The 67,124-nt window shown below is 44.8% G+C and overlaps 2 protein-coding genes across 10 annotated transcripts; one reads left to right on the forward strand and one right to left on the reverse strand.

Annotated features, from left to right (window-relative positions):
- Nucleotides 1–6,739: 6,739 nt before the first annotated feature.
- On the reverse strand, nucleotides 6,740–17,320 carry FASTKD3 (FAST kinase domains 3). 5 transcript variants are annotated; one of them, XM_031016820.2, is made up of 7 exons: nucleotides 17,231–17,320; nucleotides 14,855–16,325; nucleotides 14,136–14,221; nucleotides 11,397–11,571; nucleotides 10,148–10,217; nucleotides 8,575–8,689; nucleotides 6,740–7,111 (listed from the first exon to the last, which is right to left on the reverse strand). In XM_031016820.2, the coding sequence occupies exons 2-7, from the start codon at nucleotides 16,290–16,292 to the stop codon at nucleotides 7,013–7,015; spliced, it is 1,983 nt and encodes a 660-aa protein (XP_030872680.1). In that variant the 5' UTR covers nucleotides 16,293–16,325; nucleotides 17,231–17,320; the 3' UTR covers nucleotides 6,740–7,012. The 5 variants fall into 5 exon arrangements, 4 of the variants coding, with proteins under 4 accessions (XP_030872680.1, XP_030872681.1, XP_030872682.1 ...); XM_031016821.2 differs by having other exon boundaries at nucleotides 17,195–17,314; XM_031016822.2 differs by having other exon boundaries at nucleotides 17,214–17,232.
- Nucleotides 17,321–17,423: 103 nt separating this feature from the next.
- Nucleotides 17,424–56,899, forward strand: MTRR (5-methyltetrahydrofolate-homocysteine methyltransferase reductase). Of its 5 annotated transcripts, XM_081825869.1 has the most exons (16): nucleotides 17,424–17,526; nucleotides 19,497–19,657; nucleotides 21,399–21,552; nucleotides 23,379–23,496; nucleotides 26,669–27,047; nucleotides 32,415–32,537; nucleotides 34,105–34,258; nucleotides 35,161–35,249; nucleotides 37,608–37,788; nucleotides 40,581–40,623; nucleotides 41,184–41,370; nucleotides 44,209–44,327; nucleotides 45,372–45,464; nucleotides 45,579–45,761; nucleotides 48,231–48,350; nucleotides 55,530–56,899. In XM_081825869.1, exons 2-16 carry the CDS (start codon nucleotides 19,529–19,531, stop codon nucleotides 55,531–55,533), a joined length of 2,076 nt encoding a protein of 691 aa, XP_081681995.1. In that variant the 5' UTR covers nucleotides 17,424–17,526; nucleotides 19,497–19,528; the 3' UTR covers nucleotides 55,534–56,899. The 5 variants fall into 5 exon arrangements, with proteins under 5 accessions (XP_081681995.1, XP_081681993.1, XP_081681996.1 ...); XM_081825867.1 differs by lacking the exon at nucleotides 55,530–56,899 and having other exon boundaries at nucleotides 48,231–49,920; XM_081825868.1 differs by lacking the exons at nucleotides 17,424–17,526; nucleotides 55,530–56,899 and adding an exon at nucleotides 19,014–19,247 and having other exon boundaries at nucleotides 48,231–49,920.
- The last annotated feature ends 10,225 nt before the right edge of the window (nucleotides 56,900–67,124 follow it).

A 67,124-nucleotide genomic window follows, 5' to 3' on the forward strand; every position in this document is an offset into this window, starting at 1 on the left:
TCAGAGGGCTCCAGGGAACGAGGCCTGAGCTGGGGAGATGGGTCCTGCGCCGAGAGAGGCGTTCCCGCAAATGCAATCCCCCCCTGAGGTGGATGAAGGAGGGCCCAAGTGACTCACTGCAGAAAGCCATGATGGTCCGTGAGCCTGCACAGCGAGAGCTCAGCATCTTCCCATGGGTCCCGTGGAGACCCTGCTGGGCGTGCCTGAAACAGAGGGGGCCCGTGGTGGGGGTTCTGTCAGAGCCAGGGGCATGGGTGACAGGAGGGAGCAGAATGGCTCCTCTTTCCCCTGCATCCTAGGGAGCCCAGGACCCGCTGAAAATGGCCCAGCAGGAGAGGCAGGACCTGTCTGCCCCATGGGAGCAGTCTAACAGCCTGACAGCCCCACCTGCTTCTCCCAGTGATGATCCCTGCCCAGCTTGCCCTGCTCCTACAGGCAACAATATCCACTTGGACCCCAAAGCGGTCCCAAGGGCTGTTTCACCAAATCCCCCATCCCAGCACCCCACTGCTGGACTCTGCTCTGATCCAGCCTGGGAGGTAACTGCTCTTGCTGTTGAGGATTCCCTTTGGGCCAGAGCTGCTCCTGCCTGCCTATGAGCCCCGCCTGGGACTCATCAGCTACTGAGGACTAGGATCCCCGCCTGGGCCTCATCAGCTCCTGACAACTAGGATCCCCGATGGACCCTCGCCTGCTACTGATGCCTCCCTCCCCCAGGTCTCACTTGTTCCTGACGACTCTGGGCCTTCTCTGGGCTGAACTTCCCCATCCTTGGCTCTGGTCCCCACCCCTGCAGTGGGTGCTCCTAGAGTTGATGGTTCCTCTCTGGGCCTCACCTGAGTGTAATTGGCTATGATGTTGGCCTGTTGCTAGGTCAGCGGAGTCTCTAGGTCCTCTTTCATGGTGCTGTAACCAAAAACATCCAAATGGGAGCCTGCATGAAAACCTCCAGAGAACAAAGGGGTCTGCTCCATGTGGCAGATCCCAAGTCTGTCTGAGCTGAGAGTGGAGAAAACCCTTTGGTCCCAGGGGGGAGGAGCTGGGCTGGGGGATCCCACACGGGCACTCCCACTCAGTGGCACTCTCACCCCCAGAGTCCCTTCCCAGCCACTGTCCCCATGCATGCTGTCACGCTGAGTTGGCAGAGTCTCTTACCCCGTTTCCAGGAGCACACGGGGGTCCGGGAGTCTCTGGGAAACTGCTGACCTGATGCTTGGTGTGGCGTCCCCCAGCCCGGGGCCCGCAGCTCGAGGCTGGCTGGGAGGGCTGGCCATTGAATGCTCCTGCGGGCTTAGGCGGGCAATTGTATGTGTCTCTGAGCTCTCACAAGCACACACGACAAAAGGGAAAAAGCAATGAGTGGACGTCATCCACATGAACAACTTTGGCAGCAAGAGTGTGAGCAAACTCCCCACCCTGATTGCAAGGATTGTGAATGGCCCGAGGAGGGGTGAAGGGGAGAGCAGGAGGGGCTTCGTCGTCCCTGCCGGGGAGGAGCATGCTGGCTCCTGGCCCAGGAGGCTAGGACCCGGGCAGCAGGGGGGCAGCCCTCCCCACCAGAGCTGTGGAAGGGCTGCACGCGCCGGCTCATGGTCAGTGCTCGGGGGTCCAGTGTCCTCGGCCACGGCCCAGGAGGCCATGCCGCCCACCCGGAGCCCGAGTCCCCACAGTGGCCCGAAGGGAGCAGCGAGCAGGGCACACTCACCTGTGACCTGTCGCTGTGTGAGCTGTACCTCCTGTCTACACGGGGGTCGTGGGGCGAGCAGGGCACTGAGAGTGTGGCAGAGACAGGGACAGAGAGCACAAACGTCTCCCCCTGCCTGGGGACACAGAGCCTAGTGCGGGCCAGGCAGCAGGGAACCCTGGGGCTCTACAGTTCCGCCCAACGGGGTCCCGCGTCATTAGTGCACATCAGCGGTGTCCCGTCAGCACCTAGCCCTCCACCCTGAAGGTTACGCTCGCGGGGAGGGTCTTGGCACCACACACGGTGGGAAGGCCTGGCTTGGCACCTTCCCACCATCCTTAGCTTGCATGCTCAGGTCTTCCAGGCACCCCTCCCTTCTAGGTAGACTGTGTGTCACAAATGTCCTCCCACCCCCCAAGGGTTCTCAGCATGCATTTTGCACTTCAGAACATTTGAGGGGCTCCCGGGTGGCTGAGTCAGTTGAGTGTCTGACTCTTGATTTTGGCTCAGGTCATGCCCTTAGAGGTTAAGAGATTGACCCCATGTTGGTCCCTGGGCTAGGCTGGAGTCTGCTTGAGATCCTCCCTCTGCCCCTCCCTCCGGTCAAGCTCTCTCTCTCTCTCAAATAAATAAAGAAATTCTTTCAAAAATTAATATTGAAGAACATTTGAGAAATCTTTATCATCTCTGCAAATGTTCCTTCATATCTGGAATGGCTGCATAATTGCCTTTCACGGATGCACCGTGATTTCTATTAGAAGCCCCTATTCTTTTTTTTTTTTAATATTTTATTTATTTATTTGAGAGAGAGAGAATGAGAGACAGAGAGCATGAGAGGGAGCAGGGTCAGAGGGAGAAGCAGACTCCCTGCCGAGCAGGGAGCCCGATGCGGGACTCGATCCTGGGACTCCAGGATCATGACCTGAGCCGAAGGCAGTCGCCTAACCAACTGAGCCACCCAGGCGCCCAGAAGCCCCTATTCTTTATATTTATTGAAGTATAGTCAACACACAATGTTGTATTAGTTTTAGGAGTACAACTTAGTGATTCAACAATTCTGTACATTACTCAGCACTCTCCAGGAGAAGTGTACTCACCATCTGACCCCATACAAAGTTATTACAATACTATTGTCTGTATTCCCTATGCTTACTTTTTGAATTTCTAGACTTATTTATTTTAGAACTGGAAGTTTAGAGCTCTTAATATTCTTCATCTCTACTTTCCAGCCCCCACCCACTTCCCCTCTGGCAAGTCAACCAACGAGGTACATCACATTCACAAGAGAAATGACAAAAACCATATGATCATCTCAATAGTTGGAGAAAGAGCATTTAACTAATACACCATAAAAAGCAAAGAGGGTTTAGAGGAAACGTACATCAACAGAGTAAAGGCCATGTATGAAAGCCCACAGCTGACCTCATACTCAATGGTGAAAACCTAAAATCATTTCCCCTAAGACCAGAAACATGACAAGGAAGTTTCCTCTCAGCACTGTAATTCCTAGCTGCAGCAATCACACAAGGAAAAGAAAAGCATCCAGATTGGTAAGAGGGAAATCAAACTGTCCCTTTTTGCTGAAGACACGGTACTATAAATAGGAAACCCTACAGACTCCACCAAAAATGTTAGAACTAATGAGTGAATTCCATAAAGTTGTGGGATACAAAATCAGCATACGGAAATGTTAGAACTAATGAGTGAATTCCATAAAGTTGTGGGATACAAAATCAGCATACGAAAATCATTTGCCTTCCTATGTACCAACAATGAACTCTCCAAAAAGGAAATTAAGAAAACAACCAAATACTCAGTAGCATCAAAAGAAGAAAAGACTTCACCAAAGAAATGAAAGAAATGAAAGACTTGTACACTGAAAACTACAAGACTTTGGGAAGACATCTTGTGCTCAAGTGTTGGGAACCTTCATATTCTTACAATGTCTGTAACATTGAAAGCAACCCTCTCTTTCAATGCAATTCCTATCAGAATCATGATGGCAATTGTTAGAAATAGAAAAAGATATGTCCCCACAAATGACCCTGGACAGCAAAAATAGTATTGAGGAAGAAGAACAGAGCTGGATGCAGCACATTTCTGATTTCAAAGGATATCACAAAGCTACAGAATTAAAAGAGTATGGTTCTGGGTCACCTGGGTGGCTCAGTGGGTTAAGCATCCAACTCTTGATCTCAGCTCAGGTCTTGATCTCAGGATCATGAGTTCAAGCCCTGTATTAGGTTCCACACTGGGCTTACAGCCTACTTAAACAAACAAACAAACAAACAAACAAACAAACAAACAAACAAACAGTGTGTTTCTGGCATAAGCCAATGGAGCAGAATAGAGAGCCCAGAAAGAAACCCCACCTACATGCACCTACAGAGGATCCAATGTCCAGAAATATTTCCTTCTGAACTGCAGCATCCCAGGGAGCGTCCCGAGCTTTGCTGCCACCTAGAGGAAGGCCTGAAGAATGTCACCCTGGTGCTTCTGGGGTTATGCTTGCAAGTAGAACAACTTTTTACTTTTTGTTTTTTAATTTTCTTTGCTTTTACTTTTGAAAAGCTACAGCAAGATATTGAAAGGTATCCTTGATGTATGGTAGCAAGAGCTATAGGAATGAATATGTCATTCCAACAATATCATCACTTTTGCTTGTATGGGTAAACATTTCAACTCAGAGGCCTGGGATTGAGTTGATGAGGACTTGAATTTATCATTTTACAGAGTGTGTCAAATTCACTTCCAGTTGGTGAAACCAGAAACCTTATATCTATTTACTAGTGTAAATGATCTTTAGGACATACATGCACATTTTCAGGATTAAAATTTGCTTTAAAACAAAGTTCAGTCCATCTGGCCTCCTTTGGTGAGGCCGCCCAGTGTGCTTTGTGCCGGGGGCTCTGCGGCCAGGCCAGGCCTGAAACTCTCTGCACCCCACAGACTCATCTCCCTTCCATCTAAACTTGGGCTCACAAGGCTCTCCACGAAGCCTTCCTTCCCTCCCCAGGCAGGCCTGGGGTGTTCTGCATTCTGAGTCTTGCACACCCGTCAGGGGGCCAGCCGGCTCGTCCCTGTCATCATCTGCGCCCTGATTCGCCTCACTCGACTCCTTGCCCCTCAAGGCTGGGCCCTTTTCTGCTCCCTCTGCAGCTGCAGCATTCAGGCGGGCCCAGCATCATCTGAGCCTTTAATAAACATGTGATGAACGCACGAGGGATAGGGGAGAGCCGAGGGGACAGCAGTACACCAGGGGATGGGACTGCAAGGGCAGGGGATGGGTGAATCTGATTCCCAGTAGAGCAATGAGGAAGAAAAGGTCCTGATGGAGGAGGATTCACACCAAGAGGAAAGGTGGAAGAAGAATGTTTTGGGCCGTACTTTCTCCTCACAGCATTTAGAGCAGATTGTCGCCACATCTTTGTGTGGCTATTCGTTGGGTCTCGTTCCCCTCTTTTCTCACCATGTCTCAGGCAGGTCCATGCCCAGGGATGAGGGAGTCATGGGAAGAGCTGGGCGGTGCAGTGAGGTTGGCCTGGCGGCCGAGGAAGGGACAGCGAGGTCGTGTGGGCACAGGACACGGCAGCCTCCAGGCACCTCTCCCCTGTCCCACCTCCCTCCGTCTGTTGTCCTTCCTTCTCTGCAGCTGGAGGCATGCCCTTCACTAGCTGACAGACTGTGGCCTTACTCTGCTCTGGGTACTCTTCCAAGTGTTTTATGTATTTTAACTAACTCTAAACTTATTATGGGTTGAATTGTGTCCTGTTCCCCCCCACCACCCTGCGCTAATCCCCAATACCTGTGACTATGACTTACTTGGACACAGGGTCTTCACAGTTTCCATCAAGTTAGGATGAGGTCATTAAGGTGGTCCCTGATCCCATATGGCTTGAGTCCTTGTAAAAAGAGGGGAATTGGGGCCAGAAACACACACACAGGGAGACCACCACATGAAGAGAGACACACAGGGATGACAGCCATGTGAACATGGACACAGAAACTGGGGTGATGCAGCCACACAACAAGAATGCCTGGGGCCACCAAGAGCTGGACGAAGCAAGAACACATCCTCCCCCAGAGCCTGCGGAGGGAGCATGGCCCTGCTGACAGATTTCAGACTTCCAGCCCCCAGAACCGTGAGAAAGTAAGTTTCTGTTGTTTTAAGCCACCCCCTTTATGGTACTGTTGTGGCCGTCCCAGAAAGCTATTCGCAACCCTGTTATTATTTATGATTATCCCTGTGGCAGCAGAGGCCCAAGATCACCCATTAACAGGTGGGAAAGCTGGAGCTTAAACCCAGGCTAGAGAATTAGCCACTGTACTCTACCGCGCCTCAAGACTAGACTGGAACCTTCTTTCATCTCTAGTGATGAATGAAACGGGCAGAACACTCAAGCTCGCTGAGCTGGTCCACGAACCTGCGAAGTGGGAACAAAACCCAGATCACGAGCCGGGGACTTGCAGGAGGGTCCGCTGTGGAGCTCAGCAAGGGCTCGGCATAGACCGAGCACGGGCTAAGGCACGGCCCGTCTCCCTGTCCAGGGTCACAGAACTCGCTGGTTAAGAGCCCGAGTGCCCAACTCCAGAGCTCTCTCCACCCCACCAGCTGGCCTCCTCGTCCTCTTCTCCCCCGAAACTTTAACCTGACCCCAACGGGGCGAGGACGCATTTGCACTGGGAGACAATCTGATCCATTCGATTCAAAAATCAGAAACTTCTCTATCAAATGCCTCTCCCCAAATCCCACCTAAATAAGTTAACTTTCACATCTTTACACCTTAAAAAAAGGATAAATAGCTCCCGTTCTGATGGAAAACATTCTTACTAACTAAAGAGTTATTTCTGCATAATTCTGTAATGACGCATTCCTTTCCACAGTCCTAGTCTCTTTTCCACTGATCCTTCTCCTTACCACATAGGACTGCTTCTAACCAAGTATGAAAGAGGGAAATAGGAGACAAGATTTCTTCCTTATATTTGTTACAAGAGGAAACAAAGGTTTTGAAAAAAAATATTTTCAGTTAGCAAATAACCACCATAAAACAAAGATTTAAAAATAATGACACTCATTTCGATCCTTTATTGTACTTGATCAGTTGCTTCATGTATAAAAGTACCTACAGTAGTATTAAATAAAAATAAAAATTTATTTAAAATTTACCACTGGTTAAGTGTATACATGGTGTAAGGAAAACTAGACCCTTTCCAGATCACCACAGTCCACGAACGGCTAATTCACAATGTACGTTCTGTTTTTGTACTGAGTCCCATGAAAACCCAGGTTCGTCACTTTCTGAGTCCTAGAGCCAGCATTCCTTCCTGTTACCAACGAACGCCCACGTTTTGAGGAAATAGTTTTCTCTGTAAATACTCCACCAATTCCACTCTTGATTTTATCGTCTCGATCTCGTAATAGGGGATCTGTAAAGGGAGGGAAATAACAGAAAGACATCATAATCTGTCACGTTCTGAAGCACCCCGGTGTTCTGGTTTCTCGAGCCCTCCCCCCTCGGCGGCATGTGGGCTCCCGGAGGGCAGAGCTCACAGCCCTGCACCCCCAGCGCCTCCAGCAGCGCCGGGCACACAGGCGGGGCTCAGGACACCAGCAGCAGATCGTGCGGAGAACACTGACAATCCTGCGCTGGTGGAGCCTCACGTTTCGGATGACGGTGGAAGGAGAGCCAGAGCCAGGGGCCGAGATGGAGCCAGAATCCGGATCCTCAGAGCAGTGGAGGCCAGTCTGATGCAGGAAGCAGGGTGGGCAAAGGGAGAGAGGCAAGAGAGCATGGAGAGGGATGGGGGGCAGGCAAGAGGCCACCAAGCTCGGAGCGGAGGGTCTGGCCGCGGGCCAGCTGGGGAGGGTCTCGAACGCTCTGATGTAGACGGGTTTTTGCTTGCTCCTATAAGCGGTGAAGAGACAATAAAGGTTTCTGAACACGCACTGGCGTGTTATCTCTAGAAAAATTAGGCTAGGGATGTAGGTGAAATATGGAGTGGAAAAAAGGCACCAGACGGGAGAGCAGACCGGCAGCTGGGCAGCTCCATGCACCTTCACCAAGGACTCCTCACAGGGGACCTTGGTGCGCCGTCGATACCGCGAACACAAGCAAGCGCTGAGGCATTAGAAGTGTTGGTGAGGGGCGCCTGGGGGGCTCAGTCATTAGGCGTCCGCCTCCGGCTCAGGTCGTGATCCCGGGGTCCTGGGATCAAGCCCCGCACCGGGCTCCCTGCTCCGTGGGAAGCCTGCTTCTCCCTCTCCCACTCCACCCGCTTGTGTTCCCTCTCTCGCTGTGTCTCGGTCAAATAAATAAATAAAATCTTTAAAAATAAATACATAAGTGTTGGTGAGGATCCTGGTTTTAATGGGTCCTCTTGTCTATTTCTATTCATTAAATCGGGGAAATGAAAGCAAAACAGATATTCTAATAATTTAGTAATTCTAGAAGCAGAGGTCAGCATAGCTTATAGAGAATACAGGGATGCCTCACTTTTGGAAAACGGAAGGTCTGAACGTTCTGTATTTCGAAATATAAAGAGATTAAGCCTAATGAACGAAGTTGACATTTAAACTAGACGTGAGATTCTTGGTCCACTGGGCTGGCAGACTACCTAGCACCCTGGGAAAAGCAAATCTAAAGTAGAAACTGCTTCTGGAGGGGCGGCTGGGTGGCTCACTCGTTAAGGATCTGCCTTTGGCTCAGGTCATGATCCCGGAGTCCTGGGATCAAGCCCCGCATCGGGCTCCCTGCTCCGCAGGAGGCCTGCTTCTCCCTCACCTACTCCCCCTGCTTATGTTCCCTCTCTTGCTGTGTCTCTGTCAAATAAATAAAATCTTAAAAAAAAAAAGATTGGTTTTAGAGCAAAGGAAACAGGAGAACTCATACCTGAACAACGTGGTAACCAAGCAAGCGCAGGTGTCTCTGTTTAATAGCTTCCTTTCCCAGTAAGTGTTTGCTATTCAGAGAAAATCTTTTTGGATCATCAATGCACAGCGCTACCCTGAAAAATTGGAGGGGGAAACTTATTTTTTTATTTTTTAAGTTCTTTATTTAAATTCAGTTTAGTTAACATATAGTGTATTAGTTTCAGAGGTAGAGTTCAGTGATTCGTCGGTTGCATATAACACCCAGTGCTCATTCCATCAAGTGCCCTCCTTAATGCCCACCACCCAGTTACCCCATCCCCTCACCCACCTCCCCTCCAGCAACCCTGTTTGTTCTCTAGTTAAGAGTCTCTTATGGTTTGCATCCCTCATTTTCCCCCCTTCCCCTACGTTCACCTGTTTCTTAAATTCCACGAGTGAAATCATATGGTATTTGTCTTTCTCTGATTGACTTATTTCGCTTAGCATAATACCCTCTAGCTCCATCCACGTTGTTGCAAATGGCAAGATTTCAATCTTTTTGACGGCTGAGTAATATCCCATTGCGTATATATACCACATCTTCTTTATCCATTCATCTGTCGATGGACATCCTGGCTCTTTCCACAGTTTGGTTTTTGTGGACATTGCTGCTATGAACATTGAGGTGCAGGTGCCCCTTCAAATCACTGTGTTTGTATCCTTTGGATAAATACCTAGTAGTGCAATTGCTGGGTCGTAAGGTAGCTCTATTTTTAACTATTTGAGGAACCTCCATACAGTGTTCCAGAGTGGTCGCACCAGCTTACATTCCCACCAATTAATTTTTGCCGTTCTGACTGGTGTGACGTGGTACTTCATTGTGGTTTTGATTTGTATTTCCCTGATGCCAAGAGATGTGGAGCATTTTTTCATGTGTCTGTTGGCCATTTGTGGCTTCTTTGGAGAAATGTCTGCTCATGTCTTCGGCCCATTTCTTGACTGGATTATTTGTTTTTTGGTTTTTTTTTTTTTTTTTTTTTAAAGATTTTATTTATTTATTTGAGAGAGAAAGAGAATGAGAGACAGAGAGCACGAAAGGGAAGAGGGTCAGAGGGAGAAGCAGACTCCCCGCTGAGCAGGGAGCCCGATGTGGGACTTGATCCTAGGACCCTGGGATCATGACCTGAGCCAAAGGCAGTCGCTTAACCAACTGAGCCACCCAGGTACCCTGTTTTTTGGTTCTTGAGTTTGATAAGTTCTTTATAGATTTTGGATACTAGCCCTTTAGCTCATAAGAGGGAGAAACTTAATTTTTAAGACAATCCAAAATATTTATACATTTTTAGTGGCAAGGGTTTACTTGGGATTTGGCTATTTCAGTGTGTCAGCATTATTTTTAGTAACTCATGGGTGTGCTGTCCTTTCCTATGCTGAAACTGCACTCAAGTTTATTAACATTAATGTTTATGTTACACAGAATTTCCACAATTGGGTTGCTGCACTCTAGCGTCTTTACTTCCAGAACCATGTTAACTCTCCCACCTTGAGAAAATAGCATCGATTATCAAGCCCGCCACGTCTCATCACATAAAAACCACACCAGTTTTCTTTACCTTTTATGCACATCTTCGTCAACTGTATATGGCAGTACTAATCCTTCTTCGTCTAATTTAATTTCAACATCTGGTGAGAGAAGAAAGGAAACATTCTCTGTGTGGTGCTCTCACAAACACTATGCGCCTGTCCTCCTCCTCCTGCTTTGAATCCGTCCACACCACAATGCACCCAGCTGTGCTGAAGGCTGCAAAGCAATGACCACACCAGACCATGGTGAGAATTTCATTTTAACCAGCTCTATGATCAACCAGGACAGCCTTAAATTAAGGAAGCTCAACCACCCGAAAGCCAGGAGTGGGTCCTCAAGGTTTGGGCATGACAAGAACCTCGCCTGCTTTCTCCTTCACCTTGTAGTAAGTGGTGGGCATCCTTCAACCCGGAGTGAAGAAAATCCTTTAAGCAAAGTACAGGTACAACCTCTGCAAGTAAAAACTTTCATCACTGGGGCTCCCAGAGCCTCCACGGTAGGCAATGCCTCCTGCACCCCGACGTGTGGTCGCGGGGCACAGCAGACCCCCACCACCTTCCCTCTGATGGCCTGCCATTCCTTTTGTTAAAAGAGCACGTAAGGGGGAGGTGAGCTCTGACCACCTGAAGCCAATAAGACACTGTCACCTTCGAGCTGATCTTCTTTTACTCATTAATTTTAGAAAACCATGAAGGGCATAAGGACTTGAACTCTCCGGCCAGCCCTGTGCAACAGAACTTTCTGCCGCGAAGCACGTGTTTTCACCTTTGCTGTCCACTACGGCATCTGCCCGCCCCCTGGGAGCCTGAGCGCTTGACGTGTGGCTCCAAGGAACTGAACTTTGGATGGGTTTTAAATCTGAGCTAATGGAAATTTAAGTAGCCACAGGGACTCCTGGCTGCTGTGTGGGCCAGCGCCACCCTGGAGGACAACAGTGAGCAACGCCACAGCCCCCACATGTTCCCGGTATCACTTTACACTCGCACCTGGTCCTTACCTAAGTCTGGGTCACTATGCTTCCTGCTCTCATTTTACAGAAAAGAAGCAAGCAGAGAAAGGCTACTCTGCCCAAAGACATTCCCCTGCCACGTGGGACTCCCCCCGACCGTCTGGACTCCACAGCCCTACCGCTCACCCACTGTTCCAATCTGCCTTCAGGGAAGGGCGACCTCCGCTTTACATTTCCAGGCCTTCCACTGGCTACTAAATCCCACAGATTCCCAAAGAGGACAGCATGCCGAGGCTGGTAAACAACAGCAAAACTCCCTACTACTCACCTATTGTGTAACAATAGGGCGTTAACACTTTTGAAGCAAAATACAATCTGGCTCCCAAAAGGTCAGTCAGTCCAATCTTCACAGATTTGTAAAGCTGAAAATCCACAGGCGTCTCCAGAGAAGAGCACGGAGTAAGAAATGACCTCACTTGATATTTAGGAAGAAGTTTCTGACCCTAAAAATTGGATGTTTAAACGAGAAAGGAAGATATGATACAAAACAAGAAAATAAATCCAATAGTTCAATATATCTTTTAAATGTGTTTTCAAAGTAGTCAGAAGTCACAGAAAGGGAGGGACGGAACAACAATGCTATTACAGCTCAAGAAACATCTCTGGAACTCTCAGAATCGCTGTAAGGGCCTTGAGGACACTCACGTTTTTAACAGAGGACAATATGAAAAAGGTGACATTTCAATTCAGGGAGAAAAGGATAGCTATATAGTAAATACTGCAACTGGTAATCCACCTGGGAAAGAATGAAGTGAAAATTCTAGCATGCGCCGTGGACTATCATAAATTCCAGGTGAGTTACAGAGCTAAATACAGGAAGGGAAGTGATGTTCTTAAAAATTTAGAAAAATATTTATATTACCTTAGGACAGGTAAAATATTCTGAAGTGAGAGAAGAGACCATAAAAGATGGATAGATTTCACTACAGAAAACTTAAAAATTTTTATAGAGCAAAAAGATACCATAAACAATATTAAATTAAAACAAACAAAGAAGTAAAAACTACAGGGGCACCTGGGGGCTCAGTCAGTTAAGCGTCCAAATCTTGATTTCAGCTCAGGTCATGACCTCGGGGTCCTGAGATCGAGCCCCGCCTCAGGCTCTGAGTTCAGGGTGGTTGCCTGCTTAAGTTTCTCTCTCTCCCCGCTCGCACCCTCCTCCCTCCCCCATGCACATGTGCACATGCTCTCTCAAAAAAAAAAAAAAAAAATTTAAGAACTACAAACCAGGAGGAAATATCTACAACATACACAGACACACAGGAGCTACCATCTCCATCTTATGTGCTCCAGGATGAGACCCCCCCGAAAAAGGAAGACAACCCAATAGGAACCTGACTCAAGAGGTCACTAGAGGATTCACAGCAAATGTAAATGACCGGTAAGCACTGTGAAAATATGTTCAACTCATTATTGCTCATTAAAATGCAATTTAAACATGTGACACAGTAGTCTTTTTCCTGAAGTCGAATGACAACAATTAAAGGATTGATAACACACAGCGACAGAAGAGGCAGGGACATTTACAACCATTAGGGGCGACAAATCTGTGGGTAATGCAATCATCTCACTTTTAGGAATCTAGTCTCTAGACCAAAAAACAAAAAGGCTCCAGCAGGGAAGGACATGTAGAGATGTCTACTACAGCCCGCTGATGGAGAGAAATGCTGGGGAAAACCTGGAAGTCCAACAATGATGCAACAGAATGAGTATCTGGAAATAGCATGCCATCCTTAAAAAGAATGCACTCAATCTTTGTGTATTGCCCCTGAGGAACGTCTGTGACATACTGGATAGACACAAGCACACTGTCCTTGCAGTAGCCCCATTCCAAGGCAAGAGAGAAACCAAGACAGTGTTCATGCATTTGTGCGCATCTGCACATAAAAACTGTTGTCAACACTGCTCCTTCAGGGATGAAAGGAGCTTGGGCCTAAGTACCACTGATCTCTATGTGCCTTAGCACTGTTTAAGCTGCTTTAAAGAAAACAGTGGGGGGCGCCTGGGTGGCTCAGTCGGTTAAGCCTCTGCCTTCAGCTCAGGTCATGATCCTGGGGTCCTGGGACTGAGCCCCGCATTGGGATCCCTGCTCTGCGGGGAGCCTGCTTCTCCCTCTCCTGCTCCCCCTGCTTGTGCTCTTCCTCCCTCTCTCTGTCAAATACATAAATAAATAAAATCTTTAAAAAAAAAAAAAAGAAGAAAACAGTGGTACCTCCATTCTTACACCTTACTCTGAAATGAGCTACTTTTTTTTTTTTTTTAAAGATTTTATTTATTTATTTGAGAGAGAGAATGAGATAGAGAGCATGAGGGGGGAGGGTCAGAAGGAGAAGCAGACTTCCTGCTGAGCAGGGAGCCTGATGCGGGACTCGATCCCGAGACTCCAGGATCACGACCTGAGCCGAAGGCAGTCGCTTAACCAACTGAGCCACCCAGGCGCCCTGAAATGAGCTACTCTTAAAGGGGACTCCGTCTAGCCCGGAGGACCAGGCAGGGATGAGCAAGTCTGGAGATGCCATCTGTGACCCAACACAAGGGGCCTGATTAAGTTAGGAGAATGAATCTCTAGAGTACTAGATGGGAAGCACAAATTGCACCTACACTGAACCCTATCAGAGAAGAGGGAAATGTCTGGCTTGGCTTAAAAATGTACTTGAAATCATTTAGGATTTGCTCAGTCCAGAGATTCACACTTTTGTATCTCACAGATATGGGAAGTGCTAAAGCCTTCACAGCCAGCAGAGTGAATCGCTCTGATTGGAGGACAAAATCTTCCAAGACACCTTGCCGCAGGAAACGGTTCCTTTAAAGACAACAGGAATGGGGCCAATTCAATATCAAAGAAAAGGCTACCTGGTGGCAAGTAACTCCAAGTGAATGAAAGTTCTGCTTTCTGATGCGGTTACTGAGACAGATCAAAAGAGGAGAAACTTAAAAGATTGGGAGAGGGGAGACAAAAGAAAGCTGCCCGCACAGGGCAATAAGGCAGCCCGGCTCTTGCTCTTACCTTATAGAAAGGGCATTCTAGGACTGAGGTTAAGAACAGTTGGGTCAGCTGTGCAAGGCTCAGTCTGTCCAAATACAATTCTTCACCTGAAATAAAAATCATTCCAGTTGTAGTTAAGTTTGGATTTTGTTATGTGTGACAAAAGAAAGGTACATCCAGGAATGCACAACGCACACTGATCACTCCGGAAGTAATGTACTTTTAAATGACTCTGGGAAAAGAACATGTCAGAGTTAATTATACCCTCTTGCTTGCCATCAGTACAATTTCATTTTAACCTCCAAGGAACTCAAGCTCCGAACTACAGAATATAATTCAAAGTACCAGGTATGTTAAAATCATTGAGAATTTCCTTTAACTGTGGAGACGTGGACACCTGACATATTTGGGTGGCCATCAACTGAGACGACCAACGCCATCCTTTCAAAACCGAGAAGTTGCCAGTTGCGTTCACGGCTTCTGACATGTTTTGACTATGACCAGGGCCACGTCACGTCCCACGAGACTCAGGCTGGCAGTCTGTTGACCAGAAACTGTTTTCTCTGTGCAGTGTTCCATCATCCTGGAACTCTGTGTATCCACTAGCACCTGATGCTCGTCTTTAGGTTATTACGGAAGAGAAGACAGAGGTGACGCACTGTTCAGTGTACAGGTAGATACACGACTTGAAAAGAATACACGTTCGATTTCCCCACTCTCAGAAGTTATAACCAACTCACCTTGCAGCTTTTGAAGAAAATAGGGGCTGAATATTTTTGCCATGAAGTTGACCGGATGGCATTCAATTAGTGAACACGAATGGAGAATTTTCAGTAGTGTTTTGGGTGGAAAATAATTGAAATGAGTGAGCAACATGTTTTCTAGCTTTCTAAATAAAGCAGAGGCATTCGGGGGCAAATAATTGAGTTTTCCAAATGGTTCGATTAACTCATAAATCTGATGAGGCGAAAATTTTTCTGATTGGCAAACAAAGGTTTCTGCCACTGCGTCGAGGATGGGTTTTGAAAGCATCCGTTTCCTACTGCAGTACTCCATGACCTTGCTGACGACCTCAGGATCCAAAGTGAGACACGATGAAGCTACGTGTCGCTCTAGGGCTTTTGTAAAAAATCTGTCATTGTGCCCAAAGCATATGAAAGCCTCTAAGACTTTTCTGAGCTCTTCGTTAGTAAAATGAGGGATATGCCTCACAGCGTATTTTCCCAATTTTATAACCAGAGGAAGTGCCTGAGTTTGATCAAGAACCGCGAGGGCACTGAGCACTTGGCTCATCAATGTAGGACTCAAGTGGTAAACTACCGACAGAGAGAAGTTGTTTAACTTATTCAGAAATGCTTGGTGTTGGTCCACTTTTTCAGTACAAGCCTGCAGTATCCTATAAAGGGCCACAATATCCTCAGGAGTAAATTCTTCCAATTTTTCACTTTTCAGTTGACATATAATCAGTTCTAGCGTAGCACAGCCTGGACCTTGCAGTTTAATCAGACTTTCCCCAAGAATACAAAGACTGTGAACTTCCAGGCCACCCCGTTTGAGACGACAATGGCATTCTGTCACCAGGTTCAGTAACAAGCTACTGTGGGGATCCACCTGCAACAGAGTCAGGGCTTGCAAAGCAGTCACCAAAATGGCGTCTGGCAGACCTGAGGATTCCTGTTCACACTGAATGCATAAGGCTTGAAAGACACTATTCTTTAGTATTTCTTTTGGCAACTTTTGATTACCATCTTTTTTTTCCACTTCACAAATCCGCTGTAAGGCTCCTGCTGCTAGAGTAGCAGGCAAAGTTTGCAGTGTGCTTATAAAACTTAACACTTCTTCTGATGAGGTGAAGCTGTTTAGTCTCCTGTAAAACATCTGTTCATCCACACTTTTAAGATTTTGTTCAGGCCTATCCCAATCATGTGCTTGAGAGAACACCGGCTCACCAACGGCATGAAGGTCATTTCCATTTTCTGAATGGAACTTTTTACAACAGCCATGATGGAATCTGACCCTGAAAGGCTCAGACCGTGGTGAACAGAACCACGGACACAGACGCTCCTCGGAAACCTTGTGAACATGAATTACAGGATGATTTTTCAAAGCAGCCAGAGCTCCGTGGATCCGAAAATCAGACAAATGGCAAAGGTTCCTCCGCAAGGTAATTAAAGCCATGCCATCAGATTCTCAACTCTTCTTGATTTATAACTAGAGAAAATAAAAAACATGATCAAATATACACACAGCATAACTCAACATGAATGCTTATGAAACTAAGGATGAGTACTTGTGACAGATGATTCATAAAAACCTCCCACAAACACAAGTACCCAAACATCAATCTCTGCATCCCACAGCTTGGAAAAGTGGCAGCTGAGAATAATACTCGCTATTATTTGCCATGCACCCCTGTGTTTTACCGGTATAGCTTAACCCTCACAACACAAAGAATTAAGTACTTCTACTCATTTTACAGATGAGAAAACTGAGCCCAAAGAGGTTATTTTGTCCGGTTGGCACAGCTCGTCCGCGGCAGAGCTGGGATTCACACTCAGGCGGGCTACACCCTAAACACGCCTCCTCTATGTTGGCTGACAGAAAGCACTGCGTTAGGTTAAATATACCCAAAAGGAGCAACGGGGAAAAGGGCCAAAATTCGTATAGGTCAACGCAAAGCAAGGGTCCAAACACGTGTAAAAGGCCTGAGGTGTTCTCCTCTCGAAGTAAAGATCTGGACAGGGCTGAGGAAGAAAGGGGTCTAGTTTGGCCAAGGGGGGAAAAAGGCAGATCTAAAAGAAGTAAAACGATGCAGGGCACTGAGGGAGGAAGGTGGGAGTTCCGTGTAGACCTAAACGCTCTGCCTGGACTGGGGAACACGAGGGTGCAGTCCAGGGGGGACGGGGCGCCCCAGGAACCGCGTCCTCCTAGGAGTGAAAGGACCCCACGCTCCGGGTGCCTCCAAACCCAGCGACCCGGGAACCTGAGCTCAAGCACGCGGCGTGCAGCGGCGCCGGCCGGAGAGGAGTGGGCGGGCCATGGCAGCACGGACACCTCGGCAACGCCGCGGGCTCACGTACGTTGGGCCGGGACACCTACCGCGCGGCGACACCTACCGCGCTCGGACAGCCGGAGCTCCGAGCAGCGCCGAGCCCCCGGAACCTCGCGGGCCTCCGTACGCGCATTCCGTGGCCGGCCCCACCCCCACCCCCAGCAGCCCGGCGCATGCGCAAGGAGAAGGCCACACCCACCCCGGAGCGCTTTGATTGGCCCAGTTCCTTCCCGAGCTCCTTATTGGTCTTGGGCGCTGGAAAGGCGAGCGCCGTGACAGAGTGCGCAGGCGCGGGAGCAGGGTTCGCGGTCCTACGCGGTCCTACGCGGTACTAGAGTGTCTCCGGCCGGCCTCCCTCAGGTGAGACCCGGTGGCTGCTGTTTCCCGGGCGGGCAGCCCGCCCAGCTTGAGCCGGCGGGGAGGCGATACAGGCTCGGGGAAGGCACTGGTCTCCGCGCCCGCACGTTCCTCTCGCGGCCGGGCTGGGCGCTCGCGGGTCGGTCAGGAGCCCGGCCCGCTGGGCGGAGGGCTGGGCCGGCTGCGCCCAAGGCTGGCCCCAGGGGCCGGCCCCAGGGCCTGGCCCCAAGGGCCTCCCGCCGCCCCCCGGGAGCGGGTCCGTCCGCGCGGCGGCGTCGGCACGAGCGGCGCTGGCCCCGCAGGTCGCTGTGGGTCCCTCCGTGGGCGTCTCCGTCCAGGACACTTCCCTAGACTGGGGGGCGGCGGGACCCGCGGGGGCGTCGGGAAGGGGAGCGGCCCCGGGCCGCACGCGGGCTGCTGCTCCCCGTTTCTCCGCCTGTCGGTGCTCTGCGGGTGCCGGGGATCCGCCTCTGAGAAACGGGGGTCACAGACCTTTGTAAGGCGGTGGTGGGTCTGAGGGGTTCCTCCTACACGGGAGCGCCCGGGGCTGTGCCTGGCGCCCAGGAAGAGCTCGAGGTCCTTAGCTAGAGTGACGGTAAGCGGTGACATGTCCATCACTGCATTTCCGCAGTTCTCCTGAGTCCGAAATGTGTGTTTGTCTTCATAGCATTCATTTAGCTGACTTACTGAGCACTTGCTCTGTGCCAGGCGCTGTTCTGCTCCCTAAGGACATTCCATGATTTAATGTTATCTAACACAATTCTTCTAATTTCTTTGTGGCTTAATTTATCCCTAGATGTACCTGGTCAGTGGAGCATAAAACTACTGATGGTCCATTCCCAAAAAGCCAGGATTTGATACTGATTTATTGAAATCAGCTCCTCCAAGTTGACAGTCCCCCAGTTCTTTTTTTTTTTTTTTTTAAGTTTTATTTAAGTAACCTTACACCCAGCGTGGGTGCTGGAAGTTCACCACCCCGAGATCAAGGGTCTCAACGCTCTTGCGACTGAGCCAGCCGGCGCCCAACAGTGCCCCAGCTTTAGATCCTGGATGAGTATGGAAAAAAAAGTCTATCTAGACCGCCTCCCCTCGGGCTCGAGTTCCGTATTTTACTCCTGGTTTTCTCCTCAGGAAAAACAGTTTAAGCTTGGGTGGACTGGAAATATTTCCTCTCTCTATACATATATATTCCTGCACTCACATATGTATCTGATACTGAGTTAAACAATAGAGCAGAGTATGTAGCTTGATTAACTTCACTACTGTGATTAGCTTATTTGGTATTAGGATCACGTAGGAACAAAAGCCTTTACTTCCAATGGAATTTTTACACTTTTTTTATTTTTAAGATTTTATTCATTCATTTGAGAGCAAGAGCATGCGTAAGAGCAGAGGGAGAGGGAGAAGCAGACTCTCCGCTGTGCAGGGAGACCGACTCAGGGTTCGATCCCAGGACCCCGGGATCATGACCTGAGCTGAAGGCAGACGCTTCACCGACTGAGCCACCCAGGCGCCCCATTACATTTTTTTAAAATAAAAATATCTGAGGTTTTTGGAGCACTGCTGTGTCTCAGCTATGGTTCAGGTCTTTGCAGGTGAAACATCTTTGTCCGGTGGGTACTATTATCCCCATTTTAAGGGTGAGAGAGCTGAGGCACAGATCGGTTGAAAAGCTTGCCTGGAGTTCTGCAGTTGTGAGTGATGGATGCTGGATTCGAGCGCAGGTAGTCTGACCCCAGCATCGGATTTCTGAGCCATGGACTTAGAGCTTTACTCCTGTATTCTCCCTGGTTTGATGAATTCTCTTTTTTAGACTCCCTGAGAATTACACTAACATATTTAGAGAAATCTATTAAATGTTATGTGTGGATATTGTTGGAGTCTTTTAAAAAAGATTGTGAGGGAGAATTAATACCTGTGGTGTACTCCTCAATTAAAAAAAAAAATCCCTTTTTCTCTCTTCTCTTTGACAGTGTGTTAAAGCTGTAGCATATGCCGTGAGGTTATGAGGAGGTTTCTGTTACTCTATGCTACACAGAAAGGACAGGCAAAGGCTATAGCAGAAGAAATATGTGAAAAAGCATTTGCACATGGATTTTCTGCAGATCTTCACTGTATTAGCGAGTCAGATAAGGTAAATGGTTACTCATGGTTTTACTGTTTTATGCTTGAAGTATTTTGGTTGGGAGGCGATGTTAAACAGCGAAGTAGGCTGCTAAATGCCTCCATACTTTTTTTTCAACACTCAAATTTACTTTATCAACTGTGTTGTAAGATTTGTCGTTTTTCTAACAAATCAAGTGTACATTTGAATTAGACTAAACAGTCTCAAAAACCCGAAACAAGTAATTACTCCTCAACCATAAGGGGAAGTAGTAGTGTTTGCCTTGTTTATCTCTCAGTGCCCCCGTGAGAACGAAAGAGGTGTGTGTTCACCTGCACATGTGTGTTTTCCAGCTCACAAATCCCAGTGCCCCGTTTGTATTTCCCCAAAATAAAGACCTTGCCATTCATGTCAGAGTTCCTTCAAGTGAAGGACCATGCAGTTCTTTTGTGGAATAGAATTTAAAGCAGAAGTGTAAGGATCTAGAGAAGATTGAGCTTCTTTAGGTCAGGGACTGCTTATTTGTATTCTCAGTCTCTGCTGAAATTCCTCCCTTAGGTCACGTAAGATTGTAACATCTGTATTCTTCTTTCAGTTAGTCTGATTGAGTTCTCCAGATTTTACTGTCTTAGACAGTGTAGTCCACAGCAACTAGCAGGAGCTTTTGTATAAGCCCAAGTTGACGTGCCAGCCGCTAACAAGTCAGATTTAGTTCAGTACTTTAAAAATTACCCTGCTTGTACGTTGACTCAAGTTCATAACCTCCTCTGGCCTTCCCCACATCTCTAGTTCAAAAGACTAGACTGTCAGCAGCATAAGTGAATTATAAAGTCAGGTCATAGGAGAACCTTCATGTTCCTTTATGCGTCAGGGTCAAGGTGACTCCAGATGTAGCCACTCACCCAACAGGGAGCATCCCGGAGGACACCACCAATCAGCAGGTTCTGTAATCCTACAGTAACTTCAGTGTTGGCGTTGAGGATGCCACATGCTAGAATATAATCTGAATCTGTTATTACAAACAAAAAGTTGTCAGCACCATATAAGTAGCCCTGATTTGGCCCCTCGGGGTCACCTCACCACCTAGGCCAGCAGCTATTTGAACGTTAGGTGAATAGCACATGTTCTTTTTTTTCGTGCCATGTTAGTAGTCCTGTTTGCTCTCCCCAGCTGATTGATTTCTCCAATTCTTGATCCAAGTTTAAACAGATAGCTATCTACTTCCTAGGTCATGATAGTCCTTTCCGAGGTGAAGTTACTTTAACTGTAAAAGTTCAATACGCAGCTTGTGCTGTCCCCTGTAAGCATTGAATCACCTGGTAATCTGTTAGCTCAAATCTTTGTATCAGCGTGAAAAATAAGTGAATCCCTCAGAGTCAGATTCGATGATACACATGAGCAGTAGAGCTCATGGAATCATTAGAAATAGAGAGGGTGAGTGCTCTCTTTGGAATATTTCAATTTAGGTGAGAATTAGAATGAAGAAACTTGATCTGTAAGACATCAAATGCCGATGATCTCCATCTACCCACTCAGTATTCCCAGCTCCCTGGACCCGGAGGGGGTGAGGAGTGAGCCAGGTTCCGTGGTGTCTGAGGAGTAACACTTGCGCTTTCCCAACTTGGAAACGCTCCACACCCTCTGTGCTGTGAAGCCACATGAAGCACGGATGACTGGTTCTGGGTGGAGACCTAGCTGGTTGCCTTGCTGATGTGTTAAATCAAAACTGTGTACAGCCGGAGATCCCTGACATGCCGTCCTCATTTTGTAGTATGATCTGAAAACTGAAACCGCGCCTCTTGTTGTGGTTGTTTCCACCACTGGCACTGGAGACCCACCTGACACTGCGCGCAAGTTCGTGAAAGCAATACAGGACAAGGCTCTGCCGGCAGATTTCTTTGCTCACCTGCACTATGGATTACTGGGTACGGACTGTGTTTGCGTTCTGCCTGCCCTCAGTTATTCCTGGTTTTAATTCTGGTATTTGAATGTATCCTTCAAAACCATGATATATGGTTGTATAGATTTTGTTCTTGGTTTTCTATTTACAGTTACATGTTTTATACATTTCTATAATGTCCTCTGTTCTGTGAATGCCTCCTTTGTTTTCATCCCATAGCGGCTCCTCAGTGGAGCCCCTGGAGTAGCATTCTTAACCATGGGTGCATATCAGATTCAACTAGGAAACCTTTTCAGAATATCAACGGCTGGTCCACTCCCACCCCTGCCCAAACTTGGTTTAAAAAAAAGAAAGAAAAACCCTGAAGGAGCAACTCTGAATTCTATTTTATTGGGTTTTTTGTTGTTGTTGTTTTTAAGAGGAAAAAAGAAAAATCCAGAAGCTCCCAGGTAGATCTGATCTCCCTGAGAACCACTGCCCTAGGATGATTGCCAATCCCGGCCATATGTTAGGATCAGATGGGGGAGGTTTTCCTTGAATTCTGTTACCTGGTCCCACCTCCAGTGATTCTTACTTAATTGTTTGGAGGTGGAGCCCTGGCATCAGTGGTTTTAAAAACTCCTAGGTGATTCAAATATGCATCCCAGGTTAGGAAACACTGGCCTAGGGCTCTGTGAAGTATAGATTAAAAAACTAAGATAAAGGATCAGAAGGACCAGCTCAGTAAGATAGGACACCAGGGAGAGAATTCAGAGCCCGTATTCCTGGCTTGTGATCTGTGTTCCTTAAATCCTCCTTGAGAATTACTTTGGGGGAGGGTATCTGATAAAGATGGATTATGCTATGATAAGTAACTGATTAGAAATTTGAGGTTATGACCCTGGCTAAGATCTCTCTTGTATAACTTATTTTAGAATATTTACATTTTTTATTCAGGTTTTTCTAATTTCTTTATTTTGAAGAATGAACATGTATGTGTTGCTTTAAAAAAATTACTCAAAAAAAGTATCCAAGCATTCTAGTCACTCCGAGGCCATTTATGGACCCCCCCCCAACAATTGCTCACCCTGTTCTTTTTTTTTGTGGAAGTACATGGAGATGATTAAACAACTGAGAAATTGATGCTTTTAATCTTAAATTTTTAACCAAGTATGAAAATGTTAGTCCATTTTCTTACCAGGAAACATAGCAGTTCCTAATTCATCTAACACAATGATTGTGTTGCAGATGTACCTGTCTATGCTCTCAATTAGGGGTCAGTAAAATCAATAAAGGCCAGATGATAAATATTTTAGGCTTTGCAGATCATGTGTTCTTTATAACAACTACTTAACTCTGCTGTTGCAGCTGGAGAGCTGCCATAAACAGTGGGTGAACAAGTGGACTTGGCTGTGGTCCAACACAGCTTTATGGAGAAAGACTGAGTGGTGTTTGGCCCACAGGCTGTAGTTTGCAGACCTCTTCACTAGATCAGAAAAGTCTGCAAATACAGATACTATGTTTTTTTAACCTAATTATTTTAAAATTATTTTTTAAGATTAATCTTTTAAGATTAAGATGAAATATTCTTTTAAGATTCCCATATTTTTACACAGATTCATGGAAACAAAAATGTGAAAATATTCCTGTTAAGAGTGGCCAAGAAGTGTTTGTTTCTGTTTTGATGGGCCTGGCACTTTAATATTGTAAAATAGAAGGCAAATATTTGTATTACTCAAGGAAAGCCTCAGAAGATATGAAGGTGTGCATTATTAATCAGAGCATGGAATGGTATTGTTTTAAATATTTGTATCTCTTCTTTAAATTTAAACCTTACTGTGTGTGCACTCATAACCTATTTGGGCTCCTTAGGGCTCGGTGATTCAGAATACACATACTTCTGTAATGGCGGGAAGATCATTGATAAGCGACTTCAGGAGCTTGGTGCCCAGCATTTCTATGACACGGGACATGCGGATGACTGTGTGGGGTAAGAGCAGCGTGCTTCTCCTCCGCCATTTCCAGTCAGCCCTTCTGTGTACTGGATGAAAGTTTGTGAGTTTATAAAATATGATGATTTTTGATTTAGCGCTGAAGCTTTTATTTTGAGAGTGTTATTTTCCTTTTGTTAGCTTTTTTTCTAGGACCAAAGATCAGCCAGGGCTTGATTTATGTATTCTGTTGACTTTTTTAAGTGCCTCGCGCATCTTGGTAGCTGCTAATGGAAGAAATTTGAAAAGATGCCCCAGGAAAGTTATCTTTGTCTTGAGGTGTGTAGGCATTTGTAGAAGTCCGCATTTTCTTTCTTTTTTTTTTTTTTGAAGATTTTATTTATTTATTCATGAGAGACAGAGAGAGAGAGAGAGAAGCAGAGGGAGAAGCAGGCTCCCAAGGAGCAGGGAGCCCGATGCGGGACTTGATCCCAGGACTCTGGGATCATGACCTGAGCCGAAGGCAGACGCTTAACTGTCTGAGCCACCCAGGCACCCGAAGTCCGCATTTTCTTTAGGAACTTTGATAGCCTGTGCGTTTGCTTCTCTGCCGTGCACGCACAGTGATTGGATGCGGGCCCTCACATGGAGGGTGCCCAGCAGAGAACACAGACCAGAGGCGTTCACAGCACGCTGCGTGCCTTGGCTCTCTCCTTACCATCCTAATGGCCGCTTGCCACCATGCCAGCCAGAAAAATAATTCCTGTTTCCATTAGTTTACTCTTGTTTTTACAGTTCGGTATTTCACCCTATGTGCTACCTTTCAAATCCTCTTCATGTCTTTATTCAAAGATCTTTTTTTTTTCTTAAATTTTTAATTTTTTAAAGATTTTATTTATTTATTTGAGAGAGAGAGAATGAGAGAGAGCAAGCACATGAGAGGGAGGAGGGTCAGAGGGAGAAGCAGACTCCCTGCCGAGCAGGGAGCCCGATGCGGGACTCGATCCCGGGACTCCAGGATCATGACCTGAGCCGAAGGCAATCGCTTAACCAACTGAGCCACCCAGGCGCCCCTTTATTCAGAGATCTTATAGATGTTGTCCTACAACTAAGTTTATCATTTAGCCTTTGGCTATTTCCGCAGATGACAGCACAGCCACTTGATTTTTTTCCTATTTGGTGTATATATTAACTTCTTACTCACTTGATCTTTGTTTATGAATGACAAATTCAGCGAATGTCTTGCTTTTCTGCATAGCACCACCTTGCACAGATGTGCTGGAGACACTTCTCCTTCCACGTAGCTCACCCTCCACTTCATCATTTTCTTTGGTGGCGATGAGCTGGTTTTTCCCCACATCCCCAGTGCATATGGTCTTGATTGTGATGAAGCTCTACCATATTGCCTTGCATGTTCACCTTTTAGTTTTGTCTCTTTATATTGATTTTGTGTGTTTGTGGGTTTTGTTGTTTTTTGCCAGAGTCCTGTTGCCATTAAGTGTTTATTGTCTCATGAGCCATTTACTTGCTCACTTCTTCCAGAACCCATTGGGCCTATCACTGAGTTCATATTTTCTTTCTCTTCAGAGGTTTTCCGTTTCCCTGTTCATTTACTGGATCCAGTGTTAAAATTCTTGAATGTGTATTTCATCAGCCTGCATCTCTTAAATTTTCAACCTGACCACCTCCCTTGAATTTTTCCTCTTCTAAAATTATTTTCAAGGATATATCCTGGCTTAGTGTAGCAGCCCCCACACTGATGGGGTTAAGAACGCAGAGTGCAGTCCAGTTACCTGCATGCAGATCCTTGATAACCACTCTCCCCCTTCACTGACTGAAATCTTGGTCATGTTCCTTACCTTTTGTGTCTTTGTGGGCTTCACCTTCTCCCTCTGTGAAATAGGGGATAATAGTGTGTGCTGTGGAGATTTTTTTTGGGAGGAACAGATGAATTGATATAGGTTGTCCTCTTAGAATAATGTCTGCCCTGTAGTAAGTACTCCGTGGACATTAGCTCTCCTTTTTTTTTTTTTATTTGACAGAGACAGCAAGAGAGGGAACACAAGCAGGGGGAGCAAGAGAGGGAGAAGCAGGCTTCCCGCTGAGCGGAGAGCCCGATGTGGGACTTGATCCCAGGACCCTGGGATCATGACCTGAGCCGAAGGCAGATGCTTAACGACTGAGCCACCCAGGCGCCCCAAAATTAGCTCTCTTGTTGGGGGTGGTATTAATATTTCAGAGCTGTGAAAATGGTGTTTTAGACATAGCTGTCATTGTTGAACGCAGAATTTTATGTACTTGATTTTCCAAAGGCTCTGAGGGGTGGATGCGTGTACTAATGAGATTATAGCTAGAATCATAATAAGATGGAGGTCTGAAATGTACCTCCTACTGTCATTTAACTTTATGAATTAGAATTTAATTGATACGTCCTTTGAGTTGTGATTAAAAATGAGAAGGAGGTGATTTCCAAGATTCTGATGCACGGTTTCTTACCTGTTCAGTTTACTTCAAGTTTCTCCATGGGAATGTAGGGGATGTTGTTGTTGGCTTGCCCTACTTTATTAGTAAATATGCTACCACATTCTAAAAGGCACCTATGATTCATTCAACTTTCCTAAAGGAAAATTAGGGTTTTTTTTTTTTCTCATGTTCAGACTTCCTGAAAATTTCATCAGAAATGTTCGGAACCGGTTGAAGGTTTGAACTATTTATTTAGAATACCTAGCATTAATCCAGAGTGATTTTTTTGGTGATCTTTTAATCTATAGGGGAAAAAAAATCACTAAATTAGGGGGGGAAAATGATGGTGCATTTGACATATGTAATTATCATGTGATATTAGAATAGACTTGGATTTGGGATAAGTTCTGTTAACCTCATCAGAATTTCGCATGCCTACTTAAAATTACAACTTCTTAAAATATTGCCAACTATATTTTAGGAAGTTAAGTGCAGTCTCATTCCTGTTACCTATTACTTTTAAAATGCCTTCATTTTTGTTCTGACCTTTATATGTGCTCAATTTTTTTACAGGTGAAGTTCTAATGAGCACACGATAATGTTTTTAACTTAATGATAGATATCTTTTGTATTCTGAATAGTCATTGTATTTAGTGTTTTTGGCATTTGCATAGCATTCTGTCAAGTAGACTGCCATTGTCCCATTATTATATATTTAAATAGACACCTTAGGGATTTATTTTTTCCTTTTTTATTACAACAATCTAGTTTAGAACTTGTGGTTGAGCCATGGATTGACGGACTCTGGGCTGCCCTCACGAAGCATTTTATGGCCAGTAGAGGAAAAGAGGAGAGGAATGGGGCTCTCAAGATGGCATCTAATGCCTCCCAACGGATGGATCCTGTGAAACCAGAATTATTACGCATTGAATCACAAGTTGAACTTCTGAGATTACATGATCCGGGGAGAAAGGATTCTGAGGTGCGGGAACAGAATACAGTGAACAGAAATCAGTCAAGTGCTCCACCAGCAGAATCTGAGTCCTCACTTACCCACTCGGTACCCCCACTTTCACAAGCCTCTCTGAATATTCCCGCCTTACCACCAGAATATTTGCAGGTGCATCTGCAGGAGTCTCTCGGGCAGGTAAGTGGTTTTACTTTATGCTTCAGGCTGTAGAGTATTAACTTACCCAGGGTTTTGCTTTGTTGTTTATTAGATTACAACAGAGGTCAGCAAACTGCCCTGTTGGCCAGATGTGGTCCACTGCCTGTCTTGGAAGTAAAGCTTTATTGGGACCCTGGCCTGCCGGTCCTTTCCCATGTGGTCTGTGGCTGCTTCTGCGCTCTAGCGGCAGGGTTCAGGGGGTACCCTGAGTACCCTGGTACTCTGGCAAAGCCTGAGATGGTTACTGTCTGGCCCCTTACAGAGAAAGTTTGCCTGGGCATTGCAGAAGCACTTGTATTATATCACTTCTGCTTTGTTTCTCATTTTAGATGTGAGTCAGGTGATGGCCAGTTGTTGTGGGCACTTAGGAAATTACCTCAGCTACACTTGAAGCACTAATTTACAGTAAAATCTATTTTCCAGCATGGACTTGTGGTGTCCTGGGATGCTCCACTTTGGGGATTATTCTTTTTCTTCTTTTTTTTTTTTAAAGATTTTATTTATTCATCTGAGACACAGAGATAGAGAGACAGAGAGCATGAGCAGGGGGAGAGGCAGAGGGAGAGAGAGAAGCAGGCTCCCCGCTGAGCCAGGAGCCTGATGTGCGGCTTGATCCCAGGACCCTGGGATCATGACCTGAGCCAAAGTCAGACTCTTAACCATCTGAGCCACCCAGGTGCCCCAGGATTAATCTTTTGCTTGGTAACATCTTACAGACCAGTTTTTGCCTATATTGCCATTTTTTTTGGTCAAGTGTATTTTTTCTAACAATAAAGAAGTGCCTTTAAAGTAGTATGTAAATTTTGAGCATTAAGTTGAATAACAACTCATTTCTCCTCACTAATGCCAGCATATGGCACCCTGAAACTTCTTCCAACATATCTAGAATAAATTTCCATTGCAGCCAATCTTTCCATGGAGAGCCACGCCCTCTTTCTTTAGAGTGGCTCATTGTGGGGTTCCACGTGGGCTTTCTCCCATAAACTTCACCCTCAGTGCAGGATCACGATTTGTTTCTTGATTTCTTATTTTAATGAAGCAGGGCTTAGACGCTTGAGAAGCAATTTAAATATAACTTTCTAGTAAATTAGAACTGTTGGCCAACACCTGATAGGATAGTGGTTTTTTAACATCTGCTTATAGTGTCTTTCTAGAGCATTCAGATAAACAAACGTGTTTATAGAAACAGCTGTCGGGTATTGTTTTCCACTTACACCTCATTATTTTGCAAACTGTTTAGTTACGTGAGGTAATTACAATGAGTACATTTTTGTCAGGCTTGGGTCTAGACAGGAATGCATCCGGTAAGGCTGTGGCTGGACAGTGGGTGTGGGCGCATGGACAGGTAGAGCGCCCTGCTGCCTGCCACGAGGATGGTGCATGTGGCAGAGGCACGGGAACGTGATTTATCGGATGGGGTGCTTCAGGAGGAGGACCTGAGAACGCTTCCGGTATGGCACAGGTCGTTAAAGAGGCTTTAGTTGCTGGTAATGTGGTGGAAAGATTTTTAAAATCTCAACTAGTTAAGTCCTATTTGTGTACATTTGCTCAAGGGATACACTTAGAGGATAAGGGGTTGGAAAATGATTTTTTTTTTTTTTTGGTGGGGGGTATTCTCTTGGGATCCTCACATTAGGGACCCGAGGAGGGGAGGGGGGAGCAGCACTGGGTGGAGCAGGCAGTTGAGCTTCAGTGTCTTCCCAGCCAGTCCCGCTCCACGCAGCATCTGTTCCGCCAGTCCTGGTGTCTCATAGCCTGTGGGGTGTCTGGATCCTGTGGGACAAGCCACAGCGGCTCTCGTCCACTCCATCACTTGGGCCTGCCACACAGCCCTTTCCTGCTCAGGGCCCCTCTCTCAGCCGGCTGCCTCTTGTGTCACCTGCTGTTTGGGTTGGAGCTGTCATCCCAGGGGTGGGAGGTGCTGCTCCAGATCCTGAAGGGCTTACCTTCTGTTCTTCTCTCCCGGGGAAGTGAGGTGCGGGATGCATTAGCGTGTCCTTTCCTGGAGGGGGCATCCTGGCATGCCCCAGGCTGTTGGGCTCCTGGAAATTGTACTTGGAGCACTGGGCCTTCAGTCTGCACAGGGCCTGGACCTTTCCAGAGACTCGCACACACTAGCCACTTCTTGCACGTTTAGTGTGAGTAGCATGATGTCCCTGGTGTAGTGGGCTGGTGTGATGTTTTTCTGAGCGTCCAGATGTTCCACGTTGCTTCGGACTGTTTTGTAACAGCTGGCAGGAGCGTTATCACCAGCTTGCGGCAAAATTGTAAATGGAAGTTGTTCCAAGTGAAAGTGTGTGGCCCTCTTTAGGTAGAGAGCTGGAAAAGAGCACAGTGGCTCACTCTGTCCACATGCCATGTATCTGAGGCCATCTGAATCTGCTCTAGCGAAGGAAACCATCCTTCACGGAGGCCGCAGTTGGGGCAACTGCTTGTGTTCCTTGTGGTTCATTGTCATCCCCCAGGATCCACCTGGTTGCATGCAGGGACCAGGTTGGTCAGTTAGATGGAGACCGTCCCTGGTCCTGTGTATTTTTAGGGGTGGTATTGATACCTGCCATTCCTCAGGATGCTGTATTTTTCACTTTCTACCTGGGTGAGGGGAGAGGACAGTGTGAAATTCAGAGGCTTCCTCTTGGCCTCTCCACTATGTAGCCCTTAACCACAGGCCAAGAACTGAGTGGACCCATGGAGCCAGACCTGGCCTAGGATTCCCATTTACAGCCTGGCCCTGTAGGCCCCACTCTAGTATGTGCCCATGATTACACTTTGGGTTCCTGGGTAACAGCCTAACTTGGACCCTCTTCTAGCAGTTCCTGGAGTATTTGGGTATTCCCTTTGGCCCAGTATATGTTTACCCCCTGGAAGAAGGACTTTATTGAGTACAGTTTCTGTGCTGTTGCCGAGTCTCCCCCACCAACCTACACCACCTGTGGGGGGCTGCTTCTAGCAGCCCCTCCAGCCTTTCTCCTGTGATAATTATGCCTCCCTCTAATACCCTGCAGGACTTTGCTGGCTAAGTGCTCCAACGTCCCTCTGTTCTTTGGTGGTCCAGGTTTTCCCATTGCTGTTGGCCCAGTCTCTTGGCTCTGGCCAGCAGAGCAGCCAGCCCTGAACTTCTCCGTGATGTTGGTGCCCCTTACCAGCACTGTCCCTGTCGGCCTAGGCAATGGTGTATGCTCTGGGTGCTCCAGGGAACATCGTCATCTGATAGGTTTTGGCTCTTCATAGTTTCATCCACTCTACTCTCCGCATCTCTGAGCCTTTTACTCCTGTCATCTGATGCTGGCCATGGAACTCTCAGCAGTTCTGTCTCATTGAGTCTGGACTTTTGCTTTCTCCTTGGCCTCATAACCATCTCTAGAGAGTGTTGCCAAGGTGTTAAAGCCAGTATTCTGGGATAGTGCTCCCAATGAGCAAAACTCCTCTTTCCAAGTTGATGTTCTAACCTTGTTGGCCCAGGACCTCAACATTCCATCTTGTACATACTTTGCTGGTTTCTACTGGTGCGTGTTGCTGTGTCCTACACTTTCTTCAGAGCATGGTCCCTCACTTGCCTTAGCTGGGCCAGCCCATCTGAGGCCTGGTATGTTGTGACTTAACCCTTATTGGCTCAGCAGTTAGGAGAGGAGATGGGATGCAGGAGTTGGGGATGTGGGCGTGTCTTGCAGGGCAGAGGTCTTAATGCAAGAAAATTCTTGCTCTTCATAGGAAGTAGTAGTCACTTTTGCAGACTCAGGTGCAAGGGAGTCTAGGGATTCAAGATTTTCAACCCACATGTCCCTCTCTCAGCTGCCTGGAGGCCATTCTTTGCCTGTCCGAGTTAGGCCTTAGCATTCTGTCAGTCTCTAAGAGACGAGCAGCTTCTTTGTGTGCTACAGAGCATGTTTTCTGGCTTTCACACTTAGTGTTTAATCGTTGATTAGTTTTTCTCAGCTTTTTGCATTTTTTTCCAGAAGTGTCAGTGGAGCTTGGCAATGCCCACAATTCTCCTGGCCTTATCAGTGCCATTTCCCCATAGATCTCAAGCACCAGCTCCTGTGTACTGGCTAATGCATTCCCTTTTATGGTGCACCATCCCACTTAGCTCTTGCACTTGTCACCTTGTGCTCTCTGTCTCCCATCTGTCACCAGTGTTGTGTGCTCATTGTCAGCCAGGTCGGTGATCCAGCTCCAGACTCCCATTTTAGCATCTTTCTTGAAACCACTCTAGCACCATCTGTCACAGACTGGGTTCCTTTGAATCAAACTATGTGATTATTTTTTAGGTTATCCCCTTGGGATCCTCACCTTGGGAAATGGAGGGGACAGAAGCTGGAGTTGGGCACAGTGAGAAGTGGGCTGTGATGTGTCCCAGCAAAGGCCCCAGCCAGCCTCACAGGGTTCTCCAGAGCTGGGATGGCCCTTCAACATTGTCCTGAGTTGGGACAAAGGGGGTGGGTATTTATAGTCCTCAGTTAGCCATTGGATGTGGGCTGCCTCTGAAAGGATGCGTGACCTGGGAATGCTGAGGTCACTCTCCAAGGTGACTGTGAGCTAGCTGAGGGCCATCTGCTGACAGCGTTCCTAGCAGCCTTGCTGAAGGCTCTCTTAGGCAGGGACATCTCCCAGTGCCCCATATGTCATGTCGGGCTCTGAGCTCTGATCCTTTTCCCAGTTTTTCCACATGGCCATTTGTCCAGTATTAACTGTTTAGCGTTTTGAAAGTTTCTATCTTCAACAGAACTTAGAAACATCAAGTTAGAAAAGGAGCAGAAGTAGTACAACGAATTGGGTTCTTTATGGTTTCCCAAGACCTGTGCTGTCTAATACAGGAGCCACTAGCTACGCATGGCCGCTTAAATAAATGAAAATAAAACTAAGAATTCAGGTGCTTAGGCACATGGCTGGTGGCTCCTGGACTGACTAGCACAAGTGTGGAACATACCCACACCAGGGCCCACCACTCTGCAGGTTCTTGTGAACCTCTGTGCAGGCGTCTCCCGACCCCAAATATGTCCTTTCCTTTAGAATCTCCTTCTTGAAATTGTGCATGCATATGGTCTCCTTTAACATGGTTTATTTGGAAGACTGTTAGACCTTTACAGGAAAATGCTGGTATCTGATAATTTTCAGTATCTATCTCAGAAATTTATCTAATAGTCAAGGAGTTTAAGATATGGATGAGCTATCCCTTCTAAAAGATTGAGAGGCCTATGTCTATAGCCATTTGCCTTAGAAAAGAATACTTAAATATCTAGGCTATTTTATAAAATCCTATAGATCTTACCTGGTCACTAAGTGAAGCAATGGCAAGTAAAATTGAAAATTGCATTTCGTAATATTTTATCACATTTGTTTCTCAAGGAGGAAAGCCAAGCATCTGTGATTTCAGTGGATCCAATTTTTCAAGTTCCAATTTCAAAGGCAGTTCAACTGACTACAGATGACGCCATAAAAACCACTCTTCTGTTGGAATTGGACATTTCAGTAAGTTATAGAATTTATTTCTTAGCACTGTTATGTTGTCAAGCAGTGCGGAGACTTGCGTGCTGTTGTAGTCCACACACTCAGGAAGGAGGAGAGCCTCTGACAGGACATCTGACCTCTTTATTCTTGACCCCTCATTTTTCCCCACCTCACACTCCTTATCTTTTCACTTCAGGAAGGGGCTAACATGAGGAGTCACCCTGGAGGTGACTCAACTTGAAAGAACAGCGTTGCTCCCTTACTCAGTAAGTGATGAAAGAGTAATGGAATCAGAGCAGCATTTTCCGTGGGAGAAGAGTCCTGAGCAAGGCAGCTGCTCATCTGAGGTCAGCCAGTAGCTGGAAATAGAGCTCAGACCGGACAGGCCTAGAATGCTTCTTTTCTCACAGTGGTGGTCTCATTCCTTTGAGACTCTGGAAAAAGTCACAGACCCCTCCCCCACCCAGAAAAAGAAATATATAGACATTTTTCATATAGCTTCAGAGGCTTATATGCTGCCTCTCTCCTCAATCCACGAACCCAACCCCTGCCCCCGATCATTAGCCTCAGTTAGGAAGCTACCTGCTAATCCTGTAACCTCAGTGCCTGAGTTAACGTCTTCAAAGTCACTCAGCTATGTATTTTGATGGAGGTTCTGGGAAGTGGGTTGTGCTTTCAGAAAAGGGTGTGTCAGGGCTGTCCATGTAGATTTCCTTGAACCTCCTAATAGGGAAAAAATGACAAGCATCAAAACTAGATGGTTTTGCTTATATACTGTTGAGTAGTTCTACATTCCTTTGGAACATTTAAATAATCCATACTGTTAAATATTCTTTGTCCACCAAAGCATTTTGTTTTTTATTCTGTTCTACACTTTTGTCATAAAGTGGTGAGGGTTGGCCAGTAGGTGGGTTCAGTCTGTGCCCCTCACAGGCCAGGGCTGTGAGCATGTGTGGTCAGAGGCTCTCTCCAGATATTGCCGTTGTTCTCCATCACTCTGTAAATGGCCGTGCTATTCATTCATAGTACCAAGCTAGGTGCTGTAACCTTTTGTGCTCAGTAAAGAAAACTAAAGTGTCATCTGCCACCCCTCTTCTTCCCCTAAAGGAAGGAAATTGAGAATCAATGCAGACAGCCTTAAGTAGTTTCTCTCCCTCATAATGTGTGTTTTCATAAGAGGAGTTTTTATGTTGATAAAACATTACTTACTAAGGCACCTTAAATGAGAAAGGTTTTAACTAACGTTGTAAAAAATACTGAAATGATTTAAAGCAAATCATTGGATAACTGAAATTTTTTTCTTTAAAGTAACTCTTGGGGCGCCTGGCTGGCATGTGACTCTTGATCTTGGGGTTGTGAGTTGGAGCCTCACATTGGGTGTAGAGATTACTTAAAATTAAAAAAAAAAAAAAACTCGTAATGAAAGTAGATTTGTTCAGTTGGGCTTATTTTTTTGCAGTTAGAATCATTTTGTTTCTAATTCGTATTTTTAAAGGATCATATAATAAAAAACATGCTTTTGTTACCCCACAACTAAAACTCTTTAACTCATGGGCTTTTTTTTTTTCTTTCATTGTTTCTTCTCTAGAAAACAGATTTTTCCTATCAGCCTGGAGATGCCTTCAATGTGATCTGTCCCAACAGTGATTCTGAGGTACAAAACCTTCTCCAAAGACTGCAGCTCACGGACAGAAGAGAGCACTGTGTCCTCTTAAAAATTAAGGCAGACACAAAAAAGAAAGGTATGGCCCTGATCTCTTCTTAGGGTGTCATTGGGCTAACAGATTGGAGGTGACAAGTGCAAGGACCCCACCCTACATCCTGTGTGATGGCTGCACGTGTCTGAGGTTGGCCATGGGTCAGGGGGCAGAACCCTGGCGCTCTCTGACTTGTGGGTTTCTTAACTTTACATCAGGTACACTGAATGGGATGATGATGGATTGTATGCTTATTTGGACACTGCTGGACAGTAAAAATGAATGTAGCTATAGTCTTGGAGAAGCCGGTAGCTTAATTGGGCTGATTTGTTAGTTTGCTTTTGGAGTTAGCATTATTTTGTTTCTGAGTTATACAAGAGTAGTCCTACAATAAACGTTTATTCTATGAACCTTTTTAAAGTTTTTTGGTCATGTGTATTTCTCATAGCATATTTATTGCTTATTGAATATATAAAAACATTTTTTCATGATTAAAGGAAGTTATTTAGTTATTTGCTTAGAATCTTGAACTGGAGTTCCATCAGTTCTAAAATTCTTTTTGCGAATAATATGCAGTGTTAGTGGACAAGTGCCATCTTTTGGCTTTTTGTTCCTTGGCTTTGGATAATTTCCCTCTTGTTTGGTAGACCTAGATTTGGTATCTTTACGAAACATACCAAAATCTATCTTTGGTAGATTTAGGTGTGGCTAATAATGCTATGGAATTTATAATTCTTCTACTATTTTTTTTGGCAAGGGGTTTCCCCCCCCGCCGCCCCCGCATTCATTTTGGAAATTTTTTTGACTGCATAAACATTGCCACAAATCATGTTATACCTTCCTAGCACTATAATGTAAAGTATACAGTTAATTGGTTTTTTAAGAATGCGGAAATGTTTTATTCTTTACTTTCTGTGTCATGGACTCTTTCCTGTCTGCCTGAAAAGGAGCAGCCTTACCCCAGCATATACCTGAGGGATGTTCTCTCCAATTCATTCTGACCTGGTGCCTTGAAATACGAGCAGTTCCTAAAAAGGTACTTTTCTTTGGGTAACTATTTAAAAATGTACTTAGCTCTGTGTAGGATTTATTAAATCTGGTATTCGCCCTTTAAAGGCTTTGAAAATATGGCTTTCACACCATGTTAGGCCCCAAGGGTGTGTAGTATTTTTGCAATTTTCATAGATATTTTTATGTTGTGCTTATATTGAAATTCTGTTTTCTACAGAAACAAGATTTTTAAAGTAGAGTTTTTTTCTTATTTTTACTAGATATTAATTTGATGTGCTACATTAATCAGTGATTAAAGTGACCCCAGATGACCTTGTGTTATCTAGCTGTACTTCACCCTTTTTGTGATTGATGACAGGAAGCTTATGAGAGTGCAGGCTTACCCCTGCTTGCCACCCATTTAATGTTGAGATCTCTTCTGTGTGAAAGTACATAATTCTTTACTATTAAGTCAGAATTTTTCAGGAAAAAATGAAAGGTTCTGGGAGATTATATTGATGTTTGGATGTACGTGGACAGAATGATCCACTAGAGGTCAGGAGGATGCCGGGAGCTATCTTTTAAAAGATGCTGTAACTGATTCCTTCTAAGCCTGTCCCTCACATGGGCATGAATGGGGGAGACTTCCCAGCTGTGCTTTGCCAAATTCGTATTGCCAGTGCGCATAAAAATGCTATTATCAGGCTGCCCTCCACAAGGCCTTTTTTATGCTCTGTCTTATTAATGTGTTTGTTGCATGCAGTCTTCGGGAAGCCAACTCCTTTAGAGAGAGGCTCAGACCTAGATATAATTTGAATAAGTGTAGTATTCACTGTGATGAGAACTTCTTGATTAAAAGTCAGTTTCACAATTTTAGTTCAGCTCTACCATTTCATAAAGCATGTAAGGTAGACATGTTTTTCCTTAATATAAAAGTAATGCGCTCATAAAAATTCTGGACACAAAATTAAGTAACTTGGGAAGCAAAAGACCTTTATAATCAAATCCTCAGGCTCAACCCTTAAATTTTGTTTCGCTAAGAAAAAAACGAGGTCCTCTGGTATATGTGCTTTTCTGTCACACGCCTTCTTACCTAAATAGAACTTGGGAGTTTGTATACCCCAGCATGGAAAAGGTATCTTACCAGGGCTCTGTGCATAGACGTGGGGTGCTCATTGATCCCACATGGTTTCCCAAGTGCTTGTTGCACGTTCGGCCCTGTGTCTGGCATTTTGAAGAAGGCATGTGATTTGTTGGTCTCTTAGGATTTTTTTAGGCAGGACTTCTGAGCTGAGCCACTGAGCACCTGTGACCCTCACAAGAGGAGTGATGTCATCCTCCCTGGTAAGGGAGTCCGGGACACGAAGGTGCTTGAGCCATGGAATAAAAAAGTCCCTGTTAGCATTTCACTTAGCATTTGATGCAGATTACTTGCTTAATTGCTTTGTTCTTAACCCTTGAGTGGTAAGAGCTATATATGTCATATTTGGAATACGTTGAAACCAAAAGTCGTTATTAGCAAGTTGGTCTTTTGTCCAAGAGTTTGGACATAGCTCTGTCTTTGAGGCTTGGGGTTCAGGATGTTATTGCTTTGCTTTCTTCATTTATATTCTCCTCCTCTTTCTACAGTGAGTCTGAGGTGACTAAGAGAGTCCACGTGCAGGAGGCTTCTTGATGTTCTGGCCCTGCCTGTCTTTTCAGCCTTTGTCCCGTGTCCGCATTGCCCTGCATCCACACGGAACTGTTCCTGGCCCCGGGAGTGTGCTTTTGCCTGCCTCCTGTGCCTTCATGGAGCTGGGCCATCGGCTTAGCCCTTCTTCACACTTTGTTTCTCTCCTGTGGCCAGCCTTCAGCTCGGGCTTGCGTTCTGGGGCACGTTCGGCTTCAGAAGCCCCTGACATCCTGGGTGTGCCCCTGTTGGGGTAGTCAGGCTCTTGCATGCCGTCCCTGGCCCGTGAGCCTTGCCAGCCGAGGAGCTGTCGTGCCCACCGCCTGTTGTATAAAGAGAACTTAACAGCTGTCCGATGAACGCAGAGGCCCAACTTGTAATCATCCGCTACGACAAGAGAAGTATTTTGTCTTGAGTTAAAATTGATGAGTTAGGAGATTTCTGGTCATTGTTACTCAGATATATTGGACATGTAGTTTGAGATCATACTTGGGACTGCTGAGGTGGTTTAGGAAACAGGAAAGGTGGCTAAAAGTCAAACATGGAAGGTGATTTTCCTTAACAGGCTGACATTAAAGCAATTAAGTTAAATTCTCTTTTCCTAATCACACTCCGAAGGGCGCTGTCACTTTTTCTTGGATAATTGGGCACATCCCCAGCTAGAGCCTAACCGGAGATTTGAGCGGCCTGACCACACGTGGATCTTTCAGTCGGCTTCCTTTGCCTTGGCTGCAGGCGTTGTTGCGAGCCCTCTCGGACTACACCAGCGACGGGCCCGAGAAGCGAAGGCTGCAGGAGCTGTGCAGCCGCCAGGGCGCGGCCGATTACAACCGTCTCGTGCGAGATGCGCACGCCAGCCTGTTCGACCTGCTCCTCGCTTTCCCGTCCTGCCAGCCGCCGCTTCGTCTCCTGCTCGGTGAGTGGCCACTCTCCCCGCCCCTGCACCCAGCGGGCCTTTTTGTTCAGAGCCCTCTGCTTGGGGGCCGCCCTCTGCAGTCTGTCTGGCACGTGGGAACACGGCTCCATGAGGAAACGTCGGGGTGTGTTCAGGGCCTCCTGGGAGGCAGAAAGAATGCCTCTGCCTAGATTGTCTGTCTCCTATTTCTTCCTTCTACCATTGTCACTGGCCTTTGCTCTCATTTCAGCCAGTCTTAATTCTCTTTCTTTGGGTCAGCATTTAACATCTTTTCTGTTCATTTAGCTAGTTTTCAGAAAGGTTTTTTTGTTTGTTTGATTTTTGGTATTTTTTTTTTTTTAGTCCAATGTTACCTAAAAATGAGCTTCCCAAGGAAAAAAATTTTTTTTTTCTTTTTCAAAGCTGATGAACAGGGGCGCCTGGGTGGCTCAGTCGGTTAAGCATCTGCCTTCGGCTCAGGTCATGATCCCAGAGTCCTGGGATCGAGCCCCGAATCGGGCTCCCTGCTCAGCGGGAAGCCTGCTTTTCCCTCTCCCACTCCCCCTAGCTTGTGTTCTCTTTCACTGTCTCTCTGTCAAATAAATAAATAAAATCTTTGAAAAAAAAAAAAGGAGGGGGCATCTGGGTGGCTCAATTTAAGCGACTGCCTTCAGCTCAGGTCATGATCCTGGAGTCCCAGGATCGAGTCCCGCTTCGGGCTCCCTCCTCAGTGGGGAGTCTGCTTCTCCCTCTCCCGCTCCACTCTCTTGTGCGCTCTCTCTTTCTCTCTCACATAAATAAAAATCTTTAAAAAAAAAAAAAAAAAAAAGGCTGATGAATAGTAGACGTAATTGACAGAGGTTAATGCGGTGTGCTGTCTGTGCGGAAGACAGGAATGCCGCCGTCTGGCCGAGTCCGGCTCAGGGTTCTCCAAGGGCAACGGAGACCCCTCCCGCTGTGCCAGTGCAGGTGGCCTTGTTCAGGGTGCGCCAGGCTTGAAGCTGGGGCGAGACATGTCACAAAACAGTCAAATGGAAGATGATTCTGTTTTCGTCCTCATTGTCTCCTGGGGTCTTCATGTGCACAGAAGAGAGAAGATCCTCTTTGAGGAACTAGTGTCAGGAGAGGGGACTTTCAGTGGCAGCCTCACTAGGGATTGGAGACATTAGCGAGCAGCAGGAACTGTGAAAATTGGGCAGGATTGTTAAACCTTGAGTACTTTCCTGTGCTGGTAATTTTCTCCTCTCCTCTCTCTTTTCCTGTAATGATAAGTAATAAAATGTTTAAAATTTGCATTTATCTTTGGTGGTAGGAAAATGTGTATCGTGCTTTTTACTTTTAGGCCCCAGGGTCCCCCGATGTCCAGTACAGTTTGGAGTGTTCTCCTTTATTAAGTCAGATCCTGCTTTCTCTCCCTTTTACTATTCTTTTTCCTTCTCAAAATGGTGAAGTTACTAGATGAGGTCGCCCTTCCCTCTTCCCTGTATTCAAACTCACACTGCTCCCCTTCTCAGTTTAGAATGAATACAGGGGTTGGGAGAATAATCAGAACATACGTAGGGAAGTTGTAAGAACTCTTGTAAAGCTATCCAGCGTATGAGAATGTTTTAGTTCTTTTCATGGATTTGCTGGATATTTTTTTAACTTTTATATAGCATTTATTATGTAGTTCTATAAAAACTAATAAAGGAATTGAGACTTAAAAAATTTAAATTATTTTCCACTTTAAGTAAACAATGTATCTAAAGCTTAGTATTATGTTGAGCCCTCTTTTAAGCGTTATTCTGTTACTAAATTTTAGAAAGGTCTTTCCAGGTTTTTGCCAGATAACTATTAAAAATATAACCTTGATAAGACTGTTGAATCACAGACCTGTACCTCTGAAACAAACAATACATTATATGTTAAAAAAAAAAAAAAAAGATAGCAGGAAGGGAAAAATGAAGGGGGGGAAATCGGAGGGGGAGATGAACCATGAGAGACTATGGACTCTGAGAAACAAACTGAGGGTTCTAGAGGGAACGGGGTGGGGGGATGGGTTATCCTGGTGATGGGTATTAAAGAGGGCACGTTCTGCATAGAGCACTGGGTGTTAGACGCAAACAATGAATCATGGAACACTACATCAAAAACTAATGATGTAATGTATGGTGATTAACATAATAAAATATATAACCTTGAACAGAAAAAAATTTTAGAGTTTGTTGGTGTGCAGTTAGGTATTCAAAGATTGATTCTTTGACCTGCTTTTTTTAAAAGAGCTCCAATGTATCTAGAAACCACTGGGTTCTGGATAACTTAAAAGTTTTACCCCTATACTTTCATTTTGTTGCTGTAGAAACATAAGGAGGAAAGATATTTCAAGCCTAGGTATTTCCCATAATCCTTAAAATAGTGATCTTTAATCTTTTGGGGGTCATGATCTTATTTCAAATATGAAAACTCTGGACACTTCTGCAGAAAACTGTGTACACACAGAAAATAAATGGGTTTCTTGATTCTGAAACCCATTCACGGATGCTTTTATTATCCTTCGGTTTAAGAAACCAGCCTTTAGAAAGACACTGATTTCAGGTAAAGAAATGCAATATGTCTGATTTTTTAACATGAAGAATTAGAAAAAAATATTCAGTAAAGACTTATTTAGTCACAGTGAATTTACATTTGCTCTAAAATATGATTTAAATTAAAATGTTATTTTGGGTGTTCTAAATAGGAAAAAGCCAACTCAAGCTTGAATTTTTACAAAACCTTACATATAATTTTCAATAGCAGTAAAGTAATTGCTTATTTTTAATTTTTTTTTTTTCTAGAACATCTTCCTAAGCTCCAGCCGAGACCATATTCATGTGCAAGGTACTGATATTTATTAACATATAAGATCTTTCTCCCAAAATGTTGTGAATCTCTGGCTTCCAAATCCTTATTAGTTCCGAACTCCCCCGGTGAAAACTTACCTGATTTGTGGACGACAACAGCAGGCGTGGCAGGGACTGAAGGAGACTGGTGTTGGGACTCCCGTCCTGCAGGTGTTCAGAGTGTAGAATCTCCAGCGCACCCCTGTCCACAGCCACGTTCCCCCACGTCGGGCTGCGAGGCCCCGGTCCTCCACCTGCTGCCCCTCCGGCCATGCCCGGCCACCTCCACTGGGCAGCAGAGGCGGGCAGTGGACAGATGAAAGGTTGTATAAATCTTAAGGAGTCTTAAAGCAAACAGGTAATTGGAAATTTTTCTGAATATCACAAAACAGGGGCAGGAGAGGAGGAGCTTTTAAGTAGCAGCAGAGCTCTTTTCCCTGAAGAGTTGGAAGGTAGATGAGAGCCCACAGGAAATATCCTTCAGTAAAAAATGCTGCGTCTGGCCTGTGTGCGTTAGTCCTGATACAGAGTTTAAAACTGACCTGTGTGTCTCTGCAGCTCAAACCTGACTCACCCAGGGAAGCTTCATTTCATTTTTAACATTGTGGAGTTTGTGTCGAACACCACAATGGAAGTTCTGCGGAAGGGCGTATGCACAGGCTGGCTGGCCACGGTGGCCGCGTCCGTTCTTCATCCGTACCCCCGAGTGTCCCGTGCAGAAGGTGGGAAAGCCCCGGCTCCGGAGGTACTGGGAGTGTGCAGTTTGGGCATTATTAGAATTATTTGCCTGGTTAATGTGGTCTTCCCTGCATTGTCTGTGTCCGTCAGGTTTATTCAAAGGAAAATGTTTGCCATACTTGATTTTTAAAATCTCTGTTGGGAAGTCAGTAAAACATTACATTTTCATTTACTATTAATCCATATATTTCTCACATATGTAAAGTGTGAATTTTGGATAATACAGTCTTTTCTCCTCCTCGTCATATTCATAGAAAAGATCTTTTTGGCTAATACTTTGGGAAGATTGGGCACAGGAAGAGAGCCATGTAAATGCTGAAGGCTAGTGTTGAGGGACAGCCTCATCTTATGTATAGACTATATACCCTGTGTCCCAGATAAATCCTTACTTGGCAATCAGTTGACAACCAAAGATTAATTTTATGTCCTTCAGTTTTGGGTAGTAGGATTTTGCTGTGTTTCTTCCCTTTTTGTCTTAGATGTGGTGTACATCCAAATTAGTGCCGTTAGTGTGAAGGCATAATGAGGGGGAAGCCCTTTAAAAACACGTAGGAGAAACATGTTCCTTGATTTTTGTGACCAAACCGTGGACATATTTACATCTGGACTTAGTGCCATCCTTCATGTTTTGATACAGCACTTGGCGAATCTCACTTAAGACTACAGCATAAGGAACAATTTAAAGTCCCCCCTTGCCTGTGAGGATGGTTGAAATTAAACAGAACATTTCAGGCTTTATCACGAAGTCTTTTTCTGTGGTATTGAAAAAGTGAATGTGTCTTTTGTAGTGTTATCTCAGGACTGGTTTGGTTGCTATAAGTTACTGGAGTTGAAAAGTTCATGCCCTAAGGGGAAAGTAAGACTTCAGTATATACTTGAGGGCGCTCTTGGGAAGCTGCTGCTTGAAATTGCCCTTTACCGTGGTATTTTCCCAGGCTCCTGCCTGGGACGGAGGTGCCTGAGAGAGTGAGAGAAAGAGAGACCCCCTCCCTTCGCCCCCCCCCCATACTCCTAGGTCACAATGCATCAACAAAATATTAACCTGAGACACTTCCCTTTTTGAGAAGAAATATTATGGTACGGACATAAAAGTATTATGTCATTTTATGATCCTATAAAAATGGATGCCTTTCAGAAAGTTAAAGAAATATATATATCCATAACCTATCACAAACACCGAGCATGGGTGCCATTCACACATTCTTTTTCTCCCTTCCACCTTTTTCTTTCTCCTTTGTCCATTTTAACAGATCTTTATTATAGATTCCCTAGTATTCAGGCATTAGAGGTATGGGAATAAGGATACAATTTAAATTGTATGGTGCTTACTGCCATACCTATTTTGTTAGGAAGTGTAGAGAATGTTAACATTCACATGACCCACCCACACCCTCCAACTGGTAGATGGGACAGCTGTTGACAGATACCCCCTGTCCTTGGGAAGCGTAGACTGCCCCACCCATTGATGTGTAGTCTGGCTGCGTGACCACATTCCACCAGTGAGATGTGAGCAGACGGGACCTGTGCCCCCTCTAAGCAGGACTGCTGAACCCCCTGCTGGCGTGGCTTGCCTCTCTCTCCTCTTTGACGGAAGGATGGGATGGTGCAGGTCAGGGATGCTCCTTGGACTTGGGTACAAGTGGAGGGGATCTGGGCTGCAGTGCTGTAGCCCACTTGTAGCCTTTAAGGAGAGCCAGGCAGAAGTGTTGGCTGTTGTAAACCGTTTGAGATCTACTGCAGCCAGAGTGGACTAATCCCGGTCTCCTTGCGGTCCCTAGAACGCAGGCCCTGTGCTCTCACTGGCACACCCCTGTCCTACGCAGTGTATCCTGCTTTAGTGTGCTTCACGGGGCTTATCATCACCAGTCATTTTACAGATGAATGTTTGATTATTGTCTCTTCCTTCCATTAGAATGTAAGTGCATGAGGACAGGGATTCTGTTCATTTCTCTATCTGTAGTGCTTGTCATATTGAGTACCATCAATGAGGCTGGTAAGTGAGTGGGTTATGTGAGACTAGTGTGAGATGAATTACAGTCTCATTCCAGAATGCCAACATTCATCTCACATCGCTCTGCCAGTTCTTCCTTTACAGAGTATGGTGTTCATCCTATTGATGAACTTCAAAAGCCTTTCTTTACATTAAAGGTTAAAATGTATACAGTTACAGATTCCTGTCACTTGGTATAACTCACGCATATGGAGAAGTGACACTGGGACTGAGATATATTTAGAAATGGATTCCTTGTACATATCCCTGGCACATGATTTAGAAGAAAAGTCTTCTGAAATTTTAGCAAAAAGATTGTCTTTATCTGTGTATGCTGCTTATTATTCTAGTTTTGCAAGAACACATAACATCAAACTTTGAACAAACAGCACAGTTCTTCATCTTTGGAGCAACCCCCTCATTTTTCCTTCAGGTGCCAATTTGCTCTTGAAGCTCTCACTCCATCTTGATGTTGATCTTCATTGCCCCTTTATGTGTAAACACAGAGAATCCTAGCTTCAGTTTGTCGTGCATTTCTCCATAATACAGATAATGGGTTGCCGACTAGGAAGCAGATCTTACTCCTGGGCCTAGGAAAAGAATTTGATTGTATCTATTCAGTGTTCTACCTTAGAAATATGCCTGTAATTTCTAAAGCACCTTTGATTTTGATGGAAAAGAAACATTTGCAAGACAGACTTGTCTGGTATTTTTTTTCCTCTGTAATGACAAATGTGTTCATGGTTTCAGTAAGATTTAATGCTGCTATTTAATTTCTTTAGCAAAGATCATCTTGGTTATATGCCTTTGTCTAGGGTTTCTTTCAGAGTCATGAGCATTTGTTTAATATTCCAGATATCCATCTCTCCTCGAACAACCAATTTTTTCCACTTACCGAGTGACCCCTCAGCCCCCATCATAATGGTGGGTCCGGGAACTGGCATAGCGCCCTTCATTGGTTTCCTGCAACACAGGTGTGTGCTTTCTTTGACTACTGAGAAAATGTGTCCCTGTGATCCTGGGTGGAAATATAATAGCCTTTTTGTTTCTTCAGTGCTTTTTTTGGATATTGGACTTTGGTTGTAAAAGTTTTATTTTAAAAAATTACTATCAAATGTGTGATAGCGTAATTTGTCACCACGGGAAAAGTAAACATGATGTCTTCCAGAGGTTTTGTTTTGTATCAGAACTTCCCTTTTTACTGTAGCACTTTTTTTCTTTTTTTCCCCAGCTGCACTATAGTTTATAACGTATGTAGTTGGGGACAGATTTCAGGCACACCTTTAAGCTGTGATGATGTGTAGACTGTTCCATCTATTTCTTAACTAGGTAAAATTGCTACTAACTGAGATCCAGTTATACCAAAAGTTTCAAAGTTAAACCTAAATGTCGGTAATTTTCAGCAGATTGTTATTAGTAGATGTGTTTTGTATCAGTGTAGAACTATTTGATATAAAATAAATTGTGCTTCTCTCCCTGTTTGTGAAATAACGAACAATTCTTTGCTGGTCCCCACATAGTGGTGTAATATCCTTTGGACAAAGTCTTTTTGTTGTTTTTAGTTTTAGTTTTTTTCTTAAAGGAAGCAGAGAGTAATGACAGACATACCCAGTGTGTCTGCTTGCTGTGTCATTCCTGAAACCCTTCGCAGCAGATCATTCTGCCATTTAAAGCCCTGGGCCACTCTTCCATTACGTTAATTAAGAGTTAATTTTATTCACAAAGTTGCTGTTAATATTTAATGTAGAAATTAGCGTAGCTTTCACACTGGGACATTTTGAATTCTCCGCAGAGATGCCATAGAGAGCTTGCAGGTGTCTGTAGCTCACAGATGGTGTGCTTGTCGGGGTGGGCATCTGCTGGGGGCGCTTGGGAGCCCGTGGGCAGGACTGGGGTAACCTGGGCTAAACGCACAGTGACGGTGAATCCTGTCTGGATTGGCTGGTGGTATTTCTGACCAAACAGATTGGTTTTACATATTCTTTACATTCAGCATCTCAGCTTGCTTTTCCACATAGAGAGAAACTCCAAGAACAACATCCAGATGGACACTTTGGAGCAATGTGGTTGTTTTTTGGCTGCCGACATAAGGATCGGGATTATTTATTCAGGTACTATACAATTCTAGTATTGGAAGACTCAACAATGAGTATACAATTCTCATTTCAGACCTTTTAACTTTAAATGACAAACCTCTCAGTAACCTATTACGTATTGTATTTCAGAGAGGAGCTCAGACATTTCCACCAGCGTGGAATCCTGACTCACTTGAAGGTTTCCTTCTCAAGAGATGCTCCTGTTGGAGAGGAGGAAGCCCCAGTGAAGTACGTGCAAGACAACATCCGGCTTCACAGCGAGCAGGTGGCAAGGCTCCTTCTTCATGAGTGTGGCTGTATTTACGTCTGTGGGTAAGTGGCAGTCACTCAAATGCCAGGTAGGCGAAGGTAGTTGATAATACTTATTAAATGAACCAGGGGCCATTAATAATCTAGACAGGTTGGATGAGAGATTTGATTCTTAAGTACAGGAATAGAAATACAAGTTCTGAAATGATTTTAACATTTAATAGCCAAGAAGTTGTCATTATCAGGGAAATGGAAGTGAAATCAATTCTTGCATTTCAGAATACATTGTGCCATATTGAATACATGTTTGAGCCTCTGAAAGTTTTATTTGGTGTTAAGATGCTGATCATTTAACTTGAAGTCTCAGGATTGATTTTGTTGTGTCCAAGAATATGAGATATGTGCATTTGACCCGGCTAAGGAAAACCATAGTTTTGACTCTGAGAATGTGGATCTAAAGATCCTTTTTTTTAAGGCATAATTTGTAATGTCAAAGTTGACAGTAAGCCAGGAATCATTTTTATGTTGAGTTTTATATACTTTCTGAGGCAAGATCTGTTACAGAAACCCAAAATTGCCATAAATAAAAATTTTAGAAACTTACCAACTTGTTTTAATGGAATTCAAAAAAACTGTGCTAATTAAAAAGGTCCTTTGAGTAAGAAATAGCTCCTTTTAATTCTGGCACATCCCAGGCATTTAAAACGTACATACATCACCAAGTCAGGTGTGGTTTTTTGTTGTTGTTGTTGTTGTTTTTACCTGTGATACCAAAGCAGAAATACTGGTACAGTGACCTAGAATATAGATATAAATATAACAGAAACAGGTTTTATAAAACAACTTTTTCTATTTACTTCTCATTATATGTTATGGTAACTTCTGTTTTATTGTTTTTTTAAAAATTGATTTTGCCTCCTAAGTTGATTTTATGACCCGTTCATGGATTTTTGACTCTCAGTTGAGAAACCCTGCTTTAGGTTGATAAAGGGCATAGATTCTGGACATTGTGCTTGTGTACATTTTCATTTAGTTTTTAAAGAAATGTTTGACCTTCACTTTGTAGAGGATAGAGCTGTCAGTGTTGAACAGGCTGGAATTTTAAAGATTTTATTTATTTATTTGAGAGAGCACAAGCACAAGTGGGGGGAGCGGCAGAGGGAGAGGGAGAAGCAGACCCCCAGCTGAGCAAGGAGCCCGATGTGGGACTTGATCCCAGGACCCCAGGATCATGACCTGAGCCAAAGGCAGACACTTAACTGACTGAGCCACCCAGGCGCCCCCAGGCTGGGTTTTAGATGTACCTCTAACTAATAGAGGCAAAGTCAGTTGTACAAATATATGAATAACTGGTAAATGACAGCTTGGAGAGTATCTTAAATGTCCAAACACATTAACCCATAAATCGCTTTTTACAATCACTGGTGCTTCACTTTTCCCATCTGCACAATGGAATTGATAGTGTTCATGACAGTGGTCAGTGGTGGGGGCTCAGAACGAGACCCCGTGGCACCCTAATGCGGACCAGCCCCTCAGCAGGAGTGAACCTGTCCCTAAGTCCAGGGGACGCTGTCCCAGGTGGGGGAGCCTTCTGCTGCTGATGGTCAAGTAAGAAGACCGAGGGGACCAGTAGGTTTGGCAACTGCCAGCCACTAGGGCCGTGGGAGGGGCCATGGGGATGGAAGCTCCGTCAGAGCGGTTGAGGGGAGAGCATGATGAGGAAGTCGAGGTGGCCACTGGAGACACCTTTTTCAAGAAATGTTACTGTAAGGGACAGGACAGGTTCTGTTGCTGACCTGTTAGTGTCCCGTCCAACGTGTACTCATTCAACAACATTTGGTGCCTCCTGAGCGCCTTGGCACAGTTCAGACGTTGAGAGCTGCAAGGCCGAGTGAGACACACTCCGTGACCGCAGACCGCACACTCCCTGGCGGGAAAGCCACGTCAGCAGGTGCTCACGGTATAGCAGATGCCATGTCGGGGCTGCAGGGGCACACAGCAGGGCCCCTCCCCCGTCCTGTAAATGAATAAGCTAAAACATGTCAAAGCGCTTAGAGCCAGGCCCATAACTGAGTTCTCAGTAAGTGTGTCTGTTAATAATTGCGTGCACGCACGTGTGTGTGTGCACGCACCTGTGTGCGTATGAAGGCTTGTAGGCGTAAAGCCTTGTTGCCCTTGGGAATGCAAGTTCTGCTGTGTGCCCGGAGAATGAAGGGAGGGGATGAGAGATGAGCAGGAGCCAGGTTTACGAGGTCCTTAGACACTTAGTGAAGACTCAGCTGCTCCTGGAATGTGGACGCCTTGGAGGGGCTTTCAGCTGTGATGATGTGGTCAGCTTTGCCAGTTGGACTGGTCACTGGGTAGAGGCCTGACGGATGACAGGCTGGGACACCTGTTAGGATGCTTCCCAGAGAAATAGAGGGAGGGCCAGGGTGGACGATGGTAGAGTCAGTGGGAGTTAGATTTGTGAATTATGGAGGCTTTGGTAGAAATTCTTGTTTTCTAAACATTGATGCTCTTCTTTTTTTCTAGAGATGCTAAGAATATGGCCAAAGATGTCAGTGATACCCTTGTGGAAATAATTAGCAAAGAGGCTGGAGTTGAAAAACTAGAAGCAATGAAAACATTGGCTACTTTGAAAGAAGAAAAACGGTATCTTCAGGATATTTGGTCATAAAATCAGAAAATAAAGGAAGAGAATGATGCTTTTTTTGGCTCAAAGTAGTAAAAGACCATTTGGCTGAAACCGCCTTTCCATTTTTAAAAGTAAAAATTTCTTTGGAGGAGGTAGAGTGGGAGTGGGTCGCCTTCTCACAACAGCAGCCTTCTGATCGGGTTTTCCCGCGGCGTCTCCGTGCTCGCCGCGCCGGCTTCAGCTTGGCCTCCTGAGCTGAGGGGCGGCCCTCCTGCCCAGACCCGCACGTCACAGGTGCCGTCTCCAGCTCACAGGGAAGGCGTCTGTCTGTGTGACGAGGCTTCCCAGCATGGACCTGGGCACGCGCGCCCACCTCGTAGATGGTTAAAGCCTGTGAACTTACGTTGCCAGTTTTTAAAATAGGAAAAATAATTTATTTTTATATGAAGTCTACCGTAAAGATTACTCCTATTAATGTATTAAAATTAACTCTGTATAGTTACTTGTTTATCCAGACAGTTCCTGACTTAGGATTGACAACGATGTGAAAGCCATACACGTTCAGTAGAAACGGGACTTCAGGTTTTGAGTGTGGATCCTCTCCCAGGCTGCCGGCGAGTGATCACATCCTCGCTCCTGATGCTGGGCAGCAGCAGCAGTCTCCAGGGCCAGCAGCCGTCTGTGCCCAACTACCATTTTGTCACCTTCAGTGCGGTATTCAGTCCGTTACATGAGCTCTTCCCTATTTTGTGACTGTAGGCTCCTGTTTAAGTGCTCTGAGCACGTGTGAGGTAGGGTAGGCCAAGCTGTGGGATTTGGTGTCTTGAGTGCTTTTTGACCTAACAGTATTTTCAACTTATAATGAATGTATCGGGATGTAACTTCACTATAAGTTAAGGAAGATATGTATAACTTTATCAAATGGTTATTTATTACCAAAAGTATATTTCTGATAAAAATATATTAAGGTAATGCTCAGATTTTTTTAAAGTGATTTTAGAAATGTGAAATATATTTTAAAATTCTGTTATATGATTTATTTATCACAATTGCTTCTTAATATCCCAGTTCTAGAATTTAGGGAAATTTGCATTCAGTTTATAGGTGCGAGCAAGTATATATTTTAGTAAAACTACAACCCCCCCTACTCTTCCTCTGTGTTCTTTTTGGCATGTTTTTTAGTTTTCGTACATTATCTTAACCCCATGATATCAATCAAATTGTATCCTAGGCTTAAAATGCCTGCCTAAATTAGTATCCTTATATTTTTAAAAATTCCTACTGTGTTCTGAATATTTATGTCCCTCCAAATTCCTGTGTTCCATTGTTAACCTCCATTATGATGATGGTAAGAGGTGGGGCCTCTGGGAGGAGCTTAGGTCAAGAGGGTGGAGCCCTCAGGCCTGGGATCGGTGCCCTGATGAGAGGCCCCACAGAGCTGGTGGCTCCTTCTGCCCGGTGAGGACACAGCAGTCGCAGTCTGCAGCCAGAAGGGAGCTCTCGCCAGAACCTGACCCCACCCACACCCCACTCTTGGACCCCACTCTCCAGCCTCCAGAGAGAAATAAATCCTTTGTTTATGAGCCACCCACAGTCTGGTGTTTTGTTACAGCCGCCTAAATGGACTATGACAATTCCCAGTGACGAGTTCTCTTAAAATTTGTCGGAACAGAAAACAGTGTAAAAGGGTATGATTAATTTTTCTAGGCTCTAGTGTATATTGGTTTTTTTATTCAAGAGATTGGCATTTGAAAAACCTCTACCTGTCAAAGGTTTCTCGTCATTTTGAAAAATAATGTTAAGATTTGATAAAGCTTTATCGCTATTTAATCTCTAGTCTTCTTTCATATATTTTGTGATGGAAACAAATCTGAAAAGCAGAACATATCAAGCAAATCTGGTTACAGACCTAATTATATGCATATACTGTATGTATCAGCCAAAACAGACGAGATGAGAACGTTAAAAAGGACAAAGAACAGTGTTCTTTACTGATAAGTATAACAAGATGAAGTAAGAATGGAGTGAGAACTTGTGTTCACCTATCACTGTCGTCTATGAACGTGACCCCACAGCTGACCCCCAGAGCTGACCCTGACAAATACACTGTCCCAGTGGGTGCTGGCACCTGCCCTTCGCCGTCTCGTCTGCTTCCAGCATCCACGTCACTTTTTTTTTTTTTTAAGATTTTATTTATTTATTTGAGAGAGAGAATGAGATAGATCATGAGGGTCAGAGGGAGAAGCAGACTCCCTGCTGAGCAGGGAGTCCGATGTGGGACTCGATCCCGGGACTCCAGGATCATAACCTGAGCCGAAGGCAGTCGCTCAACCGACTGAGCCACCCAGGCGCCCCCAAAGCATCCACGTTACTTCTGTTAGGCAGTGTTAGATGTCAAGTGCTAGGGTGCGTTCGTCGGCTCGCTCACAGCCTCACCAGAGGATGACACTGAACATAGCATGAGAAACAGCTCCTACAGCCTGTTAGGTAAGCTTAGTGGAGTTCCAGATCTCTCACTAGACGGTCCATGACCTTTCGAAGGAAAGGTTTCAAGGTGGTTCCGACGTTCCAGGAGCAGGATTTTGTCCATCTAACCACGGTGGGCTGCCCCCCATCCCAGGGGCTGGACACAGTGCTGCTGTAGGGCTAAGTCTCAGGCCCTCACCGGGGGCCTCGCCAGGTCATCTGACCTGTATGTAGGGTGGGGAGCACCCCTGAATATCCAAACTCCCATCAGATCTTGAATACCACTAATTTTACCAAAGAGAGATCTTTCTAACCTCAGTCATTCTAATAAGCCGCTGTTGGACCCATTGTTTCCAGTACCAGTGCTGATCGGGGAAAGTCACCAAAGAGCTGGGGCAGCTAGCTGTCCGCAGTGTGGGTTTTTCACTAGAATGCCAACTGCACCCAGAGCGTTCTTGACTCTGTGTAACACACCTATGTATCTGTGCCAAAGATTTCTACACTCAATCAGATAAAATGGAATTTGACAGAAAACTAAATGTATATGCCACATCTGACAAACAAGGCACTTCATTGTTTTCCAATATACTTGATTGGAAATTGCTTATGAACTAGGCCATAGAGAAAACAATTGCATAAAATAAAGGCGTTGTTCTCTGACCCTAATGGAGTTAAGAATGAATTACACAAAGCTACCCACAGAGCACATAAGAACACATGAAAATGATCCATGGTATAGGAGGAAATAAAAATGGATTATAGAATATTTGGAAGTGATTTCTCTTAGACTACTAAATGTACATGTGGGGTACAGCCAGAACAATACCCAGAGGGGGGTTCCCCCATTTCTGCTTTGTCAGGTACTGCTCAGTACTGTGGGGACAGCAGTGAGCAAAACATGAAACGCCTCTGTTCTCAGGAAGCTTACATTCTATGTTGAGAAGAGACGTATCTGAATAAATCGACGTACCAGTTATGCGTAAGGAGGTCTGGTCTACAGTGTTCCAGGGGCGAGGCAACTTCGGGGTGGGTAGTCAGGGACAGGGAAAAACTTGAAAGGGACAGGGGAGCTGATGTGGGAAACAAAGGCAAAAGAAAATTTCTCTTACTATTTATAGCCTATTGACAGGTCCTTGAAACAGGCAGAGTGATGTTCCTCTAGGAACTCCGCTGCCTTGATGTTAATACTCTGCTAAGGGCAAAAGGAAATCCTAGCCTGACCAACCCCTCCCTGACCCCCCCAATCCTGTAAGTCTACTTTAACGTATAAAAATTCCTTTGGAAACTTCCTTTATCTCTAAACCCCCCAAGATACATGTTGGCAATCATCCCCCAAGCATTTGGCCCACCAATACACATCTGAAGGGTCTCATGACTAAGGTTTTACTAGATGATAATAAATGACCTTTCCCAATAATAGCTAACCCCCTCAAGGTCCTGGAAACCTGGCTTCCAAAATTCCTTAGAGATTTATTGCTGTCCCTAACCCCCTCCCAAATTGAAAGTATACAATGGGCCACCCCTCATGACCCCAGTGTGGCTTTCTACCCACGGGTCCTGTCCTCGTGCTTTAATAAAACCACCTTTTTGCACCAAAGAAATCTCAAGAATTCTTTCTTGGCCATTGGCTTTGAACCCTAACATCTTTCCTACATCAGAGCCAGCCACTGTGGATGTCTTCAGGCTGAGGGGACAGGACAAAGGCCCTGAGAGGTAGGACAGTGGCCGGTGGGAGGAACAGAGAAGGGGAGGTCTGATGGTGCGCGCCTGGAGGCCACTGTAGATTAAAGCATTTACCCTAAGTGTCTAGAGAGCTACTTGATGGGAGGCGTAACATGATCTAGCTTCCACTCTGGAGGGCTTAATCCGGCTGTCCTGGGGAAGCCAGGGATCAGAGCAGCTAAACCTCTTAGAGAGCTGACATGATACAAAGGGTCAGATCATCAAATCAGGCGCATGAGAGTCAGAAATCTTAACCAGTATCGACCTTTACTAACGTCAGGTGTGCAGGTGATTTCAGGACACAGGCGAAGTGCAGAGAAATCTAGGACTACCTCCACCGCTGCTCCCCTGTTCTTCCTTCTCAGGCCCTTAGGCCCTGGCTGAGATTTAGCATATGCATGTCACAGAGGGGGCATCCCTCATACAAAAGGAGCTATTTAGGTCAAGGGATGTCTTCATTTTACATGACAAAAATCACACAGCGAATGTAACATTTTCTGGAAAGCCAAGCCTCATACATCTTCCATCCTGGGTTTATTTATATTGCGCATGCTGGACAAACTGCCCAAAATATTCAGTAATTGCATTAAGGGTACGAAACAGTCCAAGTAAAAGAAATAATGTTAAGCAAACCCACCCATATGCTGTTTAGAAGAGACAAGACTCACTTTAAGTTTGAAAGCTTGGAAAAGGACATGCCATGCACACAAGAAAGCAGATGCACTTAATATAAACAGGAAACTTAAAGAAATGCTAGTAGAGATATTTTCATGGTGATTAGAGTTAATAAGGAAGACATGAAAATCCCAAATATGCACTTAATAACAAAGCTCTGAAATATATGCGTTTGTCAGAAAAGATAAAAGGAGGAAAAGCCAAATCTAAAATCCCAATTGGGAAATGCAATACCCCGTTCTTAGTAGCGGAAAGAACAAGCAGACAAAACAGTAAACATTTAGAAGATTTTTAGCAACAGAACCAATGGAGCTGATAGACATATAGAGTATCCTGACAGTGACCCCTTCAGAACAGGGCTTCTGTTCTAGTTGATACTGAATATTTGTCAGAGTAGACCAACTTCCAGAAAGATGGAGACCATACAATGGGTTTTCTAAGAATCAAAAGTCAATACCTAAATGAAACTAGAAAAACCCCCAACTGTTTAAAAAATAAGCAACACACAAAATAACTCATGAGTCAAAGAAAAATCACAAAGGAAATTAGAAAATATTTTGAAGAAGAAAAAAAGGACATACCAAAATTTGTAGTATGTGCCTCGATCAGTGCTCTGGGTCTCCATGGGTGGGTCTAAATTCCTACAAAAAAAGCTTAGAAGTCAATGATTTAAGCTCATATATTGGGAAGCTAGAAAAGGGCCAATAAATGAAACACCAAGAATACAGAAGGATTAAAAAAAAAAAAGAATATAGAAGGATATATCAAAGGTGACAGAAGAATGAAATAAAATAGAAAAAAAAACAAAAAACGTACAATAGAAAAAATCAGAAAGCCAAAGTGAATTCTTAAAGACTTTCCCAGCTTTACTGAGGTATAAATAAAATTGTGTGTATTTAAAATGTACAGTGAGATGATTAGACATACATATACTTTGTGATGACTATAATCAGGTTAACATATCACCTCACATGCTTACCATTTGTGTATGTGGGATGAGAACACTTGATTTACTTTCTTAGCAAATTTCAAGCATAACCTACTATATTATTAATTACAGTCACCATAGAGCACATTAGATTCCCCAGACCTTATTCATCTTGTAACTGGAGACTTTTAACCTTTGATCAGTGTCTCCCCATTTCCTCACCCTCCAGCCCTTCCTGGCAACCACCATTCTGACCTTCTGGGTTATTTTTAGATTCCACATATGAGAGATCATACATTATTTGTCTTTCCCTCTCAGGCTTATTTCACTTAGCATAACGTCCTCTATGTTCATTCGCAAATGCCAGGATTTTCTTCTTTCTCATGGTTGAGTAATATTCCATTGTATGCACTGGTAAAGATAAACCTAGGCATAGTGAAAATTTTACAATTTTATTTGAACAAAATCCATTCAAATCAGACAGCACCAAAACAGGAGTTGTTAGGAGTTCTCCCCAGGCTGGAGCTAGGAGAAAGGCTTTTCTAGAAAAGAAAGGGAAGCAAGGTGAGGACATTATTTCGTTGGCTATAGCTTCGGTGATTGCATTATTTGGGATAGCCTTGTTGACTGTGATGGGTTGTACTTAGATTTTCATTGAACCCTGATGCATTACAGGCCATTCTCCGAAAGAACCCTGATTCCTGTTATTAGAGAACCCTGACAACCACTAATTTCTTTTCAGTACCTATAATTTTGCCTTTTTCCAGACTGTGATATGATTAGAATTATACAATGGGTGGCTTTTTGGGTAAGTCTTCTTTCATTTAGCAAAATGTCTTTAAGATTTCTCCATTTGGGTTTGTGAGTCAGTATCGGGTTCCTCTTTATGACTAAGTAGTATTCTGTTGTACGAATATATGACTGTTTATTCATTCACCGATTGAAGGGAATCTTCTGTGTAAACATAAGATTTCAATTCACTTGCAGAAACACACAGGAGTGGGATTTCTGGGTCAAATATTCAGTTTTTATTTTATTTTTCATTTTCTAAAAAAAATTCTAGGAAACTGCCCAATTGTCTTCCAAAGTGGCTGTCTCATTTTGCATTCCCACCAGTGATGAGTGAACGTTCCCGCATTTATTTTGAGAGCAGATTGGTAGGAGTTCAGCATTGTTAGAGCTTGCTTTGGGTACACTCCATGCCTCCAGCTGCAGAGTTATAGATTTCTGCATTTAAACAGGAAATGCAAAACTTAACTTGGTAGCAATAGAAGTTAGAAACACAAAGCAACAGAACTTGAGTTCCTTCAGTTCTGTTCTTCTGTATGACCACTTGAAGTTTTCCTTCCTGGTGGCTTTTTTAACATTTGGAAAATAATTTATTCCTTTCCATCTCTCTCTATAGGTGAAAAATGCTCTACGATGGAGGTATAACCATGAAAAGTCTCCCCCTGCTGAAATGATATGCTCATTATGAAGCTCCACATGGAGTGAAGGCAAATGTGGAAAAGTCTACCTCCACCTTTGAAGTGCATTACCATCTGAATGTCAACAAGGCCACCAGAGGTGCTCCTTCGATTTTGTTCTCTCTACACCATGTTTCCTCCGAGCCATCTTTTTTTCTGACGTGAAATTTTAAATCAAGTAAATCAGATAAAAAATATTTACAAATATCCAGAACCAACGCTAAAAATCATATAGTAAAACCCAAGCTTTAAAATCGTTCCTTGAAGATCAGCACACAGACACGGTGGAGAAAGCCATTAGCTCTGCAACAATAAAATATAAGCAAATGGAAAATTACCCAGAAAGAAAAGAATCAGATTTCAAGGCAGAATGTCAGGGGAAAGGACAAAAGATGTTGGCCTCGCATTGGCAGAAGGAACGACGGGGCTTGTTTGAATATTTTTATTAATTTCACCCAGAACTGGACACTTCTCCTAAAGTGATGGCTTAAATATTTGTCAAGCTTCAGCCATATTCTCAGATTCCTTTGGATGTTTTCCCTTAATAGAAACTGATGGTGAAGTTTCTAGGGCAGATATCTTCAGGAAAATGCTTCAACTGCAGAGACATTTGAAGGCCATTAGAATCAATCCCAAAGATACACAGATACCAACACTATTTCAACTTCTGGAATTCATTGTGAAATGTGATTTGTATAAATCTCTGACAAACTCACGCTTGTATGTAAGATTTTCCTAACAATTCATATATCTGTTCCCTCCTGAGCAAAAAAATTTTTTTGAAATTAAAATTTATTTATTTATTTATTTTTAAAGATTTTATTTATTTATTTGAGAGAGAGAGCATGAGCAGGGGGAAGAGACAGAGGGAGAGGGAGAAACAGACTCCCTGGTGAGCAGGGAGCCTGATGCGGGACCCGATCCCAAGACCCTGAGATCATGACCTGAGCCGAAGGCAGACGCTTAACCAACTGAGCCACCCAGGTGTCCCTGAAATTAAAACTTAGAAGTGTTTTTCGATTAGCTGTGGGTGAAGAGACAGGACAGACCTTGTTATATGTCCATTGAACATGAATGTGCTGAAATGTTAATTTTGACAAATATGCAGAAGTTAAGGATCAAACTAGACATTGCAGTGTAATTCATTCAGATGTTAGACCAACATGTAGCTACAAGTTTCCCTTGTTTTTCAAAAAATGTATTAGTGTCTTAGTGTATTTTGTATTATAATTGTTTATTTTACTTTATTTTTAACTGGCATGATTATATATACATATAACAAATTCAATAAAAGGGAATTTTCATTGTGTTTCTTTCCTACCATTATTATTATGTGTTTCATTAACATAAAATAATTACTGCTGGGAATAATTTTGTCCCACAGAGGAGGTGGTATTAATCTGTGATCTGCTCGGGTGTGAGATGCACTAGATAGGTCATTCCTGGCTCAAAGTATGACTTCAGAAAGAGGAAGCAGCATGGGGTCAGAATAATAAATAACACAACATCCTGAAGGAAGAGCTTCCTATCATGGGGGAATTCCATTTAAAAAAAAAATGAAAGAAAAACGAAACATGTAAAAATGTTACCATGCTTCGTTTTCGTGACTGTGTTAAAATACAGAAATTGAATACAGAGCATCTGACACAGGGCTGTTACTCCTTTTGTTTTTGTCACGGACAAAAAGGGCACTTTTTTCATTGTTTAGCATCTGACACTGCCGGAAGAATGACGGTCGGCGAGTGTGAGGATGCCGAGTTGGTATTTTAAGTTTGTTGTCGTATGTGTGTCAGAAAATGAAGGGGGACTTGGTCAGGAAGGCTTCATCCCCTTTTACTTGCTACGTGGCCGTGTTGGTCACACCAGCTCTGATGGAGCCAGCTGCCAGCCGCGAAAACTGAGGGGGGCAAATAGGACTGCTCACGGTCACGCATGTGTTTTCCTGAGACCCTGCCACAGTGTGGCTGGTGTGAGCGGACACCTGCTTGGGGGACCAGAAAATACCACGGTCCATGGAGACCATGGCGATCACAGCTCCCGTCCTCTCTCCACGGATAGCAAAGCAGACAGCCCAGGATCTTTTAAGTCATCAAATTGAAGAGAAAATGCACACTGTTACTTCTGTGTGTGTTACGGAACCTGGACTGGATCACTTGAAGGAAGAATCAAGTGGCACCCGGAGATCTTGGAGGCTAGGTTTATTTAACGCTGGTGGGCTCAGAGGAGAATGATCTCCAAAGGTCTGAGCCCCAAGCACAAAAAAGGGGGCAATTTATACACTTCTACTTCTGCATACTTGGCACTCTTGGTGCGTGCGTGAAGCGGGGCAGGGAGAAGAACCTGCTTGTGGGAAGCAGAGCAGGGAGAAAAACCCAGGAAGAGCCGTGGGCAAGGACTGGGACTCGCCTGCTGGCTCGGTTGGCCATCTTAGGACACAGATTTTCCTTATCATTCCTCCCCTTTGATGCCCCTTTAAACTCCTAGTTTAGAGGGCATCATTCTGTTTGACTCTGAGGGTTGACAGCAAGGCTTGGGGTGAACATGGACTTAATCATAAACTTAACAGCACACCAGGTAGCAGAAGACCAGGACTGACTGGGGCCAGGAAAACCATGGTGAAATGCGCTCAGGAGTAGACAGCAGAGGGCCAGTAAAAGTTGGATCTATGACCTTAGGTAGAAGCCTCCGGGGGAAAGTCCAGTCAGGAGGGGAAACAGTGCAGAGTCCGACTCCCAAGATGAGGGAAATCACGCCAATGAGAGCCAGGGACCATGGCTGGACTCTCCACTGGTGTGGCTCCTCGTCTAAAAGATGAGCTTTCTTCACTCTTGAGTGGTGGACCCACAGGGTGACACCTGAGACCTTGAGGACAGTAAGGGTGGTTAGAACAACTGGTCCTGGAGAAAGTGGATCCTCTGGGCATTGGGGCGCAGGTGAAACCGATGGTGGCAGAGAGTCTGGAGCCGAAGGGCCAGGTGTAGATGGTCTTGGGGGTGTATACGGTAGGGGCAGGATCGGTTTGTCCTCGGGATCTCCGGCTAGGATTTGTGGAGACTGGGGCTTTTGCTGATTTTCTTTAGGTCACTTGGATGAGGTGATTAAGTCCCTGGCCTGTCCCTGCCTATTGCAAGCGAATTGCACCCACGGGGGAAGGGTCTGAGCAATTCCTAGCCAGGAGTCAATGTACAGAAACTGGTCAGGGTGTCCTGGTTCTTCTGTTACGACTTGCCATACTCGACAAATTGTTGGGATTGCCAGGGTTCATCCTGACTCCATAGTCTCCTGAAAACCCCTTCCTGAAATTTTTGATCATGGTCTCTAGAACCGTAGGTTTACTCTGCCCTGACCCCATGGTGATGTCCCCGTGTGCGATGGTGCAGAGACAGACAAAGCGGGGGTACCTCCTGGGGTGAGGAGACCAATCAGATGCCCATCTGGCCGTGCCCTGAAGGAGCTTAGGTGAGGCTTAGCCATAGCGGTCTCAGCGTTGTGACTTATGATCGGAAACTATTCCGATGCCGCCATAGACTGTACGCCGTTCACCACGGAATCGCAGACCGGCCCACTCAGACTCCGTAGACTTCTGGAGACCTTAAGGGTGCCCACCCGTTGAGTCACAGAATCAGTCTGCTTGAGGAAGCCAGGTCGGACTGCACATTCAGTCACACATTCACACTCCAGAAATTAATTACATTCCCTCCCTGGGAATCCCTACCTGTGAGACCTCTAAGAGGTCTCTGGGAGGTGATCAGGCTCCCCTTCCACCCCAATAGGGGTGAGCCTGTCTGGGTCCTGGGGCCCCAGGCCTTACTAGAATCCAACATCGGGACCAGGTCCTCACCTGCCAAGTCTCCTCGAGTCCGGCAGGAACAGCGGAGTGGGGCCGGCCCAAGGTGACCGGGGCAGGAGACTGCCGAAAATTAAGCAGGGCCCGCCTTCTCTGTTACGATCCCTCATTCCATCACCACCCCACCAAGTTGCCCTGAAACTGGTGGCAACAATGGGCTAGCATGTTTGGGTGTTCCAGTCAGGGAACCAAATGTTACGGAACCTGGACTGGATCACCTGTCGGAAGAACCAAGCAGCACTCCGAGATCTTGGAAGATGGGAGGTTTATTTAAGGCTGGTGGGCTCAGAGGAGAATGGTCTCCAAAGGTCTGAGCCCTGAGCACCAACAAAAGGGGGCAATTTATAAACTTCTACTTCCGCATACTTGGCACTTTCGGCGTGTGCGTGAAGCGGGGCAGGGAGAAGAAACCAGAAAAGCCCCAGGGCAGGGGCTGGGACTCTCCTGCTGGCTCAGTCAGCCATCTTAAGACACAGATTTTCCTTATCATGTGTATTAAATTACACTCTGGCTTCTGAACATTTTTTAACTTCCGTTTTCAGATACATGTAACCAAAGCTGATCTTTGCCATAAATATTAGACTAGAAGCCAAGCATAAATGCAAAATACTCATTTTCCAACAGGGTATGATGAACATGGCTTTAAAAGGCCAGACGATTTTGTGTGGTTTATGGCTTCAGTTCTACTCACCACACTACCCAAACTTTTGGTGTGGGTTTTCTGAAAACAAACAAACAAAAAATAAACAAGAAATCAACCACACACCAGAAAAAAACAAAACAAAACAAAACAAAACTCCAGGACACTCCTTCACTCTGACTATGCAAGATGAAACTTAATTGCACAGTATTTCTTTAGTGGTTAATGATATACATAAAGTTAATGATGTATAGAAAGTGACACTTCTAATTCTTTTTCTCTGAACAGAATCCTGACAGCATTTTGAGCTGGAGGCTCTAGGGAAACAAGACATGGTGAAGCCTAATGGTACACCCGCCTCTTGGTCTGCCTTCTCATGACCAGGAACTCGGACTGGCAGACTGGGTGAACGTCTGTGTCACATTATCCACCTTATGAGAACATTTTTAAATTGGTTTTCATCTTGGCAATTGGAGAGGAGTTTTAACCTAAATGAATAGGAGTTTTTTTTTTTTTTTTAAAGATTTTATTTATTTATTTGAGAGAGAATGAGAGACAGAGAGCATGACAGATGAGCATTTGATGTATGGCAAGGTCCTTCTGATGTTTTTAGTTCCCTGGCATGTGCCCAGCTCACCGCATGTTTCCAGAGCAGACATCTGTCTCCATGGTCCCTGATTCAATAGCAGTTAACTCAGCACCTTCCACCAGCTTTAATTCACTTTCCAAAGGTTAACAGGTAAAGGAACAGGCTCAGAAAAGGTCTAAATCATGTTTCTATTTTTCCGGATGGATGACTTTAACAAAAGAGCATGACTCTGTTGTGTGTAAGAGCAGTTAAGTTTTGCTTTTTATTTCAGGACATATCTTTAGATTAAGATATTTTTCTTCCAGATTTTCAAAGGGAAGTGAGGAAGTTGTATTTTCTTTGTAAGAAGTTTCTAAGTAAAATATGTGAACTCTATATCACAAGACCTACTATAGCTACAGGACTTTGTCGCATAGACGGACTGTTTCCTCAAGTGCACCCTTGTTTAACAGCAACCACAGATAAATAAGCTAGAACTGTGGCAGGTTCTTGCTCACCTGCATCTTTTGCCTAACTGATGGTCAAAGGGATGGACTGGTGAGGGTCAACTTGAAGCTGGACTAGAAGATTCCAGAGGATGAATGTGACTTGACCCATGGTAATATAACCCGATAATCCCCCACATCCCAAAATTTGGGAACACTAATGCTATTCAAGCAGTGATGAGGGTCCCTTAGTGATGCACGGAATTACTTCCATAATTCTGGACCCAGGATCCAGCACTTGTTACAATTCCATGGGACAAAGTCATTGACTATTAAGCCCATATTAGAAAACCCTATGTCTCAGTTTCCCTTACTGACAAATAACTGGCTTGGTCTGGGGAAAGAAGAGGAACCAGAGCACAGAGAATGCTTAAGTATAAATCTTTTATCAGAATTCCAGAGCTTGACACCACTCCCTAGGAATGTTCTGTCTTGGGGAAGAAGAGGTGAATTTTTATAGAGCCCTGACAACTAGGTCAGCCTAAGTTTAGCTAGTTTCTGGAATAGTTGGTCAAAGATGATTCTCAAAAGAAAAAGGAATTTTTTTTTTGAGCCGATCAGCCTCTGTTTGGGCAATTTGTGTCCAGAAAGAAGGGGTGGGATGCAACAGTTGTGGGGTCAAGATATTAAAGCTAACAAATTTAAAAACAGCCAGCAGATCATATTAATGGGTGTCTCAGAGATGAGTCCTGACTTTCGCACTCAAGGACCAGAGCAGTATCCAAGCATTTGGAGGACGCTGCATGCTCTGCTGACAGCAATGAAGACACATTTCAGGAGACTAGGGAGGTGAGGGTTGGTGGAGTTGAACGAAGGAAGGAAGGAAGACCAAGTAACCCACTGCTTGTTTTCTCATCCTTCAGTGACCGATCACTGATGGCTGTTTCATGTGTGTGAGTCCTGTGCGGGGCGTTGGGGGCGCTGCAGTGAGCGGGACCCTCACGGAAGTCCCTGCGGTTCTGGAACCTTCGTGGGGCAGAGTCAGAGGCAACGTGCAGAACCGTAGACAGCGCTCGGGTGGCCGTGAGGCACCGATTAAGGAGCCTCTGGTTATGGGAAGGTCAGGTGGGAGGGAGTCAGGTGCCGGGGCTGTCCCCAGAGCTCGGCAGGAGGAGCACAGAGAGGGCTAGCGCACTGACTACGACAGCCAGCCTCAGGACTGCGTCCGCACGCAACGTCCTGTCCAGGAAGACGGAGGCTCTTCCCGCTGACGGCTGGAAGCTCCATGGGCTGCAGGCAGAGTCCAGACAACTGGAAATAATTGCTAAGAGATGAATAGAGAAACGAGTGCAAAGGAGCGCAGAGCAGAGCAGCTTTGCAAGAGAAACAAGCATAAAATGGACGAAGCATTTGAAGCTCTACAATTTACCCCAATACTGGAAACAGCAATTTCCTTAGGTTCTTGGATTTAGCCCCCAGGGCAGCATAATTGAAAATGATAGCAGGGTAGCACAGTGTTCCCTTTGAACCTCACACGTGGGAATGATTTAGGAACTGAATTGTGTTACAAATGTCACATAAACCTCTCAGGTTCCCTCATTTGGCTCAGTTTCAAACAGCCGTATGCTCTCTGCAGGCCCGGGAAGCCGCTTTGTGTGGGGGAGTGGATTACCCAGCTGCAAGACCAGGGAGGGGGTCTATTAGGTCAGATCACTTACAAATTAGTGTAAATATTCCTTGAGAAATGGATTGGGATAAATACTGTTTGGAATGCCACAGGGGCGATCGTATGCGTCAGCTGCCTGGTGCAAGATCTTGCAGTTCTGCATTATTGTAGAAATATTGTGAACGCACACACTTAGGCTTTTATCCCTAGAGACATCATGGGAGTTAGAAGCCAAGGAACCCCAAATTACAGGGCTGGTTCCAAGGTGGACTCTCCTACCATCTCAATAAGTTAATAAATCCCTCTGAGACCCTGGTCTGTCTCTGTACATTCAGGGAGCCAAACTCTATGATACCTGAGATGTCCCTCCTATAATAACTGCTATGGTTTTCCTGCTCCTTAGCATGTGGGTTATTCCAGCTTGAACTAATATTATAGACAGAGGGGGAAAAAAGCTACCAGCAAATCTTCTACTGAGATAGAAAAGTTATGTGGCATTGTTTTTGAAAATTACAAAATTCTAGGCAAACTCTTGTATTGCTTATATTCTTACTACTGATACGCCTTTTGCCAAATAGTTGATTCCTCCTTATTTTCTTTATTGTTAGGCAATAAAAAGCCTAGTAGACAGTAGAAAGGAAAATGTCAAATTCAGCAAGTTTATGCAAATTATTATTGCATTAGCCTCCCCAGGCTGGCCATAACAGAGTGCCACAGGCTAGGGGCTGAAAATAGTCACGTTCTGGGGTACTGGGTGTTAGGACTTCAACAGAGGAATATTGGGGAGACATAACTTAGCCTATATTGGTTATTGCATCACAGACCTTTTACTTAGGAAACAAATTACTTTTTTTTTTTTTTTTTTGAGAGAGAGAGACAGTTGCGTGAAGAGGGGGAGGGGCAGAAGGAGAGGGAGAGAGAGAGAACACCAAGCAGGCTCCATGCTCAGGACAGAGCCCAATGTGGGGTTTGATCTCAGGACTCTGAGATCATGACCTGAGCCAAAATCAAGAGTTGGACACTTAACTGACTGAGCCACCCAGGCATCTCCTCTTTTTTACACTTTTATTGAAGGATAACAGGCATCAAATGAAATGCACATACTTTATGTGCATAATTTGATGACCTTTGACATATATGTATACCTGTGAAACTATCAAAAATATCAAGATAATGAACTCCAAAAATTTTCGTGTGTCCATTTGAAATACATGCTTCCCTTCACACAAATAGCCCTACCTCAACCACTGAGCTGCTTGATGTCATTATACATTACTTTGCGTTTCCTAGAACTTTCTGTAAGTGAAATCATACATTATACACTCTCTTTTTTTCTAGCTTCTTTTGGTGATCATAATTATTTTGAAATTTATTCATACTGTTGCATGCAATCAATAGTTTATTCCTTTTTTCTTGCAGAGTACTATTCCACTGTATGGATATGCCACGAGTTTTGTATTCATTTACCCGTTGTGAACCATTTGCATCTTTCCAGCTTTTGGCTATTCTTTTTTTTTTTAAAGATTTTTTTTTTTATTTATTTACGACAGAGAGAGACACAGAGAGAGAGGGAACACAAGCAGGGGGAGAGGGAGAGGGAGAAGCAGGCTTCCCGCTGAGCAGGGAGCCCGATGCAGGGCTCGATCCCAGGACCCTGGGACCACGACCTGAGCCGAAGGCAGACGCTTAATGACTGAGCCACCCAGGCACCCCAGCTTTTGGCTATTCTGAATAAAGCTGCTATGACATTGGCATACAAGGATCCTGTGGACGTATGCTTTTCTACTCTTCAGCAAATGCCTAGGTGTGAAATAATTGGGTCGTATGGGAATGTGCATTTAACTTCTTAAGAATCCGACAAACTGCTTTCCAAAGAGATTGTACTGTCTTACATTCCTTCAGCAGCATGAGACACCGCCCCTGCCTCCCTGTTTTTTATAGCAGTTGTAGTTTTACAACAAAACTAAGAGGGAGGTGCAGAGATCTCTCATCATCCCTGCTCCCCACCAAAACCTCCCCCATTATCAACATCCCTTTGTCTTAGCCTAGGATGAACCTTCACTGACACAGCATTATCACCCGAAGTCCATGGTTTACATTAAGATTCACTCTTGGGCAAATATATAATGGCATATTTCCATTATTATAATAGCATACAGAATATTTTCACTGCCCCCAAAATCCTCAGTGCTCTGCCTATTGCCCTCCCCCCACTCCCCCTTCCCCCACAAACACTGATATTTGTACTGTCTCCATAGTTTTGCCTTTTCCAGAATGCCATGAGTTGGTATCATTCAGTGTGTAGCCTTTTCAGATTGGCTTCTTTCACTTAGCAGTATGTACTTATGTTTCCTCCATGTCTTTTCATGACTTGATAGCTCATTTCTTTTTAGTGCTGATTAATATTCTATTGTCTGGATGTACTACTGTTTACTTATCCGTTCACCTACTGAAAGACATGTTTGCTGCTTTCAAGCTCGGGTGGTTACGAGTAAAGCTGCTATAAACATGTGTGTACAGGTTTTTGCATGGACATGTTTTCAGCTCCTTTGGGTAAATACCAAGGAGTGTGACTGCCAGATTGTAGGGCAAGGGTCTGTTTAGTTTTGTAAGAAGCCGCAAGACAGTCTTCCAAAGTAATTGTAGGCATTTGTGTTCCCCAGCGATAAATGAGAGTTCCTGTTGCTCCGCATCCCTGCCAGCATTTGGTGCCGTCAGTGTTCTGGATTTGGGTGATTCAAGTAAGTGTGCACTGGTCTGGCATGGTTGTTTTCACTTGCATTTCCCTGATGGCTCCATGTGGAGCATCTTTTCATGGCCTAATTTGCCATCTGTATATCTTTGGTGAGGTGTCTATTAATGTCTTTGGCCCATTTTTTAATCAGGTTGTTTGTTCTCTTACCGTTGAGTTTTAAGAGTTCTTAGTCTATTTGGGAGAATAGTCCTTTATCAGATGTGTCTTTTGCAAATATTTTTTTCCAGCCTGCTGTTTGTCTTTTAATTCTCTCGATACGGTCTTTTGTGGAGTGGAAGTGTTTAATTTCCATGCAGTCCAGCTCATCTGTGACTTCTTTCATGGATCGTGTCTCTGGTTTGTATCTGAGAGCCACTGCGTGCCCTGGGTCATCTGGATTTCCTCCCATGTGATGTTCTGGGAGCTTCAGTCCTGTGTTTTACACTGAGGCCTGTGATACATTCTGAACTGATTTTGTGAAGGGTTTGAGTCCCGTGTCTAGTTTCATTTTTCTCATTGTGCTTATAATTTGCATTTGTCTAATGAGTAGTGATGGTCTACTGATTTTCAGGGGCATCTGGAGATCCCTGGTCGGTTCCCCTCTGTGGGCAATAGGGCAGCACCAGCTTTGACGAAACAAAAGAGGTGGGGCAGGGGGCGCCGTCCGGGGTCCACAGTTGGCCGTGAGCATTCTTCCAGAAATCCAGCATGGGGGCGCCGAGTCTGGTGCCATGGTTTCCGCCCAAAACGCAGCAAAGGGCCACATCCTCCCTCTCTTTCCAAGGCACTCCTGACCAAAATCAGCCATATAAACAAACATAAAACACCAAGTGGAAAAAAAATTGGCACCTACAGATTATAATTTTTATCATAAAGCAAGCTTCTAGAAATTCAAGTCATGTAAAAAATAGGTGCTCTTTTATATATATATTTTTAAGAGCTCGTGCACACTCACACACGAGAGAGAGAGAGACTGGGAGGGACAGAGAGAGAGAGAATCTCAAGCAGACTCCACAACCAGCACAGAGCCCGACACGGGGCTCGATCTCATGACCTGAGCCGAAATCAAGAGTTGAACGCTTACTGACTGAGCCACCCAAGCACCCCCCAAAATAGGCATTCTTAAAGAGATGCATTAATGTCATCATCCTTCTGTGACTTTGTTCTTCCAGAAGGATCTGTGGCAAGGTCCATAAGTGGAAGAGAAGAGGCTTAGAGGCAAGTTCTTCCCTCAACTGTGAACTTACCTTCTGATATTTTCTGACCATTCCCCGCCCTCCCAACCTTTTATAAATTGTTTCTTCTTCTGGGGGTCACGATTGACAGAATGAAGATACTCCCTGGATTTAATAGGCACTATTTTTCCCTTATGCAGAAAAGTGTAGGCCCTACTGAAAAATTTCAACTTAGCTATTTTTAGTTGCATAGACTATATAATCCTCATAAAGATGTCAGTTGGCCCCAGCCTCCCCGGGCACCTGCACACGTGATCCATTTGACTAATGACAAAGTATCTGCATATGGAGAGCATCATGAATCTTTCACATGTTATAATAAAATGTTATCAGTGCAGCAGAAAGTACTTTTATCAGTAGATGGCGTTGACCCTGGGGAGTCAAAACGACTAAAGTAT

The sequence above is a fragment of the Leptonychotes weddellii genome, chromosome 7 (assembly GCF_054177405.1).
Source record: "Leptonychotes weddellii isolate Sample4059 chromosome 7, ASM5417740v2, whole genome shotgun sequence".
Classification (NCBI taxonomy): Eukaryota; Metazoa; Chordata; class Mammalia; order Carnivora; family Phocidae; genus Leptonychotes; species Leptonychotes weddellii.

Bases quoted from the DNA above. Each gene is read 5' to 3' on its own strand.
- MTRR (XM_081825867.1), top strand. From the start codon at position 19,529: ATGAGGAGGTTTCTGTTACTCTATGCTACACAGAAAGGACAGGCAAAG. The intron at 19,658-21,398 runs GTAAATGGTTAC...CTCATTTTGTAG, and splicing joins GTATTAGCGAGTCAGATAAG to TATGATCTGAAAACTGAAAC. The intron at 35,250-37,607 runs GTACTTTTCTTT...CCTTGGCTGCAG, and splicing joins TACGAGCAGTTCCTAAAAAG to GCGTTGTTGCGAGCCCTCTC.
- FASTKD3 (XM_031016820.2), bottom strand. From the start codon at position 16,292: ATGGCTTTAATTACCTTGCGGAGGAACCTTTGCCATTTGTCTGATTTT. The intron at 8,690-10,147 runs GTAAAGAAAACT...CCAATTTTTCAG, and splicing joins GACGAAGATGTGCATAAAAG to GGTAGCGCTGTGCATTGATG. The intron at 7,112-8,574 runs GTATGAGTTCTC...CTCCCTTTACAG, and splicing joins TTGGTTACCACGTTGTTCAG to ATCCCCTATTACGAGATCGA.